Here is a 72,089-nt window from a genome sequence, read left to right as displayed (position 1 = left end):
TTTGACAAATCCAACATCTCTAGAGACAGTAAGTCATCAAATACGTGGTTTTGAATGTATTCTATGTTGTTATTTTGTAACAACAGTATACGTAAATTAGGCAGGTTTTTAAAATCAGTCATAGATAGATTTTTTATTAAATTGTTATTGATTGATAAATATTTCAATTCATCTGGAAGTGACTTTGGCACTGCTGTAAGAAAGTTTTTATTTATGTTGAGGAATAGTAACATTTCTAATCTGCCTAAGGAATCGTCTTCGACAGAAGCCACTTTATTATCGGAGAAATCCAGCGACTGTAGTAGGGGATAACTGTCAAAATCCCCGCATCTGACGGCTGATATTCTATTTCCAACGAGCGATAGAAATCTAACGGAATGTGTGAATGCTTCGGGAACTTGGTGCAAGCCGGTTCTTGACGCATCTATTTGTTGCAGTCGGCGTCCAGTGCCAACCAATAATTGTGTATCCAATTGTGTGATCCCTAGATGGGGATTATCCGTCAATAACAATCGCGCCAAATTTGGTAACAATTGTAGAGCGCCTGGAGCTAATTTCCTTAAGTTGTTATGTGACACATCTAAGTGTTGTAGTAGCCAGTTATTAAAATAGTTTTCGTGGATGAATTCAAGATTGTTTCTGCTCAAATTCAAATGTTGTAGGTTTTTAAGCGGAGTAAACACATTGGCCAAAATGGTTAGATTGTTTTCTGACAGATCTAGAGTTTCCAATTTAGATAAACCATTAAAACTTTCCTCGAATATATTAACAATTTTATTTTTGCTTAAAATAAGTTTCCGGAGATTCAGGAAGTTATTAAAAACTCCCTTGGTAACGTATTGCAAGTTATTAGACGATAAATCAATTTCCCTCAAGTTTTGCTCTTTGATGTTGATCTTAATTTGAACAAAACTGTTGTTCCGAATGTGAAGTGAAAACGTGTCTAATAAAGGTAAGTCAAAATAAACGATACTTGCGTTACACGTAGGGTTGTAGCGAGCGGTAACTTCGACAATAGTTTTATTAACGTACTCTTGAGGCCACGCCGCTAGCTTTACATCTTCATTACAGCACACAGATAACTGGCGGTGTGTATATGGGTTTTCTTTCAGTGTGATGTTATATGAGCATTGTTGACATGCCGGTGTACTGACGTTACAGGCAGTACATATGTCGAGGCACACTGATGCCAAATTTGTAACTTGATTTGTAAATATAACCGTTAAAAATAAACACTGTTTGAAAAATACCGCCATGTCTGACAGTATTCCGTGATCCTTATGAGTTTATGCTGGATTAAACATTAAATAATGTTGAAGTTTACACATACGACACATATTATCTTGAGTCACACGAGCACTTAAGTTGTTCATTGGATACGAACTAAACATCTTGTAAGTTAGCACTTGCACAAGCACTCTAGTCGGCGCCGTTTCAGTCACATTGCTGTCTGTCACTCATGCTGATGCTGCCGTTAGGTTCAGCAAGGCGTCGCGGACACTGGGTAGTGTGGCAAGAGGATCACTGTAACATCACATGACACTAATACGTAACGTGTCGTTCATGAGTTGCGTCCGTGTCGTGTGCGATCGGGACCGTGCGGCCGGGAGGGGCGTGAGCGCGACACTGCCGGCGCCGCCGCGTCTGACTGCGAACTGTGCGAAGCGAGGCGAGAGCCGCGGCGCCGGCGCCCTGCCGCCGCTTTTACATCCCTCACAACCTCATTTTTATATAGTCAACTGACTTCCACACCACCACTATTTATGTCATACTCGGCGCTCCTTAATACGTTATTTTAAGGACACGAGTATTTGTAAGTGTGCGTACATGTATTTTTCGGTCGCCATGGCTGAGATTGCTCCCTATTGGGCTTTCTTGGAGTGACAGCATGATTTAAACAACAAGTTATTATTGCTCCTTAGCGCGGGCACTTTGTGTCTTTATTAAATACCATACAATTACTCGATCGCTGTCTTGCGGAGAGGAAATTAAGAAGTTCATTTGATGTATAAACTGTTTACTGGGAGTTTATTAAGTTGAATGTAAATATTCAACTTACTAACTAGTAAATATATTGCAGTGAATGTTTTTTTTCTTTTAATTCACTTTTGCTTGTATTTCTGCTTTTTAACCATTTTATTGGAAAGGTAGCCAGTATTGTTTATTGTAATCTTAGAAAATTAATAATCAAATATTAATTTCCTTCTCATATCTAGCCAGCCCTTTTTTAAGAAAACGAAAAACAATGCAATTTCATCTGGTCAGGCCCTAACCTCTCACTCAATCCTTACAGCGCGTTCTGTTTCGACCATCTTCACCGGAACGTTCGACTAGCATTTCCATGAATAGGTCCCGCAAGGTTTTCCGAAGGGTCTCTTTATTGCACTCCTTAATTTGGGTTATTTGAACTTTTCTTGTCCCTCCCTGAATATCTTGAGAAGGAAAACATTGTATTTCGACCTCCTCTAACATGTTTGTTGGCCACCTAATGCCAAAGTTATGAGACTTCTTGGAAATGCCTGCATGTAATAGGGAATAATCGAACTTATGTACAAAAAACTTCAAAATATTTTTTTACATTTGAAGGAATTATAATGAAATGAAAATATCTTTAATAAACGTAACTAAAACTTTACTAAGCTAAACTCTGCTTGGAAAAACAATGATAACCTATTAATTTTTTGTGTGTGGGTGTTTAAAAACCACCAAAACGTTCAACCACGTTTGTCTCGAACGAATTGTTTAAATCGTTCGAAGATTTCTTCAAATCAAATTATCAATCCAGTACATAATGAGCTCAAGAACAAGAATATATTTTATGAAATGAGCTTAAAAACCATAAATTAATTACAATCCTATCAAAACCAGCTGCATAAACGATTAAACGTGCTTGAATCACAAACGTTTCAGTTTCGTAGACGATTTGCATTCGTTTTTACAACTCAATATAATTGATTAACAACAGAGACATTATTCTCGTAGATTAATGTGAGTGCTACATCAAGAAGACATATTTCATCTGTATATTAGGTTATTGCATCCAGAATATTTCCCATCCATTTCTTGGAGCACCTTACCCGAATACATTTATTAAAGTGACCCACAGCTTAGAAACCGCAAGATAAATCATAGTCAGGAAATGGCGGGTTTCGCGGTAAACCGAATAAAAAGGAAAACCTCTACAAATGTACTTGATAACATATGCGAATGTATGTACAGAGAAATGTATTTAACACATACATAATATGACTTACTGAGAAGCACGAAGATTTTTTATCAATTTAAGTGGGAGACTTTCACTAAATATCATTTGGAACTTTAAATCTAAGTTAGTAAAGACCACTGCCAAAGTTTTCTACATCATGATAAAAATATGAATGACACATATGTATGTTTTGTTTGATAAATGAAAATAACTTACACTTTTCTTGATACGGGTTGAAAGATAGATAAAATAAACAGGGGTGGACGTGCGCGTAATAGAAAAAATAAAATAAAATATGTAACATTTATTCTCTATTTATTTTAGTCCTACACATGCGATAAATATTTTGGTCTTCGTAACTACTTTCGAACTATTTGGACAACCCTTTGCATCCATTTTAATACTCATCCACTCCATCGTATCGGTAAGCGGTGTTTTGAACTTCAACGTATTAGGAAAAGTTCGCGTTGCAAAATATTTACGCATAATATAACATACTTGTATATTTAAGAACATTATAATATTCAAAAAGAAAATTATAATATTACAAATGGCTTAAAGTATACTATATTTCCGCGAGAAGTGGCATGGGGCAGTGTCGACATCTATAAATGGGATAAGCATGCGCTGCGCTAACATACATGAGCATCACGCGATGAACGTTATCCAGTCGTTCATATTTTTATGCATTGACCTTGAAATAAAAGTTCGATTCTGTCGAGTCCTTTCATCGTTTTCATTACCAATCCATAGTGTACATTATTAACGCCTTCAGATAAAGGTGATTAAGTAACGAGATTGCCAGCAAGGCGAGGCATTAGGCCATTAGTGCCGTAACACTAAACGGTTTCGTGAAACTAAAAGTGCGCCTTCAGTGGAACAAAATCGCTGTCATTAGGGTAACGAGGGAGAGCGCTGACGCAGCGGGAGTGGCCACCGTAACTCTTTAGCTTGCAAGACCTAATGAACCGGGGAAACCGGGAACTAGCCCCTCGGCCGGTTTTTCCCGGTTACCCCGATTTCCCAGTTACCTCGGACCCTGGACGAAGCTCTGATTGCCGTTTACTTTTTTCGGTAAAAAGCTAATTGTGTGCTGTCTTGTTTTAAAGGTGCTTTGCTGCAACTTTGTGCATTTATCTTACATTGTAAAAGAAAATCCTGTCTTTACAAAGTCGTAGAGTATATTAAAAGGTTGGGTTTTTACAGGGAAGCTAAACTAAGGTGCCATTTAATGTCAAATCCTTTTCACCCCGCTTTAGGGTACGGTGTAATTGTCTGAAGTTTGGTTTAAGTTCTGTTGATATCACAATAAATTCAACTAGCCAGATTTCAGTAATCAGCTAAAACTTATTGCTCGTTTAATATAATGGAAGGACTGTTCTAAAATATATAACCTATTTATTTAACAATGAACCGCTATAGATTAGCAGTTTTGGAAGTCAAATTCCCATATTCTAGAAAAAGACCCTTGCTGGTATTTCAGAATTCTAACTTAAAAAGGAGCAGCAATACCTCTTGGAAAGAAAGGTATCCTTTTGGTAACGCACAAAGTAGGTTACCACAAAAATGAAGCATGCTGAAATTTGTACATTCCTTGTTTTACAAAAAAGATTCTGAAATTCCTCACGATTTTAATTTATACGAATGTAAACAATTTAAAGAATTTAAACTTTACAAAAGACATGGCATTTTATGGTTAAATATATTTCACACCAAAATATTTCAGATCATTGGCCTAGCCTTTTCCCAACTATGTTGGGGTCGGCTACCAGTCTAACCGGTTTCAGCTAAGTACCAGTGTTTTACAAGGAGCGACTGCCTATCTGACCTCCTCAACCCAGTTACCTGGGCAACACGATACCCCTTGGTTAGACTGGTTGTCAGACCTTTCAAGCTTCTGACTACCTGTAACGACTGTCCCCCGGTCCCGGAATAACAGCCGGGACCCACAATTTAACGTGCCTTCCGAAACACGGAGGAGCTCGTTATGACAAAGATGGTCACCCATCTACGGACCAACCGCGTCAAGCATAGCTTAACCTGTGATCGTTTCACTTATGCGGTTATAACTTAGCCACGAGCTCCCGCACCAAAATATTTTAGATATCTTGAATAAATATTCATAAACATAATGATGTAGTCCAACATATAATCTAAGTTATGTCCCTCATGGGAATTTGACTCGTAACCCCTTTGGACCTTGGTAACGTACGATTGACGTAGTACAGAGCTACGCTGTGTGCTACGCCATGAAATATTAATAATAATTTAACTCAATTTCGCGTACGGTAGTAAGCATTTGATTTTCTATGCATTGCAATGATAGGCAGATAATAATGGAGAGGAAAATATGGTTTTATAAAAAGTTATACTTGTTTGGTAATTGTAAATGAGAGCGTAATTACCAATATCTAAAGGAAGTGAAAACAAAAACAAATCAAATGAAATTTATTTAAATCACTTTACTTTTAATCGCCTGGTACGCCCTAAAAATGCAATAATAAAACCCAAATAGAACAAACAAAATTACAATGATTAAGTACAGGAGTAAAAATAAAAACAACTAAATTCAAAGGAGAACAAGCGTAAAACAAGACGGCAAAGGAAATTACTTCAAGCTACACAGAGTTTAATGAGGGTAATATTATAATAGTATTCACATGTTTTACAAAGTAAAATCAACAATGATGTTACGAATCTGGCAACAACTAAATCCGTTTACGCGTAGTTAATCGGTCTGTACTGTGTGGAGTCGTTTAACGGTACCATAAAGGTGTGTTTAGACAGCACGCTTTAATATACCAGTGCGTCACGGGCTGACCAAACTGCAGTACATTGTGTATAATAAGCAAGGAGGCTGATTGTTTTTGATACTACGGATTAAATGACTAAGTGTTATTCAATGATGCAACGGTTTTCTCACGCGTATATGTCCGGATTGTCCGACTAGTTTCGGACCTAACCGGAGTTTTTAATCGTATGCTGAATTGGTAGCGGGGTCGAGAGTCGAACTGGTAGGGAAACTAGTCGGACAATCCCGATATATACGAGTGAATAATGAATCATCCCCACAAAAGCTGCTATAAAAATTACTAAACTCAGTAATATCACTCACTCAGATTGTGTATGATACAATATGTCTTTTAGGTACTATTAGGTACCTGAAACGTTAAGTCTTCTTATTAAGCTTTACTAAAAAGTCCACGTGGATGTGTGTCTGAAGAATAAATAAATAAATAAATAAATAAATGCGGACAACATCACATACATTGTTCTGAACCCAAAGTAAGTTGCTAAAGCACTTGTTTTATGGAATTCAGATACAACGAAGGTACCACAAACACCCAGACCCGAGACAATGTAGAAATGTGAATTTTTACATTGACCCGACCGGGGATCGAACCCGGAACCTCAGAGCTAGCGACACCTTGAAACCGGTGCGTACGCCACTCGACCACGGAGGTCGTCAAATAACCGGAAATAACCGAATAACCGGAAGAAACTCCAAACGTTGAGTCAATCGAGAATTCACAGTCTAAAGAGGCTTCTTAAGACGGCAACTCTTGGTGTCAATACCTCAATATGGCCGACAAATGCTTAAGGGCAGGACGTACGTACTACGTATGCTAGCTACGCGCAATTGAAATTACCGATTGTAATAGCATTGACCGTGCTTGGACAGGCAGGCCGTGTTTGCATACGCTAACGGTACTTCGATTCATAACCGTGCAAGCAAGACGCGCAGGCCGTGATTGGACGAGCCCCGGCTATACTAGCCAGCGCCGTTTAAACGCACCTTAATAAGGGTCCTGGCGTAAAACTTTATTACTTGCCCAACTCGGCTCGGGCGGGATGCGAAACGACCATCATTCTCATTAACCTCGCCTCGCCACCTCACTTTGTATCAATGCCAGATATTTCTTCGTGTGTACACAAAACACGGTTGATGTACACAAAAAATATGTTACATGCCATATCGTTGCAGTAAAGTTAAAGGATTTACGTGAAAAAGCACATTAGAAATAAGAAGTTGGGAAGTCTAATCGAAAAATAGAATTTAGGATATTTCTTCAAAATTCTTGAATATAAAATAGGTTTTATACTTTCAAGATACAATTTAGTTACTGCGGGAGTTGTTTTAAAAAAAACATTGGACAAACTTTTATTATGACCCACCATATTCTTATATAAGGTCTTCTTATGTAAGATATATTTGCCATTAGGAATTGTTTGTTGTCCATTTAATTGGCAATCTTTGCAAAAAAACAAAATTTAAACTTGCCTATTAAACTATTTGAACATGATTTGAAAACGAAAGTTTTCTCAGAAATACAATAATTAGTTGTCAAAACTTTTGATTTGATTATTCAAATTCAATTTTTGTCTCATAATAATATTAAATAAAAAAAATAATTTAATGCGAACCACGTACGCAATATGAACGTAGAATGATTTACGGTGCGTATATATCTCGCGAACAGCCAGTCAACCCTTACGGTGCACGAGTTGACAGGACATGGGCCAATCTGAAGGACCCTAAAGACCGGCTGCTGACAGAAATTGATAAATTTGATTCGGCAGACGAAGTAGCGACGTCTATAGAACCGAAAAAAAGCTATAAAACGCTTTTAAGTTTCAGGTACCGCATAACCGACATTTTATGTAAACGTTGAATTTTGAAATAATATCAAATATCGTTTCATAATCACACATTTTCAAAAAAAGGAGCTTACATACTAAAACAAACGAATTGACAGTAAACAAAACATTAAGTTAGAAATTCAAAAATCTTGAATCTCTCAAGAACGTATCTACGAACTGCGGAATCAAGTTTGTGTCGAGCCAAGAGTTATGTAGTGAATCGGTCAGTGGCAAACAGCAATCCTGAAGGTCGACACTTTAATCAATCACACTCCGTTCGTTTCAAAATGCACGTACACGCCTTCTTGAAATATGAGAGCCCGCCCCGGGGAACTAATGTTTTATATTCTGTCGTTGTATTGACACTCGTGACTTATTGCCTGACGGATTGCGTCCCCGTCAAACTGAAACAGTTGCAAACTGTTTTCTTACCTAACGTTCTCACGATGGAAAACTAAGCGCAATAGGTGATTAATATAATAGTGTCATCGAAAAAGTATCAGCGCTATAGTTCTTAGACGTAGCAGGTTAGGTAATAAGAGACTGATATGAAGCAATGTTCAGGAAATTTCATGAAAATGTGCCTAACCTTCCTACGTAACGTACGGCTTTCATTGAAATCCCAACTTGCTAGTAGTGTGACACTAATAAAGCCGTAGTAAAAGCCGGCGCTTTTTCTTTCTCTTTATATTTTTACGGCGCTCTGGATACCACCTATGCCATAAAAAGTGAAATATTGTGTCTCAGAACGGATGCCTCCACCCTTTATGAGATTGAACAGAAATCCGATAAAAAAGTTTCCGTTAGACACTGAATAACGTCGGTTGAGTAACCTTTTTTAAGCTTCTACATTTTAATTAAAAAAGTAAGTAATCGGACTGTTCGTTTTTAGTGATTAAAATTGTTTGGACACGGTGTCTGTCTGCCTGCTTGCTTATTACGCAAGTTTTACTTCTACTGAATGAATTTTCTACATTAAATTTGGAATTTAATTTCTGAAAATTAAATGTATGAATTTCAAAAATGAATTTAAGAATTGATACTTACAAGACTATTTATATTGAAACGTTTTAAACAAATACATAGTTAAAAAAAAGTAGATACATAAAGGATAACGGGTAATATTTTTGGCCTAGCCTTTTCCCAACTATGTTGGGGTCGGCTACCAGTCCAACCGGTTTCAGCTAAGTACCAGTGTTTTACAAGGAGCGACTGCCTATCTGGCCTCCTCAACCCAGTTACCTGGGCAACACGATACCCCTTGGTTAGACTGGCTGTCAGACTTTTTCAAGCTTCTGTAACGACTGTCAAAGATGTAGGAATAACAGCCGGGACCCACAATTTAACGTGCCTTCCGAAACATGGAGGAACTCGTTATGACAAAGATGGTCACCCATCTACGGACCAACCGCGTCAAGCATAGCTTAACCTGTGATCGAATCACTTATGCGGTTATAGCTTAGCGACGAGCTCCTAATTTTTGCTAATAAATGTTAGCAAAATATCGATACTGCCGTTATTTTCGAAGGACATAAATATATATAACAAGATTGTGAAAAACTAGTTATCCGGACTAATAAAAAGACTCGACAGCAATATTTCATTGCTAAAGAGAATAAAAGAAAACACACAATGTACCAGCTGTTCGTCTTCCCGTCCGAATTCTATGGATCGAATGGAAAAAACGCGTTATTGTAACGATTGTCGATGAACACTGGTTGCCGACTGACGTGAAAGATATATCGCTATCTTATGCATCGCCTATTCGTGTTTACAAAGATCTAAATCAAACTTGCGCTAGTATTAATATTAGTTAGCTAAATTAATGCAAATAGCGCCATTAGCCATAATTACTTAAGTCGGATACGCCTAAATTATACATCCTACCATATCTATACGTATATTATTACAAATGGATGCTCGGATAAAACATCACGGATATCGGACCTATCCTTCTGCAAGTTCTACTAAAAAAAAGCATAAATGGAATGAACTTAATAGGGAAGAGTAATCAAAAGAATTGCTGCCAGGGTGACTTCTCTAAGATCACTCGAGGTCTTAACAACTAATTAAGGCTATAATAATTTAGACTAAGAAGTGAAGGTTGATATCCTTACTGGACTGCAGAAATTCTTAAGTAAAAAAACAGCATCAGTTTTACAAGGTACGGCATTTCTACGAATTGTGATAAGCTCGTAGCTAAAAAACCTAATGGTGCGAAAGTAATCGTTTTGTCCGTAGACCCGGGACCATTACTATCTATTTTTGCATGAAAAGACTAAATTCGCACAATGTCTTTCCATCCTATAGATTACAAATAAAAACTATCCATATAAGAAAAGGTCTGGGCTCGCTATAAATTATTCTTTTTTAATCCAAGGAGCAACTTCAAAAGTATGTATCTGTCTGAAATATTATACCGTAATATCTCCATCTGATACTTTGAACAAAGTTAACGGAGTGAAATCAGGGATCCTTTTCTATTAAATTGTATGTATTGAGTTATTTATAATGGCACAATTGTATAATTAGAATTTCATCGTGTGCGTCAGAAAGCGGAGGTTGGGTCGGGGTCCAAGATCGGACCATATCCGGTGCTCTTATCTCCTCAAACAAACCTAAACATCCCTGGCTATTAGAGGCGACAGTTCGGCGACACATACATTATTGAGTTTCATATATTATTACACCGACATATAAGCGTATTGAAGCATTCACTCATGTATTATTTTCTGCTAATATTCAATACAAAAAAATGTCTTATATTTTTAAACGTCAAACAAAAAATCGCAACAATAATTTATCATGTTTCAGAAAAAAAACTCCAACTTCTAATTACTTCTTTTTACCTAGCAACAGTTAATTGGAATATACTTAATTTCAACATTACACTTTTACGTGACCTAATTGAAATTCTGCATAACTAGCTCACAGTAAATAATTTCTATAGTTCCCCCAGCAATGTCTCCCGTCTGTTATAATATATGGGTCCGAACATTGGGTTTAAAGGGGCGGATGCAACGCGAGCAAGATGAGAACGCCAAGATGGATGTCTTGACTGGCAAACTTAGATAGTTTAGGGAGAGAGTATATTACTGACTAGTGACAGAATAATTGAGAGTCAACCTTTTATTTGTCAGTGCTTCAGAAAGTAGAGAAACGGCTGAAGGCGATTGCAGAATATACACACGATAAAAATATCTATTAAAACTGGGAAAGTAGCAAAACATACTTTTAATAACAGCCTGAGAACAACTCTTCATTATTTGCTTTACTACCCTTTGTCTCCAATTGTTTTAGGCATTCTAAGAAAAACTGCGATTTTCAGTAAAATAGGTAAATGAAATTGACATAAGTCAGAACAGCGCACGAGTATTTGAAGACCACTAAACATATAATCGTCTGAGTTCAGTCCTTGAAACGTTTGCACAAGTTATCTCGTCACAAGCTAATCTTGTAATCACACTGTCGAATCGACAATGCGATAGAGTTAATAATGCAATCCACCTAATTTCCGACTCTCATTAAAACGAGAGTTAATTCAAAATGGAATAAAGCTGAAAAACATTTGAATTAAATGCAAGAAACGTTCAAAGAATATTAGTAGGTGAATATAGTACTGGAATATTTTGTTGTTGCTTTAGTCAAAGGTTGAAGATGAAGTTAACAGCGAAAATAATCAATAACCATAATATTGTAACCAGAAATCGAAATTATATTTCAGGACACTCGGTTCATGGCTTAAATCACCTTAACAACACCAGTTTTAAGCTATTACTTACTCGTCAGTGCACGCAACTAATAAAATGTATTATTTACAGCTAAAAATACATTTGGTCCATATTCCGATTTGCAAAGTAGATATTATGTGACATCGCGAATATTTTACACCTGAGGCACACACCTTTCTTTATCTCAATTCCCTCGTATATATAATTAGTACAGTTTCTTATACATTCCGCTCGTCACTCGTAAAGTCACCCAAAGTCGTAGCCGTCGACGCCACATCTGCGACGATGCCCGTTCATTTGAAGCTAGAGCGACTACGAAATACTCCATTAGAGCGCAGCTGTTGGACGAATTCGTAATTGGCAGCCCCTACAAATATTTCTCAGCAATGTTACCGGAACAGCTGCTTAACTTTCTCAATCCTTCAATAACATATACCTGTCTTTACTTGAAAAAACCAATACCTCTAGTAAATTTGCAAGTCTAATGATATCAAGTTGGTACCCCTAAAGTTAAAGGTTCGACTAGGTCGAGCGAAGAGTATAATTGGATTTTGTTGCTAGAATTTCCTTAGGGATCGAAAATTTTATTATCCCTGATAATCAGTGCCTCAGTCACTCGCATCTCTCGAAAGCTGAGTACATTCCTATAGACAACAACATTACAAGCCGTGCCCTTCTAATGATTGCTAACAAACAACGAGATAAACAAGTTCCGTTTCTCAATTACGATTATTTTAATGTTCGAAAGGTGCCGCAATGGATTCCATCCCATTATATTTAACATGAATAGGCCATGAAAAAATGTTCCAAAGAGGCTTTAAGTTGGCAAAGTACTCGTTTTAATTATATCGAGACTAAGCATAACGATTATTACACATTAAGCCCCCGCTATTCAGAGAGCGTATACTTGGAAGTTACATTAATTAATTCTCTTAAATCAAAACAACGTTGCTCCAAGTCTCCGGTGGTTCACTTTAAATTTAATTGTGGAGGGGCGAAAAGCAGAAACAAATTGCCCAAGGAAATTCGAGACGGGAAAATTCCAGCTTGATGTTTGGTTTAAAACTGTGCAGTCATAAAAAATCTTTCACATTATGAGTTTGAGAATAGTTATTCGAGTGCACAAAATTATTTTGTTGACAGATTTCGAATGCACAGCGTTAACTTATATTACCGATACTTGCATATTCCGGTTTATCCTGACACACCTAATTTTCGTACATAAAATAAACCTTACGCTGCATGAAGCGAAATAGAATTTTATTTCAATAAGTATATACAGCAACTTCAAAAAAACGTGCTCTATAGCTTCATATTCTTAAAGGCCGTGTAAAAAATCGACACTATTATTTTAGAAAACAATTTTGGACTGAATAATTATTCTAGAATAACCTTCTCGGAAAGGTAGAAATATAGGTGACCCTTCAGCATTCAAAACCGACTCTTGAGATACCAATCATAGTGAAAGACATATTTCTACAAAGACAAATTAAATATTTAGAAGATAGGCTTTATATACCTCCAGAATTCAACTTAATACTTCGCAAGCGACTAGTAGTTTTGTTTTTGATATTTGCATATTGGAGTAAGACCACGATAATACTTCATTAACGATGGTATGCTTTTATCTTCTCTACATATTTTCTTAAAGTTATCCCAGTAATAGTCTACTTTCAATTACAATTTCCAGATGTAATCAATAAAATCGACAAGAGTTTTCAAAGATTCCAGTACTGGCAATTAAATTTCTACCTAATAAAATAAGACAAAAATAATACAAATGGCAACAAAGCATTCAAAGAAACTGAGAAGTCCTTTGAAATGCTTTATCTAAATCTTTCTCTTCTATCGGATCTATCTAATACGAAGGTATAGCTGATTGAAGACAAGGATCTTATAAAAATTACCAACGTGTATTGAGAATTCTTTCGCGTACTCATCGTAATTCGCTTTAACGATAAACCTAGATGAAATTCTTTCTAGCCACTAGAAAAATATTGACTCATAAAATTTTCAAGTCATGTTCCCAACTTTATATTGAGGATTCGATAGTGTATTTGTAGCCTCTTTATTTATTACAAAACTTACGCAAAGGTGGAAAACTAACTTATAAACTTCAGAAACCTTCAGAAACTGATTTTATTGTTTTAACATTTAGTTCGTTTTATGATTTTCATTTCCGCAAAAGCATGCACCGATGAACGTTGTCAAAATTTAAAAGGAAATGGAGCGAAATATTCATTGCCGGGTTTCAGCCCCTGACGAATTCGTTATCAGATAGCTAATAATCCAATTCGAATGGGCTGTTCTTCGGAGGCCAGAAATTGATTAAATTTTCCTACCGACAAAATAGGTTTATATTTTTCAAACGAGGACACGAATTGGAAAAGCGAGTAGGTACCTTGCCTACAAACAATGTTTTTTCCAGAAACAAAATTACGTTAACATTTTAGTAGGTACCTGCAGAGATAGTGGAGGAACGAGAAACAATAGCAATTTGATAGTTGGAAAGCGAAGCCACAGACTGTGTCTATTATTCAAGTACAACGCACGCATTCAGATCAGAATGTCCTTGCTTGTTCGTCCACGACATTACATGGGAACGACTAATTGCCGCCCGACAAGCGAGTGCGATTGGCAGCTCGTAGGCACGCGTGTGTGACATATCAAAGCTCCACTAATTAATATCACCTATCAATGTCTTCCACAGTGCTTGTAAACTTGTCCGCATGAAACATTTTTACGTATTGCGTTTTAGGTTTCATCATGTGTAATAAAGAATTTTGAGTATTATATTTATTAAATAAAATATGAAGAGCATAGGCCCAACATATGCAATTTCCCTAATTTAAAACTTCGTCTTACAGTATTTGAGGATGTCAAGATAAAATGGAAATGTGTAAATATCCGAACTTACACATCTATAACAGCCGCATTGGAAATATTCTGGAACAGCTTCCAAGCGGAAAGTGAGGCGACAGGTGTTCCAATCAAGTAGGAAGAGGTCTTGCTAAAATGTGAGGTCAAGCGGCCAGAAACGAGCTTTTGAAATAAGAAACAAAAAAGGTGCGAAAAATATATAAAGTCACAAGTCTAGAGGGTAGTCTTTTAGGAAATAATTCCAGCGAATTGATATTAAAATTTCATCTCACAAAATTAAAGTTTAAAGCAAAAGCAAAGATTTCAACATTATTTTTATTTAACAAAATTTTGACAAAGTCGTCGAAATGTTTTGCTTAATAAATACTTTTCCAATGTCGCTCAGAACAATTCAACAATTCTGTTATGATAATAACTAAAATCCATCTATATTACCTAAAAAACTGTGACTCTTCCGCAGTCGCTCAAAATATGCCGAAAGTAATGCCATAAAGATCGCTGGCTCTTACTTTAGGGACTCTACACGATCCAAAATTTGATTTGGGTTGGAAAATGGAAGGAATCGTTATCATCCAGCCAATGTTCCAATCGAACATCTCCGGAAACCATGTGGCTTTAACGGATATTTGTTTTAAACGTCATTACAAAATGCAAATACAACGCTACTTCGCCGACGATGCAGGAAAAATAATGATTTCCTTCGCGAGGCTTTCGCAACCGTTCCATCTACCATGCTTCATGTATAGCGATATTCATGGCATGTAGTTATTTTGTTTTGAATATACTCTAGGGTTTTAAATGTTGCCAAAAATGATTATTGCATAAGTAGGCATTACCTACTTTATAATAAAGAGGTACTTGATCACAAAAGAAAACCCCTAAGGTATGATAAATCATTAATGGCAATACTTTGGAAGGTGAAAGTTAAATATTAGAATGTGGTATCGATACGACACGGAACCAAATTGATACCATCACTTCCTAAAGTACCTAGTGTAGGTACCCACTACTAATTATTGGAGTTTTCAAAGCGTGACAGCACTCTACTCCAGACGTAGAGGGGTAGGTGTACCTTACTTCCACAAGTAACATGGAGGCAGTACCAGCTAGTGGTTCCTCATAGATAAATAAAAGTACCGAATGCTGGGTACTGATGTCCACCCAAGAACTTCGTTTCCTATTCATTGACACATCTGTACAGAACCCTAAACTTTTGTTCCTATTCTGATTTTACCAGTTATTTAAACTGTAAACCAATTTATAATAAAACTGCTTTACGATTACTATCGAGTAATCGCCAATCTCGCACGAATATAACAATAATTCAAATCAAGCAGCCACTACTGGCTTGTTAAAAATATCCTTGAAATGCCTTCAAATAGAGTGATGTTTTATGGTGTTTTACTATTTCTATCATTAATTATTGTAACGGAATGCGACGTAAATGTAAAGTACGTAACAATTTTCTCCGAAGGCTTGTTTTTTTTTTACCAGTAGCTTCTATAACTTTCATATGTACTTAATCATAAACCAACCCTTAAAATGACTGTTATATATTAAAATATACGTTACACTCGTGATCAAAAGTAAAATGTATAACCTATTTTTTTTTACAGAAATGCTGAAGCCTTGCAAGTATGCTTAGAGACTACACTTACATTCTACACATTGTTCGCACAATGTGTTGCGACAGCCATGCCGACTCTGAAGTGAGTTTCTTCTTTGAGGAATCTAATCAGAATAAGCTAATATATTTAACCGGCTATATATTTTCAAAACTCATCTGAATCTGTAGGTTTTTTCGGTGTTAGATGTTGCTCCTGACTTTGTCTGTGTGGCTATGAAAACGTGAAGAAAAATTATTTTAATATTTATTATAAATTCAAGCTCCGTAGTTCAGCTTTGTTCTAAAAACCGTATAGCATGGGTACTGTTTTATTTGATAATTTGGTTACATTTTCAATTACGAGGTCAGATAATTTCTTTGCTTATTTGTAGATCTACTGTGGTTTTATTCATGGCCTATGTAATGTTGCAGATTTTGGAGAACATTATTTTAGCTACTAGTTTACAAGTTTTTATTCAAAGTTTCAGAAACTTTGAACAAAAACTATTCAAAGATATCAGTCTGGATCCAAAATAGGCTTCGGAATCGTTCCTGGACCATACAGCAGTTATTCATGATCTTGAATAGTTGCGGGTCGTGTTCGAGTTACTGTTCATATGATTGAGATTTAACAACACTAACGACTGTTGAGATATACACACGAGGTCATTGGACATGGCCAACCAGTTCTGGGCCCAACCTTCGTCACCTCGGTGCGGTATATTCTCATGATTAAGGGCCATGACTTAGCATGTAGACATGTAGTTTCCGTCTCTCTCATAAAAGGACCTCTAAAAAATGATTTTGTTTTTTTTTTAAGATTTGCATCAGACGACCTTAAGAGTTATGTTAACTATCCTTCAAGAACAACCGTGGGATTTGCACCAAAATTTACAAGCAACCGAAAATTTTTTGCAAACATGATTAGCACTGTAGAATTCAAAAATACTCTACAAAAAGACGAAGAAGAACTCAGACGTGGCCTAATAAAAAAGATGAGGTATTGCGATTCAGTTGTAATGGATCAAGAAGTTATGCGTGACTTGTATGATCGAGAAGTTGACCTTACAAAAATGAAAAAGTAAATTGTTCTAATATATTAATTTAATCTTTGATTTCTCTAACTCCCTGAATACATCGGCTACTAGTGACAGATGATTCATTAGAATATATCATCCGAAACTGCGAATAGCATTAAAAATGGCACCTATTCTTGGGAACTGATTAAAAATAATTGCTGTTATTAGTGGCTAACGTAGTAATATATTACCTACACGAAGCACATGAAAAAATAGCTTTGCATATTTAGATAACAGCTAAAATAACAAAATTTATATAAACTTCTATTCTTATTCCTTGGATCGAATATCAAAGTATAAGTAAATCATCCCAGCTTTTCATAGCGACTTGAACGTTTTGTCACTATCATCTATCTACACACTTCACAATCTATCTACACAAACACATCTCTATTTATAATGAGTCTGACTAGTGTATTACTAATTTGTTAAAGCAGAATAGTTTAATACTGAACAGTGAATTTCAATTGTTGTCACCAAGAAAAAATATTAATTACGTATAAATAATATCATCTGTGACAAACATGACAGTTCATTTCTTTGTTTACATTTTTTGTGATAAGTAATAAAGTAATTCAGTTATCAAAAATGCCTTGACACTGACACGTTAAAACCTTCAGCTGCAGATTTTTAATAATATAATTGAGATTTCGGAAGCTTAATGTCCGGAAAAGGATTTTTTTTCACTCCTCTATCAAACCAAGTTGTAATCGGAATACTGAAACAATCTGTAAACTAGATAATATCGCGCTGAGGTGTTCTCCTTAAGTTCGTCAAATATTGCACAATAATTGTATCAAATTCGTGTAATGTGGACCTGTGCAAATGATAAACATATGAATAGTGTTCTCAAATTGACTGAAGACAACTTTTAAAAAGTTTTACGAAGTTTGTGACTTGTTTTTAAGCATCTTTAGTGATTTAACTCATGTCAAATTTCAAGTGATAAAGTGAGTGAAGGTCGCGTGGTACATACGCCGATATTAATTCGTCTTCAATATAACTAAACTTTTGAGTAATCTTATTGTGCCTCATTTTCAAGTGTACTATGGACTATAAAAAATAAAGTAGTTCGAAGTATGTAGTTCGAAAATCATGTTTCGTTATATTGTGTTAAATTCATGTTAAGATTTGCAGTCTAAACAATAATGTATAAACTTTTTCAGATAATCAGTTAAAATGACTTCAATACCTGAGGATTTAAAATGCATTGTAGAAACTAAAGACGGACCTATTTGTGGCTTTATAGATAAAAGTGATGAAGGAACTTATTGTAAATTTCAATCTATCCCTTATGCAAAGCCACCTTTAGGTTGTTTACGATTCTTGGTGAGTGTTTTTTTTTTTACATAACACTTTTGTTGAGTTTCCTAAAATCTCTCTTTTCTCTAATCCAAAACACAACAATATTGCTGACTTGCTAAAATAGCCATTTTCAATAATATGGAACGAGGAATTTATTTTTATGGATTGATTAGCATCTTGTTGTAATTATTGTCATTCATGTATCTTCTATAATTAATAACTTTTCAGCCACCAAAACCTATAAAGCCATGGAAACATATCATTGACTGCACAAAAACAACGCCAGAAAATATTTTTGAAATTGAGAAAAAACAATATGGTTGCAATGAAGACTGCCTTTACATTGAAGTATCAACTCCTGACATAAAACCTAAAGAGCCCATGCCTGTTATGTTTTGGATAGGATGTTTTGCCTATGCTATTGTAAAAGATAAAATATGTGATCCATCCTTAATTAATGATCAAAATATTGTATTTGTGAGATGTAGTTTTCGGTTAGGTCCTTTTGGTTTTCTCTCTATAAATGACTATACAGCACCTGGAAATTGTGGACTTAAAGATTTAGTCATGGCTTTAAAATGGGTTCAAAGAAACATTAGTGCCTTTGGAGGAGATCCAAATAATGTTACTCTATTTGGACATTCCGCAGGCGGAGCCATTGTTCATCTTATGATGCTGTCTCCCATGGCAACGGGTTTGTTTCACAAAGCCATCATACAGAGTGTCAGTGCCTTAAATAATTGGTCTTTAGCCAAAAATCCCTCACAACCAGTATGGGATTTGGCAAATATATTAGGCATAAAAAATACCTCTGAAGTAGAGGTTGTTGAAGAGCTGAGATCTATTTCAGCTGAGGATATTTTAAAAGCATTTCATCAAATGAATTTGGATGCAAAGGCAGCTAATACCGATGTTATTGATGCTATCTTTAAACCTTGCATTGAACTTGACTATGAAGGGCAACCTGCATTTATCACAAAAAGTCCACCCCTGATTATGAAATCTGGTAATTTCAATAAAGTTCCCTTAATTATTGGCAGTAATAACATTGAAGGTGCCGTGCTACAATACATTGTAGAAGATTTCTACTCTGACTATGAAAAGTACAATGAGAATGTAAGTCTCCTTGTACCCAAATCATTAGCAAGAGAAGACAAGCTAGCAAAAAATATAGGACATCAATTATTAAAATTTTATTTGGGTGGTGAAGAACAGTTAAGGGCTGATACAAGAACACCATATTTACAATTAATAAGTGATTACTATTTTTCATATTATGTTAATAGAACTGTCAGACTGCATACTCAGGTTGCCCCTGAATGTCCTATATATTACTACATTATTAATTATGCTGGTGAATGGCTTGTACCAAAGCATTTAGACTTCTTTAATTCAGTTGGACACTGTGCAGAACTCCCATTCCTATTTAAATTGAAAACCCCAGAAACTTGCAAAGGCAGTCGAGATTCAATACTAACCAGAAGCAGAGTAGTTAAGATGTGGACAAATTTTGCTAAAACCGGGTAAAGACTTTGATCATTCAGAATATTTTCTATGGACAAATCACAAAAAAACTTCAGCTTCCACTTATGTACTTTTTTCAGGAACCCAACACCAGATGATGATGACCCACTTCTTCAAATTACATGGGACCCGGTTGAAAACAAAGATAGACTACACTATCTTAGTATAGGATCAGAGCTTACTAAGGGCAGAAACCCTTTCGATGAAAGGATGAAATTTTGGGATACACTTCACCAAGAGCATGCTTTCCTGAGGGCACTCGTTTATTTTAATGACTTAGGTGTTTCATGGTAAATGAATAATGAGATTAAGAAAGCTTGAATGTTAATGTAACTAGTATACTTTTGTAAATACAGTTCTTATTGTTGTATTTTTAATTTTTATTATTTTCTTATTTATAGAACTCCTGACACGGGTAATTTTAAAATTAATTAATGTATTTGAAATATCAACATTGAGAAACCTATTAGATGTACTTAAACAGTCAACATTTATCATTACATGTGCCGAAAACAATTTCCCGCCATGAGTACGACTCGAGAGCAAACTATGAAATTTTGATCTGAAATGAATATTTTTAATTGCAAGACACAAAAGTACAAATTCTAGGATACTGAAAAATGTTACTGAATTTTATAAAAGCTGTAACTAAAGGGTTAAATAAAAGTACAAAAATGTGTTGGTACCAATCTGTAATACATTATGAAATGATATTTTTTCACATAACAATATACAAGGTTTATTATTTTAGTAACAAAAGCGTGAAGGCCAACAAATACATACTACAAAATAAATGAACTAGATACGCCATTATCTACAGTAAAAAAAATAAGAAGGCGAATTCCTTTGTTAATTATATAAATTAATAAAATAATCTATACATAATGGGTGCAAAATATAATTACATACACATTTGTGTAGAGTTTGATCAGATAACAGTTAATTCAACGAAGTTGTAGATTCTACCCACTTCTGTATACACATAGATATCTGAAAAAAGAAAATTTTTATATCACAACACAGCATTATCACTAGAACAAAAACAGATATCTCACTAATTTCTTAAAAAGCTACATATCTAGACAATGAAAGGTGATACCAATTAAGAGTATTACATGACAACGAAATTAAGACATTGTTTAATCATATGAATAGCATACATTAAGCCAATTAAACTAGCCAATGATAACGTGTTTTGTAATATTGCTAGACATACAGAAACGATTAAATGCTAAAAGTTATCTCAGGTTATCGAGTTATGCCACCAATAGTGTCAATTATATTATTTTGTCGGTACTTTCACAAAAGGAGCTTTAAATATTTTAGCAATTTTATGACGAATAAAAAGGTCAGAGATGTGACCTTCTATAATCGATTTTAAGATAAATGTATGTTCGTACAATTTCGCACAGTCATTTTTACATTATTATAAGTTTAAAACAAGAGTTAATGTCAGTTAAATTATTTTAATTCGCTTACTTTATAAAAAACCCAAAAACTCTGACTAAATCCAAATAAATAAAATATGTTTTAATTGGATTCAATGAACATAAGGCTATAATTTCTGTGTGTGGTAGACATTGTATATCATGAAAAAGATAAAGATGCAGATGATAAGGTTATTTGGTAATTCGTAACATTTTGTGCCATTACAATGAATATTTTTTCATGTTTGTATTGAAATTTTGGAACACAAACTTAGCCACATAAGATATATAAATTATACAGTGTACATATTGTCAATCCAATTATTTAATGAGTCAACATTTTACGGTTATATTTTTTTACATACTTAATTTTATATTTATAGTAACCATTAAAAGTTAATGACTAACAAATAAAATAATTGAAAGTAAATTTGTTTACACTTAATACAAATGGTGATTTCAGTGGTGTTTGTACTAGATCGATACATTTCAAGCCATGAACAAATAATCATAATAGAAGTAAAACCGTAATTTAAAGCAATAGGTACATTTAAAACTAATCGATCAAAATATGGTTTAAGATGGTATACTTACTGACATTAATATTATTAATACAATTAAGAATTTTAATAAATATTGCTTGTTTCGTGTATTCATTTGATGCACTATGACCAAAACAACAAACAAAAGACACGTAATTTAAAATTACTTACATGTTACATGAATGATTTTACATGGTGTTAATAGTTCCAATAATATGAAGAATTTTGGTATTTAACTACATATATAATGCACTCTAGGTTAGAAAGTGCTTGTGGCATGTAAGCTCATTACAACATTTAATGTTCTTTACTTACATAACTAAAACTTAGTATTAACACAACTGACTAAATAGTACCACAAATACAACAAGTAAATTATACACATATAAACAAAGCTGAATTAATAAATAAATTATATACGTTTTAAATAATGTTCCAAGATATGAAAATGTTTTGTGAGATTGATGAGCAATTCAGGATTGTACCTCCCACCTAAGTGTGCAACAGCTTGTTTCAATAAATTTAACACTTGTGATGTTCTCCAGTGAAATTGAGACATGCAAAGATTATTAGTAATTATAAGTAGGTACTTATTCATAATCTAAACTACATAAATATGTTGAATCTTAACTATCCAAGTTAATAAAAAACGGGATATTATTGTGAAATATTGTCGTAAATAGTACGCTTCTTACGAATCGTTACATGTTTGCCAATTATTTCATACAACTTAGGCGCAATTTATACACAAGCGATAATTATCTTATAGTAAGATAACAATATAGTCTGATAGTAATAAATCAAGGGTCACCAGCTAATATGAGCTATATAAGACAACTGGCAATATTGCAAGGGTGTTAGTTGTGAGATAAAAAAATAAATAAACCTGCAAATAGCAAAAGCTTGGAAAGTTGTACATTTGTAAGAATAAAAGCGCTTTCCCACAATTCTTATTAATTTGTGACATTGACTAAAGCGAAAACTCTCAGCGCATTGTCCATTATATCTACTGAAAAGCTAGTTATACATTTTCTGTTATGCCAATTGTGCGGTATATACAAGTAGTACGAAGTCAAAATAAATATATACTTACTGCACAGTCAGCATCAATATAAAGAAGCGTTTTAAGCCTAGGTTAGAATTGGAAGCCTCCCATAGGCACCGACTGGTCGGTGCTGAACTGGTACTGGTCTGTAGTAGAGGACACAGCCGGCGCTAGTCTGCCATCTTCCTCTTCAGATCCGAAATAGTTTTCGATAATCTCGAAAGATTTCTGATAGATGTCAAGGTTTTCGTGAGACTGCAGGAATTCTATTTTGTCCAAACCTAAACAAGATATAATAACAGTGTAAAACTTTTTTACAAAAGCAACAACAAAATGATACAGAGATAAAAGTCACACTATGATGTCATGTTGTTGCTGTCAATGACAAGCAGAACATCAAAGACATGCTGTCATAATAGTATGAAAATTATCAAAGCGTCGTTCGTAAATGCGGGTGACGTTTTTGGGATACTCACCAAAGCATTCTTCGATAAGGACAGCATAAGGATTGTCATGTTGATCAGACTGCTGGCCAGCCTTTAGTATATTGTCTATTCCATTAAGAGCCACTTGGACCGTCTTCGCATCAGTTAATGTTAATAAGTCACATAAGGGTGGTATACAACCCTGTTCAACTAAATACCTGTATGACAAAAGAAAAATGCATTTGAAGGCAATTCAACCGAATATATAACTAAACAATTGTTTTAATTAAATAACAGTTTGTAGTGCCTGATAACATGGTATTTGATAAACATAGATAAGTTTGAAATAGATTTATAAGCATAACAATAGATACTTTTTAGAAATGATAGAGTATAATATATTTGTAAAACATACGATTTTATCGACCCTTTGGTTACAAGATAATATGTTGTCTTGCGTAAAAGAATAATGTACAATTACTATTTATAACATTTTTTTTATTTCTAACTCGAATAATTTACCCATTTAAGTGTCCAAAATATCAAAGTGTAAAAACTATTCCATGATACGATCTTCGACTGAAAATGTAACACCATAGTATCTGTATAATCATTAAACTCGTTAACCAAGATAATAAAACCGGAGTCAAAGTCAAAGAACGAATTAATAATTTATATTTTTGACTGTCATTACCAAAACATAGATAAAACATTTATATTCAAAATCCTAAGGTGAACGAAAACGAAGAGTCTCAAAAGAATTGAACATTACCTAGTAAGTCTACAACTAATAAATATAAGTGAGGATTTGCTAATAGTCCCGCGTCGTAAGTTTTAAGACGAGTTCATAAGGTTGAATTTACAAAAAGTGTGTTCGCATAACGACTTTGAGGACAGTTATTACTGTTCAGATCTGTGTATCTAGTTTTTAAGGATTAATTTATAACAATTACCTAATTTGGTCATGAGATCCACCACTAGTCGCGTTCGTAATCGCCCAAGCCGCTTCTTTCCTTGTCTTAAACTCAGCTTGCCTTAAAATTTCAATCAGTGCCGGGAATATGTTCGCATCAATTACCGCCTGAAATTCAAGAATAGCATTAGTAGGTAATATAAATCAATTTAGTCAACAAGTGTTTATTTGTCATAAGTATAAAAATAATCACATCCTTGACTGACTGAATTAGTGTCATATCTTCTTTATCTTTATATATAAATTAAAGTCACGTTGTTTGTCTACCATGGTCTAAACAAACGACCACACCGATTTTGGACAAATTTGAAAAATAGGTTAGATTACAGCAAATTGTGTTCCATTACTTGACAAAACAACTGACTTACAAAAAGTTATATCAATAAAATTTTATATTTTGGTTGTAAGCCAATGATGATTATAGCTACATAACAACACCTTATAATACCTCATAGAAAATGCGTTTTCAGATAGTCTTAAAGTTTTGTGCTAAATGAATGCTAGTTTTCACATGGCAGTATGTCTGTGCACGTGCTCAGTGCGTGTACCTGTATCTGCGCGGCGTTCCCGGCGGTGATGTTGGAGAGCGTCCAGCAGGCCTCCTTGCGCAGCGCCTCGGTGCTGGAGCGCAGCAGCGCGTGCAGGTTGGGCAGCGGGTTGCAGTTCAGCACGGCCTGCGTCTGCGCGTCGTTACCCGTCACGATGTTGCCCACGGCGCGCAGGGCCGCCGACACCACTGTCGATTTGTTGTGCCTATCCAAACAATACACATATTTTACAACAACCCTCTATAAAATTGGTAGGTAATGTATAACATATATACTTTATAATAATGTAGGTATTATTAATAGCATTTCTATGTACGTAGGTATTAACGATCATATCTGTTAATATCTTCATATTGATAGAATGACTGTTAAGTACAAACTTCGACTTTCAACTTTGTACCAAAACCTTATCCCAGATAATTAATTACAACATGATTTAATATCGCTGGTTATTTATTTTAGGACCATTTGTGAACATCGGTTTTTAATCATGAGCTGACCAGCGACGGGTCGGTAAGAATACTCGTGAGCCCAACCGTTACTCATCCTTCACTAAATAAATAATAATGAATCAGAATCACAAAAGTTGTTAGAATAAAATTACAATATAAATTTTACAGACTGAAAAACAACAATTAAAGAATCTAACTTACATAAGTAGTTCAACAAGTCGCCTGCAGACGCCTGCATCTATAACCGCTTGTATTTTTTCGTTTGGTCCGTCCGATAGGTACGAGAGAGCCCAACAGGCATCGCTCAATACATCGGCATCAGTATGATGTAACAGTCGCGCTAAAACTGGAATACCTGAAAATATCCTGACATGTTAACAAATAAAATAATTCGTTGGCTTTGTCTACAAACTTGATTATTCGCTAGGCCAGTTGAAACTTAATCATCATTGGATCTGATTTGATACAAAAAGACTAGACCATTATTCGTTTTATTGACTTATTAAACCAGACACAACCTGGATTTACTAAATATGTAATTGACCAAATTCATTCAATAATGCATGTCAAAACACAAAAAGGACTAAAAGCTTTAATAACACCCTTCTAAAAACTCTTAAACCATTGCCACAGTATAACAACAGACTGTTACATTGACTTACCCGGAGCAACAGCTTCGAAGTTTGTAGGAGGATTTTTGCCTCTACATAAATTTGAAAGAGTCCATACAGCATTTTTGGTCATAGATAACCTGGTATACTTATTTAATAGCCTGGAAAAAATATATAAAGATGTAAAATAGTTTCAAAGGAAATAAAAATATTTGTTTGGTAATTAGCTGGTCATAACATGTTTTATCTAAACGGTTATAACAAATTAACGATATTTGCAATATAAATGACCATAGAAAATTATTCGTATTGCACCGAGCATTGACCTACAGCGCAAAATGACGTCAGTTTTTATTGCGTAATTTATCTACGAGGTGAAGGCTACCTTCTAATAATACAAGTTGTCTATACTTGTTATCTTATTGTTGTTTACACTCAAGCTTTATTCTATGTCATGAATTATGCAAAATGCTAGGCATTATTATACTGTCAATCATTTGTAGAAGTTAGTCTACAAATTACAATGTATACTCATATGTAGATATGGCTTTGCTAAGTGTTTGCTTCTAAAATTCTAATACTATGTGTTTTGTTACATGTATTTCAAAGGCAAACAGTTTAGTGCATTTGGTATAGTTTTTTTTTGTCTTGTGATACTATAACTAACATCTTTATTACTTGTATTATGATTTATGTCACCCAGCAAACTGCCTTCACAAAGTGTTTAATATGCGTTAAGTTGAAGTCCCTACATGTACGTGAGCATCATAACGAATGCGATCATTATTTATAGATTTATAATCAATCTAATGTTACCTAGGCAAGGGTCTGCTATACGTAATAAGAGCAGTTACCAACAGCAGGGTAGGGGGATACTTTTCTAAATATAATTTGTTATTAATATAAACTAAATGAAATAAAAACCTTGAAATGAAATAAAACAATGAAATAAATTTTTTTTTTTGTACCATGGATGACATAATCATAATATTATTATAATAAATGCAGAAGATTGTATAAAAGTCAAATAGCACCAAGAGCAGACAACATTTGGCCTCTTCTTAAGTAAACCAGAGTCTGGCTGTGGCTGAATCCTGGTAGTTACTATTTAATAACAATTAATAAACATTAGGCTGTGGACGTAATTATTATAATAAATAGTACCAGAATAAAAAAGTCTTAACTAGAGAATCAAATGTGAACAATCGCCGATCGAATCACTTAAATGTATGAAACTGATGAGTCAAAGTCATGGTATTTAAAAAGTTTGTCAATGCATAAAAATTAGGTATAGTTACTCTAGTAGCGGCGGCAGGATGCCGGCGGCGAGCACGGTGTCCCGGCAGCGCGGCGAGTCGCCGGCCACGTTGCCGAGCGCCCACACGGCCTGCTCGCGCACGTCGTCGCTGCCGCCGTCCGCCACCAGGCTCACCAGCACGGGCACCGCGCCGCACTCCACCACCACGCGGGTCTGCTCCGACGAGCCCGACGCTATGTTTGTGAGCGCCCATGCCGCCTCGAACTTCAACATACAATGTTACACATCAACTTCACTGTGACTAAAACTGATATAACCGACTATCAGTCTACTCATGTTATAAAGCAGTTAGGCTTTTTTTATAGGTTTCAATGGAGTAATTTTATAAATAAATCTATTTATAAATGTAACTTTACTGGAAAACATGGTATTAAGATTATTATGTTGTACAGACAGCTATATTCTACATCTAATATACTTTCATTTTGGTAAAGACCAATGCCTGAGCTTTTGACAAAATTGTTGCATTCCAAGAAAGTGTTTAGAAAGAATATTTTAGAAATACAAAAAAACATGGCCTAGGCCTGAGGTGATATGAGCCCTCATGTATTTCAAAAAGAACTGAATTGATTTTACCTGCAATGTCGGATTGGTGCTATTGGTAAGAAATTCAACAAATTTAGGAACTATTCCAGTCCGAATAACTTCATCAATAGGTGGATTGGGTTCTTGGCTTAACAGCTTCCGGAACTTCTGTGTTGCTGTCACTTGCTCATGTGGATTATCCCCATAAAGGGCCGCAACCATTGCTTGGGAGATGTCATCGGATGGAGATATATTGATGTCATCCTAAAAATAAGTTTCAAACATTTATACATTTTTACCCAAGATTCAACTTGAAATAAAGAGTGGAGATTTAGCAATTTAATACAATTAAAAATTATAATGATAGATGTTAGTATATCTTAATTTGACAAATGTAATAATGTAAACAAACTCAGACCAATGCTGAAAGATTTTGAACACCCAAATACCAATTCTTGCTTTTTGTATCTAAGCTAATTAGGGAGCATAATATGCAGCTAAGTAATATCTACTTATAACATCTTGTAAATAGGCCTTTCGCTCATTACTTATGCATGATAAATTAAATGCAATAAGGATTAAGAAGCATTACCATAGAATTAACATAGTCCAAGGTTTGAAGTGAATTTAGTAATAGTATTATTTGTATTATTACCTGTAGTGCAATATCCGGTGCATTAGGGGCAGGGAGATTGACATTTCTCCTTTTGAACAACTGCTGTTCCCGTTTCTGTTTCCTTAATTGCACGCCCTCTTCTTCTCTTCGCCGACGTAGCTCATCAGCACTTAGGCCAGCATTTTTATAACGATGTTTGTGTCCACCAGACATCTTAAAAGTGCAGATTCATTATTTACCATATGCTAGTGGACAAATTGTAATCATAGCTCAATTTATTTACTGTAATCAAGACACTACTTTGTTTATTTATCATTGGTTCCGTAAAAAGATAAGACTAGGTAAGGCATTATGTTTATACACTATATACATTGATTGGTTACTACTAATTAAACGTAAAAACTTTAAACGTAATAAACAAACTTTACATGCCAACTAATAGGTATCACAATTGCCCAATATCGACCGTGTCTGTATTACACTTTAATCAAATGTGGGTTCGAAACAGAAATAAATACAGTGACTACCTACCGAGGGTCAACTATCAAACATAAAATCGTATATCATTCAAATCGTTCTCTCCTTGAAATTGCCACTTTTCACAGTCGAAAGTAATGAAAATACATTTAGCGTACCAAGGAAACAAACGAATAGAATAGACAAGTCAAAATTGAAAGCAGTCGTCGACATAATGTAAAACTGCACCGATTACAAAATATGCGCATTGAGCATTTAGAAACATACAAATGTACTTACAATTTTAGGAACCAGGAGCGTAAAAGCAAAGAAAATTATCAGATTTTGCAAATCAATCCACCATCGATAAAATAATATAGCCGTAGATATTAAAAGATCATCGCTCAGATGAGATGAGACAGAAACAGAAATTACCTGCTTAACGTGCAATCACGTCATATAGCCGAATCACAGATAATAAAGGCAATAACAGCACTACGAATTTTTTTGTGACATTATTAAAAAAATGGTCTTGTTGAATCAAATATAAAGATCAAAGAGCAGATATAAACTGAACTGAAAGATATAAACTGAAATGAAATGCCGGAGAACAAACAGCGTTAATCCGTGTAATTAACTATTCGAAGTTTGTATTTTTCGTTTGTGGAGCCAAGGTAAAGAGTATTCTTATTTAAAACAAGCAACTTTGTCTTGAGACTCTAGTCTTTGGATATAGAAAAGTTCTGTCAAGTGTCATTGTATTGTCAACTTGAAAATGTCAACTTCACTTTGTCAAGATGTATTGTGTTTTTGTATGTATGTAATGTAAATAAAATTGTTAAATCACAAAATATGGTCAAAATGATCAGAAATATGGTTTAACACACCAATCGTAAAACATCAAATCAAATCACATTTAAACTATTGTACTTCAAAGTGTAAACCGTCTTTAAAATGTGGAAAAGGCTTCAAGATACTCAATATTACATTCTGTTTACAAAAGACTTTGTGCATGAAATATGTATCACTGACTATGTTAATATATGGACCACAATATTCTCCGAAAAAACTTTCTTGGCACAGTTAAAGGTATGTAAAGGTAGCTAAATATTTACTAAATTATATTTAATGAAAATATACTAAGGAACTTTTATTCAAAGGAAAATAATGTCGGATTAGAGCTGGACAACGATGGCGTGGACCAAGAAAATAAAAAGTTTATTCAAAAAGGTCTTCAACTGTTATCAAATCCAGAAAAGTTGAAGAAAATTAGTGTAGTCCTTGAGGAGAACAATAAAACTTTAAAGTTGAAGATGATAATGTGGTATGGATATAACTTCTGCTTCGAATGTAAACTGTCAAAAGGCTCAGAGGAATTGGTAAATATGCCTGCAATCTAGAAGCTATCTAGTATTATTTTCTTTAACCAATGAAAATGTAAAATGATTTTTTTTTAAGTGCTTTAAGTGATCCAGACAGTGTAACTTTCTGACCTAAAATCACAATATGTGATAAAGACTTTTCTGGATAATATCACTTACATGCATTGAGCAGCTAGTTTTATACAGAACAAGCTTTTTATCCTTATTAGTAAGTAGTAGGAGTAGGTATTATAAATTTCTAAGCTATTAACAAACCATGTCAGAAGCTATCCTAAAGTGTTGTGTCCTAAATGCTTACAGTTTTTCCATAAAGTCACTCATATGTTGCTAAAAACTATAAGTGATCTGAGATCGAGTGAGAATGAACTGAGGAGCCTATTAATAAGTAAGGATAAAGAAATAGAAGAATATAAATGTGAAGGTGGAAAGATAGCCCATTGTAAGTATTTGTTTAAATAGATTTTAGTGTAATCCTAAGTCTTAGGCTGTGATGAAAAGATCAGTAGATTAGGTTACAAAATAATATTGGTGATCATGGAAGGCTTAAAAGTTTCCTAGTAAAGTGGTTGAAGTAACTGTTTTATTTATTTCCTTAACAACTGTGTATAAAATTTGCAGGTCATAAGACACTACCATTTAATAATAGAGAACACCTAAAAAAATATAAGTTATATGAAGAAAACTTTGGATTGTCTAATGTGCCAACAGACTTAATTAAAAAAGGAGATGATATACTAAGAAATAATGATATGTAAGTAACAGTTCTGTAACCTTATTTATACCAGTTGCCTGACATGCAAACCATTGTTAAGGGCCTACCACTATGCCTTTAGAAATATTGTTATGGTTATGAAGGGTGATAGCGAAATAAGCGGTGTCGAGCGCTATCTCTCTTCCACACAGTATCTCTCTTCTTGTAGACGTGGTAGGTCTCCTATTAACTTGAACCTTTAGTTAGATCTATCAGTGGTATCTTGCTGGGGTTGTTCAAAGTTCAGCCACAAACTTCAACCAGCTGCAAATAGAACTTTTTAGGCAACTCAATGGGAGTTTAATAATTAAAAATATAATCTCAGATATTTTTATTTATAACAATTACATTTTAATGTTCCAGAAAACAAGAACATGTAGCAGATTTAAATATGAAGCCTGTCCCAGTTGTGAAAACAGAACCATCCTCACAACCAGGTCTAGAATCTGCATGTCCCATACCATTAATACAATCGTTCGTCAAACGTGAGCCAGAAGTAAAAAGGGAAACAGTTAATGGTTGCAACAAAAAGAAACGCAAAAAGTTTAACCTTTAAAATAACCAAAGACGAGTTGTATTCAAAATGTTATTTTTATATCTTTGATGAGATAGTTTCAATGTGATAAATTACGTGAAAATATTTTTAATGAAATTTGCTATATGAAATGTCAAATAAGTATGTAGTTGCATAATTATTTTACCAATTGAAAGAAATAAATTTTAAAAATATTTTTTAACAAACCTATTTATTTACATTTTTTGTCTTCATAGCATTAAATAAAACAATGTATTTTTTATATTAAAACTTTATTATACATTGAACTTTTAAAAACTAGTGTTAGATTAGTTGTGCTAGTGTAAAAAACGTTACAGCTAAAGTGACTCATTGGAGATGTATTAAAAAAACAAGAGTGAGGTATATCATAACGTCAATCTAAAACTCTAATACTGGTTAATATAATTACCTAGTAATGCTAAAGGTAAACCCCAGAAGCACACTGATAGCAAACAGATATAAGTACTCTCTAAAATGTACCTAATTCTATTAACTAAAAATCAATACTCTTTTTTTTTAAAGCTTACAACATTATCGCTTAAATCTGGCGCCAATTTAATTTATAATTTTTTCACAGATAGGTGGACAAGAGATATTTTTACCTTCGTTGTTCTAGCGTGTGTGATATGGAGAACGGATATTATTATTTTATTTTCTTAAAGTCAATTTGGACTTACGAAGCGCCGGCAGGAACGAAAGTTACAATGATGGCTGACTTATTCTTTTACTGTTACAATTGAGATCATTATTATGCTATATGGCTGTGCACCTTTTTTTAAGCATATTAACTTAGCGCTGTAAATCCATACCTACTGCTTTTAAAACCATTCTCAATTCTCATAGAATTTTGCAACTAAGTATATGCCTTATATTTATCTTAGCTTAAACAACATAGCTTAGCTTAACGTAGCGCATGATTACAAAAATGTTCAAAACGTTTTATTCCACATCTACTTAAGATCAAGCGTAGTATATATTTTTGTATTTGGTAATTAAAATAATATTTCCGAACACTTAGCCGGTAGCCCCCTCGTGCGCTCAAAATATTTCCTCGTTATCTTGGGCGTTATTTCGAGTAGACTAATAGTGATGGTAAAACATATAAAGAAAGTGCAGGCAACGTTAATGAGTAATCGAGATTGAAGTCGAATAGGAATAAATATCAGCTTTTTAAATGTTGTGTCTCCAGCCTAATGAATACACTTTTAAACAATTTATTTCGATCCTTTTTACTGTCCAGCAGCTAGCTCTGTAGGGCCCGCCCTTAACGATGTTGTATTCCTACCTTGAAATTGATTTCGGACAATTATTCTTAATTGTATTTAGTGATCATAACAACTTAGCATAAAATGCTATATCAACATAAATATACATCTAAATCGAACAGTCTCCAATACAATCGCGTTAGTTGTAACTTTACGCCCAAATGGAAATGCTAGTCAACAAACGCATTACAAAACGTCCCCTAAATTATTTTTTTCGTAAATTCGTTATAATAATGTGCTTTTAAATGAGTCTGTATAATTTTTGCTGAGCAAGTCTGATAGTCGCGTAGGCTTTATTTAATTACATTTAAACCTACAGCATTAAAGGCCTTCTCAGTGTCCGTACTTTGTTTTTATTTAGACATTAGTTAACTAGCAACAACCAGAGATAAATAGCACCAGCCTTGATATTGATACAGATCATACAGATGTGTTTATTTTACTGTTGTTAAATTCGCTTATATTTCACTTATAATTGAGTTAAGGTTTTTCCATTTCTTTGCTTCGTTTAATCGTGCATTTTTTATTTTCATGTTTTTTTCCACTAATAAGAAGGAAATATTTTTCTTTAACTTATTTTTTTCCTACCTACGTTTTTTGACCGGTTGGTCCATTCTGTGATAGCGGCCGGTACGCAGTTTGCAAGCTTAGTATGACTCTTCTCCTTCACACATTTCTGCATGTAGGATTTACAGCCAAGATTATTGTCAAACGACTCACGTATTTTCGTGATTTTGTTTTATTCCTTGCATGTTGTATTTTGCGATCGCGTACTATTATAATCCATTTTTGTTTATTTGTGAAGTTTGAATTACAAAAAATCTTAAAATTGACTTTACCTCAATTAGATTAGAAGTCTACGAGAAATCGAAATATCGCTATGAGTAGATATATGAGTTTGTATTGAAATCTAAAACTAATTATTTATATCTAACTTAACTATCTATGTAAACTTCACAAATAACAAAACAACTCATGGCGCGTTACAGGTTCCTTATTTATAAATTTAGGTTGGTACCATGACGTTTAAGCTGGTCTATTTATCACATCTTGTTGAAATTGAGATTTAAATTTACAGGAAACCATTTTAACTATGAGATTTTAGGAAAATTTTACTACTTGAGTTTATTATCTTATTTTTTATTTAAGTTGCGAATATTGTAAAATGCGACAGATCGTACACACAATTTAGCGCACATTTAATGCAATAAGCGATCTCAAAGCGATCACTACCCTCCTACCATTGAACTACCGTTTTATTAAATTAGTTATTTTTAAATAAAAACTAAGAGAAAGGGTAAGAGGGTCCTATTAAGTCAGCATAATCAATAAAAATAAGTAGGTAACAAAATAAACTGAAAGACAAATTATTTGTTCCATTTTAAAATAAATTATATCATTTAGCAACAATTATATTAAGAAACAATTCTAATTTTAGGAACTACGGAAAACCAGTTAATTTTAAATTCAGACAATGTTTGACTATTGATCTAGGTATGACTTATATTTAAGTTAATGAAGATTTAAGAAATCGTAGGCAGTATATCTATTAAGGGTACATGACTATCTAATTAGTTCTTCGATGTCTTATAATATGGAATAGTCGAGGAGATACATAAGTTACCTTTTTGTTAAGGTTTTCGTTTGACCATTTCATGTCTACCCACATCGTTTAATAAAGAGGTGTGAATTGATCGGTGATCAGGCTAACAGCTACACTTTGACACATCAGTCTCCGATTCAGAAGGCTTTATTACGTTGTCTCGTTCCTTTAGCTCGAATGCGTCCGCCTGAAACGTAGAATGTGAGGAAATATTAATTGTGCAGTATTACTATTTTGAGTAGCTTGTATTAAGTGTGGCGAAAACATTCAAATCTTATTCCTTTTGAGCTATAAATAATAAAATGAATAAATGCGGACAACATCACATACATTGTTCTGAACCCAAAGTAAGTAGCTAAAGCACTTGCGTTATGGAATTCAGATACAACGAAGGTACCACAAACACCCAGACCCGAGACAATGTACAAATGTGAATTTTTACATTGACCCGACCGGGGATCGAACCCGGGACCTCAGAGCTAGCGACACCTTGAAACCGGTACGTACGCCACTCGACCACGGAGGTCGTCTCTTGAGCTCAAGTATATTTATAATACCTTGGTCTCTCTGTATTCTCTTATTTTTCTTGCTAACGTCAGGAACGCTTCTTCTATGTTTATGTCGCTTTTACAAGACACCTCGAAAAACGGCATGTCGAAGTCATCAGCTATCTGAAATCATTTTTGTATTGTGAAAAAATGCTCTCAAATAGGTACTGTTTATATTGGTGATATTTTTTAGGATTTTACATTTGATCGTGATCGTACCTTCTATTTTTTTAAACGACTCTCATAGTTAGTATTTAAATCCATATGACGCGGGTCTTACACATATTCAAGTGACTTGCAAAAGGACAAGCATTTACACAAACTCTTGTGTTCCGCGGGGATCGAACCCGCGACACGTCGCGCTCAGTGGGTTTGGCGCGGTAACCGCAACCAGTCGGCTATCTATGCAGATATTTTTATAGGTTTTTGGTTTTTACTGTGATTGTTTTTGTTGTATATAAAATATGTTAGCTACATGATATCCATTCTCGAAAATAATCTGTTGAACATTATTTCAAGAAAATGAAATGCTGGTTTAGTAAAAATCTTTTTATTTACCTTTTGGCCTCTCTCTTTAGGGACTGCTCGATGGTTCTCATGCACGTCACACTTGTTACCAACTAGAACCTTGATAACATCCGGTGATGCGTACTGTAAAAAGAAAACGACCAATTTTTCAAACTGGCATTATTTTCTGATATTCCCTGGTAGTAGCTAGCGGTGGAATTTTTAGTAGACCAGAGTGTAATACTAAGTGGAGTCAAGGAGGCAATCATAAAAACTGACTCCACCTTAAATTTGAAGGTGGGTACCCATACATTGATTAAAACTATGTGAGTTTATCTATCATATTATAAGTTAAGTATAAACAATCAGTTATCTGTCTCGATTCACAAATCAAATTCAAACACATCAATGAAACGTTTATCGACTAACGGAACACATTCTTCACGATCAGTATTAAAAATATCCTGTATTTTAATATCAATGAAATATGCTGCCAGATAGATAGGTCAGTGAATATCTACTACATTATTCATGTGAGATTTCTAAGTGGACTACCATACAATCGTACGTACCTCTTGAATATTCCTTAGCCAGTATGACAGATGATTGAATGACTCCAGATTAGTGATGTCGTACATAAGAATAATGCCCATAGCGCCGCGGTAGTACGCAGTTGTGAGTGTACGAAACCTCTCTTGCCCGGCCGTGTCCCAAATTTGGAGTTTGATTGGCACGCCGTCTAAGTTTATTATCTTCTGCTTGAAATCTATGCCTGGAAATGTCAGTAAGTGGTATTGGTTAAAGGTATACGCAAATGACGCAACGTACCATGCTGTGAGATTAATGGCATTGCGAGTACTTTGGAACAATAAATTAGGTTATTAATGCTATTGTTTTTAAACTTTAAAGAGAGACCGTGTACATGTGACCTTCTTATAATTAACTAAATCACCGATGTAATTTGATCAGATATTGACATTCTGACAATGGTCCCGTCAAGCCTAAACAAATACATGCAGTGTTTTGTTTCCAATCTGGACCGTTCGATTGTGGCTGTGTCAACGAAATTGACCTACTATAGGAGAATTAGTAACTATTGATTTAGCGCTCAGACATATGGTATACCCAAGCATTAACCGTCGCGACGTTTGAATGTGTTTTTAATTTGTAATCTACCAATCTAGATGAGATTGAATCTAAAAAGGTTTAATAATGGATGTAGTAGATACAATTTGTTACACGGTGTGTAGGTAAACCAACATCGCACTAATTGAATTACGTCTGGCCGCCTACGTTCTCAAATCTCTTTAAATTTTCACCGGCCAGATGAACAAAGGGTAATTTTGACGCTAGAAAAGAAATTTTATTAAATTTGTAAAGATTTAATGAAACTTTGTGATACCAAGACTAGGACACGTTACGTCTTTTAAGTAACCAGATACCTACTGAAAATGTTAAGGTATTTCACATTTTACGAATTCCTAGCCCTAATCCTAGTTTTCAGACGGCAGTAAAACTTACTTAGGCTTCGAGCCGCAAACTTGGCAGAGAGGGTCTGCCAAGTAAATAAAATTGCTAAATCTGTAAACTTTCAAAAGGCCTATCTTCTGAAATGAATCTGAATAAGGCTTTCAATAAAAAAGAAATGTAGGTACCTTGTTCTTATTTCTACAAAAATAAGTACCTAATAAATAGTAAGGCGATAATCATATATTTTTTTCGGAAGGGAAATCATCAAATGACTCTTTCCACTTTGGGATGAGTGGCAGGGAGTATCAGACTTCTACTGACTAAAACCGACCCATGTTCTTTCTTTGCCCTTCTTACCGGGGCCACAATAACCATTTCGGACAATCCCGCTCACAGAGGCACTTATTCTTCAATGAGAATTATACTTAGATAACCACTGTTGTATCCTAAATGTAAGTAACTCAAAAAAGGTCTGATACATTGCAGATACAAACCACTTAGGTGGCTATGAGTCTGGTCGATACCGTCTGGCCAACGCAAGTAATAAGATATTGATAAATAAATAATTGAAGCCGACTAAACCCTAACGGAACTGGCTTTTATAAACAATTTGCCCTTACCAGATTGGATACAAAATACACAAACAGGGAAAATGACTCAGAGTACGAATTGGTTAACTACCTATTGCGATTTCGTTAACCTATAGTTCTGTACTTTTGAATATGACTGATATGAGAAGAACTACTAACCATCGAAGTAAAACCTTTTTATTTACAAACATCGGGTACATTTTACCTGGAGACCATGCAAGAAATTTCATCTACTCAGTATCTACTCTGATGTTCTTTGACATGTTGCATCCATAAATATTTTAACAATTTAGGTGGAGCTATAAGAATTCTTTACTTTAACGTGTATTTAAAAATGTCTAGCTAGAACCATAGCTTACATTACGATCTTTTAAGCTGAAATGAGATGTTAGAACTGGTTTTTCCATTGTGTATACATAATAGTCCGTAGGGCACTAACTCTTAACTGTAAAATGGTCTGGAAAGGGAAGTCCTTAGCATATAAATATTTAAATGGCTATTTCAAGTCACATGTTCCATTGTTCCCCGCTTTACATCCGCAATATAAAATATAATCGTGAAAGGCACAAAAACAGCATCACCTGTCTGACAAAGGCTCGTACAACTTAATATAAATACGTTTACTCACCTATTGTAGATATGTATATGTCGTAGTATCTCTCATCACAATATCTATGCACAATACACGTTTTTCCTACATTGGAATCACCTAAAACTAATAATTTATACGTTGCAGAAAAATCTAAAGCCATTTCTTGTTTACTTTGTTGTTAGTACGCGAGCGATGGTCCAAAACATAGGTGGAACTGTCAAAGTGAGAAAAATCAATGAGGGTAAGTACGCATGCGCGGGGTCGCCCGTTGTCTTATAGCTTGCAACAAGTAACTATAACTACATTCTGCTATTATCTGTCGGTTTGTTTTAAACTATGCACGTTGACTTTCGTTTGTTCTAGAATCATTGTTATGTAATGCTCAATTTTGATGTGAGGTTGTTTTAATTGCTGGTTTTACGTTTTTATGTGCGCTTGTATAATTTCGGTTAAAGAAATATGAATTTCAAATTGTCAGTTTATTGTTTATAGTTTACCACCGACTTATTACGCGTAGCCATGAAAACCAATTAAAGTTGATATATTTATATTTTTTCAAACGTCATGTTAATTGTAAACTACAATATTATTAATTTTAATATAAATGTCAAAAAATATTTTTTAGTCTGCAGTATCTACTTTATGAACACCTTACTCAAAAGGTTAACGACCCCGTAATACATAGTTGGCAAGCTTCATAGCCGAATCTGTTTGCTAAAATAAAAATATGTGATGGAGATTTTTATTGAACGAGGGTATTAATTTTACCAGTAGATTTTATAAAAGAAAACTACTTCTTTGTAGGGTTCCGTAACCACAGGTGAAAAATGGAATCTTAATAATCTTACTATAATATAGCTACGCTGTTTGTCCGTTTGTCTGACACCTGACTGTATCTCAAGAACCATTATAGAATAACAAGAAATATGAAGTTGTTGTCGCTTTCACAAAAATAAACAAAGAGATTAAGAATCTTTTGGTACGACCAGAAATTTGATAGGTAGTTACCAATTTTAATAAGATTTTTCTTCTGTAAGCTCTCTTGTACGGCACCCTCTGTGTCGAGAGTCGTTCAGTTACATTGCAAGACGTATGTTTACTTTCAAAAGATAACTCCAATGTCTGAAGAAGGACTTACAAAGGTCACAACGTCCCAAATGTCTAATAACTGTTTCAACAATATTTATAGCTCATCCAGACCTGGCACTTATCTATAAGTGGTTTATCGATCTTGGGTTACGAATTAATGAGAAACGAAAGATTCCAATGGGCACTAATTCTAGAATATTCTATTAGAAGGTTCATAGAAGACTACTACACAAGTATAAAGACCCTTAGATCGTGGTGCAGGTGTATACAAGTTTTAATCCCCATCGCAAAAAGAGGAGTGTTATATTTTTGTCGTATCTCTCTGTTCGTCTGTCTAACTGTGGCATCAAAGCACCCGAACGGATTGTGCGATTTCAATTCAGTTTATTTTGAATGAAAAGAACTATGTGCGTGTGTTTTTACTGTAGTTTTAATTTGATTTTGCAAGCTTCGAATATTGCAACTACTTTGACTCCCATTTTGCCACAGCTAGAGCACGTATGAAACGTTAAGGGTGATCGAATTAAGGTACTGATTATGTTTGAAAAGTATTATAGTTGTTTAATTTTAATCTATACTTCTATACTCTATACTTCTATACTCTATACTTCTATACTCTATACTTCTATACTCTATACTTCTATACTCTATACTCATCATATATAAAGCTGAAGAGTTTGTTTGTTTGAACGCGCTAATCTCAGGAACTACAGGTCCAAATTGAAAAATTCTTTTTGTGTTGAATAGACCATTAATCGAGGAAGGCTTTAGGCTATAAACCATCACACTGCGACCAATACGAGAGAAGATACAATGGAAAATGTGAAAAAAACAGGGCAGGTATAAATCATAACTTATATTATCTTCTACCCACGGGGACGAAGTCGCGGGGAACCGAATATTGAATACTAGCTGTATTCAATATTCGGTTCTGATTCGACCACCACAAACTACTGAGAGCAAGTAACATAATAATATAGACGCTAGATAAAACAAAACCTGTACGATGTAATTCAATAAAGAGGTGAATGTAATAGTATTAAGTTACTAATTAGATTAACGTTCGATCGTGTGGTAATAGTATCTAGTAATATCGTAGAATCTAATGTAGCACGAGTCGACAGTATTCGATATTCTTTTGTCTAGTATAACAAACATTTTTTTTTGAATGGGTCAACTTAAGCAGCTTTTATCTTTTTAAAGGGAACCAAACTGCGCGCTTAGTATGTTGTACATTTTGACATGCTTCATTTTTCGGCAAAATCTGTAATCATTAATGAATGTATGTCGTTTCGGGATCTTTTTACAGACTTTTTGTTTTCATGGTTCATGGTATATGTGTATACTTAAGAATTATGGGCGTCTGTAAGTATATTTAAACATGTTTTCTCTGTCGGTTGCAAAGGAATCAAGTTATATTCCTTATAAATAGTGAATTTAATATTTAAACGTTTACTGGAATCCTGTAGTACGAGCAATCGGTTCGACACATCTCTTGGCCCTGTGTATGTAAATGTCTTATGTATTTTATGCCCAGGACTCGGGAGATTTCTTATCTCTCCCTTTGTCTGACTACGACTGTATTTTCGTATGTTATCCAAGGTTGTGTTCTCAAGGTTAAACGGTATAATTTGTACAAAATATTGGAGATGTTCCTTAAGCTACCTGGAAATTTGAAACCTTTTTTAAATTAAAAGATTATCTCGCTTTTATTTTAAAATGAAAGAATTATATGCTACCTGGATGTCGCAAAAAGCAAAAGCAAAAGCTTAAAATACCTGGTAGTTTCATAAGAAGCACTGAATGAAAAAAAAATGCAGTTCAAAGTTCCATTACAATACTAAAAATATATGGTACTTCGTGCCTAATTTTGCATTCGGTTTAGGAAACACCTAATACACAAATGCGAACACGAACTACCCATAAACTTTACTCGGTCTGTTTAAATTACATATATGTTACGTATACTGACATCTTATTGGAAACGATAAAACATCAAGGCTGTTGACCTTGAACGGAGACGCAATGTTTACCGTAGGTCAGTGACGCCAATTATGTATAATGTTTCTGCCGCGGTGTTGCTCGCTACTGTTCCGCTACTTAGCTGTATAAACGATTGCCTCAGTGTTGTTGGAAGCCATATATAGCAATAATTACTAATCAATGTGAGAACCGTTAGTGTGTTAGCCCACTTTACAAAAGTAACTCGGAAATTGGACATCAACCTGTATTTTATTTCCAACGACAACCATATTAGTACTGCAGATTTCTACTATTTAACGGCTATGTATTGTTCTCTTGTTAACGATCAATCAATGTCACGGTTGGTGACCGCGGCAGATGACATTACTCATCAGTTTCTCACCGCGTCGAGTGGTCAATGTGTGCCGAGAATACGTCAAGATGTATCGCACACATGACATTCCGGGTCGCACGACAGCGGCGCCGCGCAGGAAGAACAACAACTTCATTTGTCAAACAACCGCAAGGCGGGGAGCGACGCGAAGCCGCCGGCGCAACTTGATGTATTGCAAATGGCGGTAATTTTGAAGTTCGCGTTCCGTTTGCTATTCAAAACAACATAAACTGCCACCGTTCTACGTTTCCCTATAATTTCACTGCAAATGACGAATGCTCTGTTGTTTGAGTGCCACTCAGGTGTATTCGAATGGATTCGTTGTAACACCCCACATTTCTTGTGATAACGTGTAATTTGGATAATTTACTTAAAAGGGAAAGTATCGTTCCTTGGCGTGGAGTTTGTTTATTGAAATAATTTAAGCAGCTGCGATGTCCTGGAGCGTTAGAAATCCCTGTCATGTTATTAACTTGAGAGCAGGTTGTTATTAGAGCTGTGCTTGTTAGTTGAGTAAGACAAATGTACTTAACGTATTAGTCCTGGTCATGCTTTGCGGAGGAACAAACCAGTATTAGGAAAACCGCTAGTGTTCCGTAATGAGTAATGACTGGCCAGTTTAGCGTTGCTATCGTCACAGCCTCACTTTATTACGAGTATCTATTAGACTATCACTTTCGGTCTCCGAGTGCTCTATTGTATGCGATATGATCTTTTTTTCTTTTAATGAGCCTGTAGATCCGGCTGATTGTTACCTAATCGGGTGTGCACTTGTGGGAACTACGGCTTAAGCAATTGGTTTCACACTGAGCTTTTGGCTCGAAGTTGTTGTTGTTTTTGTGACCATGGCATAATTCATCAAGGATAGTCTAAAGCAGTAGGCAATGGAATGCTTAGTGACTAATTATATAAGAAATAGGTACCTATATTTAATAATTTCGTCTTTAAATGCCAATAGAGCTTTATAAATATTGAGAGTGTACGGCGTACGCCTCCCTCATTGGGAAACATGCGTTGTTTAAGTTGTTTTATGTTGGTATGTGGAATCAACTTACTTATACACGACTGGTGGATTCCAGTGCAAAATTAGCTTAGACTTGCGCGCTTCCCTGGCGCCAGTCTAAACACTTTCATAGGATCATTAGTGAGACCGGAACGCATCCTGTATTCAGCGCATACTCTAGTAGCTTAATTTCTATGTTGATTATTCTTTTCTATTAACATTTGAACAGTCAAGGTTTTATGCTTCGGATCTATTCTAAAATACATGACTAAGTTCTGGGAAAGAGATCGGTGTATTTGAATTGAATTTTATGCAAAAGCTCTTTTTTTAGGTTAGTGTATAAGAATCTATTTCCGCGAAACTTTGCTCATACTCTTTATTTATGAAGACAATAAGCAGACACGACTGTCATTCAATGACTAAGTTACTAATGAGTTTACTTCTATAGAGTAACAATATTCCTGGATATCAGATTGATTTTTAGTTAATCTGAATACAAGATTTATGTTCTAAGTAAACCGTACAAATATAAAAGTTTTCAAGCAGGAAGTATTTACTTTTCAGATTGAATGTATCGTGTGACACGTTGTTTATGTGATTGCATTTACACAATGTTATAGTTTTACGCATTTCGAACAATAGCTTCTTAAGTTCGAGTTTTACAACAGAAATAAAGGTCTGACCCGTAGGATCAAGGTTCAATACCTTACGTACCTATACTGCGACTTTGTTACAAGAAAACGTACACTAACTGCCTCCTGCATCATACAAACATACATACAGTGGTATTTATATACTGTTCAATCATTATGTAAGTAGTCTTTTGTACCTAGATATACGGACAGTTGAATACTGTCTTGTTAAATCAATCATAGAAGTATCGACTGTTAACGCATCCATCCATGGATCAAAGACTCTTCACCTGCACTTAGCGAATGCCTTAATTGATTTGTCATGTATCTGTCAATAGCATATTTTGGGTAGAACTAGCTACTCGTACTACGTGTACAGAAGATGCAATTTGGAATTTACTTACGTTAAAGATCAAGTTATGAATACAGTATGTCATCATTAGTCGCAAAGCTTTTTTTAATCGCTCGTTTTATAATTCCCCAAAGATTAATTAGCATTTCACAGAACTTCCGAATAAATGTTTTACCTGTGTACTGATTTTATATTTACTTAATTTAATATTTTAGACTAATGGTGGAAAAAAAACGCAATCTCATAAATCTCGAACCAATTGCACGCAATCAACAATTCGAAGACATGATCGCTATGTCCAACAATGCAGTCGCATACCTATGTATTTCATTTATACATGGATCTTTTGTGTAACTCGGCACGTTTGCAAGTGTAGAGGTCGGTGGCTGAGGTCACCCCTGTTCCGGGAACATATGACAGGCTCTCTCATTGTTCGCAAATTGTTCTGCGCAAGGTCCTCCAGTAAATGTCAGTCCGGCGCCGGCGCCGACGCGACGACCGCCGGTTATACACCTGAATTGTTTACTATCGATAAAAATAGAATGCCTATCACGGGATTTTTATTTATTGGATATCAGTACTCTTCTTTCCGTGTTTCTAGGATTATAAACAACAAAATATTAAGAGTATTACTTCCCTTTTGTAAAAAGAAATGTTTACAATTTATCACTGCGCATCCAGATTTTTCCTTGATTTAATGTCTATCAAGTCACCCACAATAGCAAACTTTTCTCAGGGTACAAGGAGATTGCATATTTAGGTTAATTTAGAAAAAGTGTTAAAATAAAATCTTGACAGCTTCAGAAATTAACGTGTAAGTACACAACGGCTATAAAACCCATTGAACAGTCAAAAATAGATTAAAAGTTTCAGAATAGACAGATGTAGACATGTTCTAAGAAGATGTTACGAGTTCTAGATCACAGTTAATAGTAAACAAGTAAGTAATCATTTGAAACAGATGATTCTGTCCAGGTACAGCACAGATGTTGGTGCAATTTAATTTAGAAAACAAAACAAACACGTCTTAAATTGCGATACCAATATACTAAGAACAGAGTGATAAAGTGCTCTAACTTCACCAGTCACACGCCAATAAACCAATGTTCATGCATTACACATATTAAGACAAGTACAGACAGTACATGTTTATTTGTTTAATGACTAGTCTGATCTAAGAAAGAACTAGTCTTGCTCGGGCCAATAAACTGTTTCTATTTGTGTACAAGATTGATACCAGTTGAAATCAGGTATCAAGTACTCACTGCACTCATAGTTGAACTCAGTGAACACTGTGAATAGATACATGAAGCGATGAAGGTAGTTAATCATAGGTTAGTCATTGTATCTGTGATCTAAGTTACTGTCTATGTAATTTAATAGTGTCCGTCCTTTTAACACTTAAATGGATAATTTATCAAAGTCAAAGATCGACTCTTCAATAGGATGTGTAATGAATACTAGTGCATGTTCAGGAAGTCAAAGAACACTGAATATTAATTTCTGGAAACGATATTCATTTTCTTTCAGTTTTCTTTCTTTCTTCAGTTTTGCTTACCAAGCTTTTTGTCATCAGCAGTCAGCAGATTAGTAGAATTATTGTTGTGAGTATGAGTTTGTACATCGTTAAAAACTCACTCTTTTTCCAAATCCAATTTTCATTCTTGGATCTAGTTAAGTTACGTGCACGAGCTGAAATAGAACTTACATTTACGAACTAAGATTATGCACCTATAATTTTAGAAGATATACTCGTATCTACGTACCTACTTATCAACGTCGAAACTTCCTCAACATAACATGTTATTCGTGTCATTTACTTGTAACAATATTCGAATTCCATGAGACGTTTCCGTTTGCGAATTATTTCCGTGACACAACTCCTATTGAAAGTGTACAATGGAGCAAATCACGGAGCGCCATCGAAGGGATGTCGGAAACGCAAAGCGGTTATGACGTCGCGTTTCTCATTATAACGATTTGATCCAACTTAAACATAATACAGCGAATAAGCTTTATGGGTTCGGCAAATAGATATTGAATGTCTTGATCATGTTCGTCGTTCATTTATAAGAGATTTAATGCTATTACTTCCGCTTCTGGGTCTATTTTATTGCGGTAAACTCTTGGCAAAGGTTAACGAATTCACGTTTACTAACTTCATTTGAGGTCCGATTAATGGTTGCCTTGGTATATGGATTCTTGGTATGTGAACTTAGTTATGTAGGTATTCAAAGGAATTAAAGCTTTGCATTGACAGGTTTCATATTTATGTATCTTTGGGATTTTCGGTACGCATTTTTGTGAAATAATCAATGTTGAAATTTTCTACTCAATTATTTGACAAATGGAAGTACCAATAAAAGGTTATCATAATCGTATTTCAACGTTTGCCTTTTCGAATTTGATTCACCTGAAATCAAAATTCCTAGACTGACGAGCAAGGGTCGGAGTACTTACTTTGAAGAAAAATGCTGTTGTAAAACTAATTTAGCTAGACATAAAAATGCGATAAACCCAAGCTATCATCAATACAGCTATTAACATCATTACAAATAATTTATACCACAATAAAGTCTAGGGATGTTTTAAGTAAAAGCAGTAATTTAAAATAATGCAGGACATTGGAAAGAACATGTCGACGCGGTAAAAAAGCGTGAAATAAGAATAAATGAATTCATGGCCATAAAACTATTTACGACGGTACGTCTACAATATTTTAAACAACGCCTTGCACCATTAAATTAATGCGAAATGGCCCGTCTTGAGTGTACACAAGCATGTCAACTTGACTAATTTGTGAGCTGCGAGGTTTAGTACTGGACTTATTTCCAATTTTATAGTCCGCGACCTACCTACCACGAAAAATGTTATGTTAGAATATTTACAACTCATTCCCGTGTCCCTTTGAGTTACTGTCGTTGGCTCACGATTCTCCGTATGACTGTTAACTTTTATGACCAGTTTTCCTTTTTTTCACTGCTGTCGCCGCGCATGCGAAAATATTGTTGTGAACTCGCAATTGTTATTTACTTATTTGCCACATACTAACATGGCGCCACATTTCCGAGACTGTCGCGGTAAACATTAGCGTTGGCTAATATAAAACACTTAAAAGGTCGTTACGAAACAAATTTCTTAAGATAAACACATTATTATCCATTCGATCACGTAATAAAACAAACACGGTTACCGCTATAGCCTGATTAATAGCCATAAATCTTCTCGTATTTGCAATAAGTAGACAAACGTTTGTCGCAATGGGTATCGTAACTTCAATAATTAGTAAAATCACGATTTATCCCACTTTCTTGGTCTCTTCCGATCTGCACTATCGATCATCGGAAGATATCGATCTTATCTCACGATCTATTACTTAGTGGCTGCGGAAAATTACGTTTTATGAAGTTCTATTTATATCCAGTTATATTTTGTGATCTTTACTGTTATCGAAGTATCTACTTAGGTTACTTTAGTAATTACGTCATTTGAATAACTTCCCGTTTTGAATCAAAACTATTTGACTACCTTTTTTATTGGTTCTAATTATTTATTTGTTCTATGTATGTATTCCTTATTGATGATTTACTATAAAAATTCATTGAAGGTGTGCACACGTTGTTGGTTTTAAAATGCTACATTTAAAGAAGGAAGATTTTTATCTCTAAATACGCCTTAATATGTTTAAATGTAAATTAAGGTTTAATTTAAACTATCAAGAGTCGCTATTTTTTTTTCTTTAGACTATGATTTTTTTTTAGAAGAAGATTTTTTTTTAGTACCGATAAAAATAGCACAGTTTTTCTGTATTATTTTTAAAGCGTTAAGCATATTTTTATAGTCGGAAAATTAGAAAGCTTCCTATAAACAATAATCTTCGAAATCGTCTGTGATGGTAAATTCCCAATCAAGGATTTTATCTTAGTTATTCTGTGCTATATTTATGAACTAGTTAAAATCGAAAAACGTTTGAATTTGAGGATATTTTCCTTTAAATAATGTAAATTATTTAAAATTTTAAAAGCAAATTAATTGAAATAAATTGTTGTTTAATCAGGGCAAAGATTTAAAGCGATCGCAGTTCGTCATTAATAAATTGGTTCATTGAAAACTAAACAGACTAGAGAAAGTTGTTCAATGAACTTTATTTATTTAACCCAATTCCCGAACATTCTTTATTAGATAAGTGTTAGTAACATTTGTATTCGGGGTAATAGCTAGATTATATCATTTGCGTAAGAAGACAAGTGTGCACCTTATAATGTTCGAGGTCAGAAGTCATTTTCGCATCATTAATCAAGTGTTTATTGCCGTCAACGGTCAATTTGAGAGCAACTTAGGTGCACTCTTAAATATAAACGCTTTAAAGAAAACGATTCCTGAAATTGGAAATGTCAACCTTGTGTCGCGGAGTGTTCAAAAAAATTCAAGTCACATACAATGTACAAGACACCCAAGCTCAGATCAAGAATTCGTGGATCACACGTTAGCAGAGTACAAATGCTTGATCTCCGCGAGGATCGAACCTGCAACATGTCATGCATAGTGTGTTTCTCAGCTAGCTCATAAGCTATCCAAGCAGATCAGTCAAACGCGTATTAGTAATACAAAAAAAAAGTTACAATTTCATGTGTCGGCGTCTGTTTACATTCATTGGTTGATGAAACCCTAAAAATACTCTGATCACTGTTTGGATAAATCGATACCGATTCGAAAGGGTATAATCGATTATTGAAACAAACAAAGACGAAGCCGTAGTTCCAACTCGTACCGCGGCAGAAATGAAGCCTAATGTCGGGTACGGACATGATCTCAATTTATTCTCGACTGAAAGACTTTAAAACAACCCTTAACAATTAACCGACCAATAAAAAACACCAGTATAAGTGAAAATGTCTTGATAATTTTAAACAATAATAAAACACGTATGTAGTTCCTACTTAAAAGTTGATGTTACTATTATACATGTGAGTTCTTTATAGCAAGGGAGAGTTCATGTGCGAATACCATGCGGTTATAGAGTTATAAAACAAGACATCTTACTGACACAGAATCTGTTGTTAACTTTTTACTCATATGTCCTAGATTGGGTAGGTATACAAGTTCCGTAAACATTTATTTAGAAAATTCTTCATTTTATATTTACTTAAGCGTTTAAGCTGACTTTAATGCCTGTCGTTTATTGAGTTTCTTAAATAGATATACTATTTTCCTATTTGTTGAGATGTTGGTATAACATAGTATTTCAGAGGCTGACCTGTTAAAATATTATAGTCAATTGCTAGTAATGTTGAAACCAATAAGAAATTATTGAAATCAAAGTAAGAAATTGATCACAGAAAATGATATTAACATACAAAGAATTAGATGTTTCAATTAGATTGCTATAATAAATAGCGAATTAAGAGTATTAGCCGGACAATGGCGTGAATGAAATTTCAAATTGGCGATACATTGCTGACATCATGAATAGCATCTAATAGTTGTCAGTTACATAACACACATACATTATTACGATACAATAAAGTAGAATTGTTGATTAAAGGTTTACATATCAGCTATCATTACGCTACAATCAATTACAAATAAGTCTTAAGAGAAAGTACTGACTCACTTCACGGAATGTGATCTTCATTTGTTTGTACTAATAAGAAAAAAATCTCGATGCTTGTCCGCTGCGCCTGCGTCATAGTTACATCACTATTGTGCGAAATGTCCCGTCACTGTTCCGGAGATCCGTTATTTACACTTTGCAAATCTCACTTGCAATTAGTCGGTTCTCGAATTCTGGTCCACCGCGTCATACTAAAGCGTTACGAGTTACGACATGATTTGTTTTGTAATTAAAGTTAGTAAATAGTGTCACGTGACTAGGCCTGTAAAATTAACCTATATTATTTGGCACATACTCGTAATTTCGTGGCGGATCTTGCAATATTGGAGTGCATTAGTATGAGTCACCGAGCAATTCGTTATAGCATTAGTAGTCACTAAAATTTTGTAAAGCAGCGTTACCTTCCAATTGACCGTGGGGATTTGATTCTTAGTAGCCTGGATTAAATCAACATGTTACAGTAAACCTCTTTGAATCACTTTTAGATAGATCTCCACTTTGATCAAGCCTTGATCTACATCTACTAATAACTCTACTTCCACGCAAGTCAGGTAGAAAAGCCTTGATCATTTACAAACTAGAGAATTTATTCGAAATGCGTCCCATTTTATAGTCTGTCTAGTTCAAACTCTCATGAATGGTGACCTTTTCAGTAAAATAAACTTTTTTTGTAACAGCTATAAAGTCGATTGGCGGCAACTGAAATTCTCTGATCACTGTAGGTTTCTGCAGTCGGAAGCTATAAGCGCACTTTACACACCATAACGACCCCATTTAGTCGGTCTTCGCAGATGTTTCGTCACAGCAGAACTAATGCTATTAAATAGTAGTTACGACCTCAGCTTCCGAGATCATGTCTTGCCCGTACTCGGTTCATGAAGTGTCTCGTTAACTCATTAGTAAGCTTGGAATAGGTATGTTTCCTAAGTGAATCCGAAACTATTTGAACTGTCTTTTTTTTGTAAATCTTTCGGCATTTTAGTATGTAGAGATGTGGCGATGTGGAGCCATTTCTTTTTATTAACAACCAACGCAACAAAAGTTTAGTAATAAGTTTGACGTCTCTTTGTGGCATAGGTCTCAAACGGGTTGAGCAATTTTAATTTAGTTTTGTATTAAAGGTGATATACGAGTGTTCCCAGACATGTTCGATGAAAATCCACCGAGCCATTTAAAAGTGGTGGAAAGTTTCAACTGTCAGGGGCTTAGGCGAAGTTAAGGCAGATGAGGGAGTAATGTGACAATAAAACAGCGAAGTAGTATTTCCCAAAATATGCGTTCTGGAAATCATAGAAAAATTGTCTATTATCCCACTCAAACAAGTAAGATGATAGGTTTACTAAGAACTCTCCTCAACGATGTACTTACATATTTACGATGAGAACTCCGTAACTGACAACGACTGCATAGTTGCCGGTCAATTTATGGGTCACCTTCAATTTCATGGACCGTCACAAGTACGCCTCATGACTAATCAGTGTTGACGGAACAAATATACGGAGCCGGTATTCAGGCCGAAGTGTAGAGGCGCCGCCGGATAATCCCCGAAACAAAACGTTTTGCTGTGACCAAAGTAACTAGGGCAAATCGTAATGGCGCTCTAAACTGACTCACTGACCATTGCGTTACGCAAACACAAATATTTGAATGTCATAAAATTACGATTAGGTGTGTGTGATTTAAACGATGCTACCTGATACAGCGTCCCACGGTCCGCCCACGTATAAGCTTTCTGCTTAGTCCCTTTGACATATTGTTTTGAAGATACTTTCTTTCTGGTTTAGTATGAATGAAAAATGATACCGGTAGGCAGTTACATCTTCTTTCCTTTATAAATTGTATTTACCAAGAGGTTAGCTTAGTTCATGGGAACGGAACTCGCAATTAGTGCAACTAATGAACTCGTGTATTCAATAAATTTACATTTAATTGAATGGAAATGGTTTGTTAAGGAGTAGTCGTGGCGCCCTTAGGCTTTCACAAACGATTGATATTTGGTCCAGCCAGTCTCAGGAATAATTGCAATGGACAACCTCTGATTCTCTACGAATGGTAACAATGATAAGTCGACTCATCATTATTACCAAATGACGTTGAATTACCGTAGCAGTTCGACCCAATCTCATTCTAAACCACGTCACGAAGTGCGATAAATCAAGTTAACAAGACACATTTGTGAGCCATCAATCAAAATATGTATTTACTTTATAAAGTTTGTCAAAATATAGAGTCATAGATGGTGCATTTTACCCAGTAGTACCTACAAACACTACTCACCACGATACATGTTTTTATTAATGTTTATAGAACGATTCCAAGCATTTATTGTTATTGATGGGGCAACTTAATATCTTTATCTCATGATCAAAGGATTAACAAGACGACAACAGAGCAAAAATATCATCATTTCTGAAAAGGAATTCAATTTATAAATAAATACCAGCATTCTTCCAGACAAAATCTGCATATGTATGTGCAAAATAGCGACTTGATTTGTATGTAAGTTGGGAACGTAACAAAGAAACATAAAAGTGTAAATGGAAATTCTTTTACAAATAAAGGTCAGAGAGACCGTGATATTTAAGATTACTTTTACAACGGCGCAATACTTATAAATCAAAGCGACACTCGGATGAATTCACAGAACGTTATGTTGTAAACAATCGCAATATAGTTCTATGAATTAGTTGGGTATCTAAAGTTTCTTGGTCTAGGTGCATGGTCGAAATTCGAAACTAGTAGAAGCAGTTAAGAGGAAATAATTAATGAAAAAGTATAGAAATGATTTGCGAAAGCAAACCAACAACTTAGTCTACTTAGCTAACACAAAGTTTCAAAGATGGTTGAAAACAAATCTTTATCGGATATGGATTCGGAATGGATTAAATTTCATGAGATTTAAAAATCGTTCGAAAACATGAGGGTCAAAGACTTTCTGATCGTACTAAACTAGCTTAACCTCGATTTTTATTAATAGTCATTAGGAATTAATTGTTTATTTAAATTATAATGTCTACCCATAATAATTCTAAAGCCTAAAAAAGCTATTTTTAAAAGTAAATAATTTTCTTAGATAAATCTACTAATGAGATTCAGGAGCTGACATCATATAAATATTGCTTCACATTTTTGAATTAGCATTGACTGCTATCAATTTACATTCAACATCGCGCGTACACATTTTACTACTTCAGAACGTTGAATGAACATAATAGTAACTTTACATAACTACTATAGCGCGTGGGTTGTATCAAATGATTCAATTGTAGGTATAAAGAATCCCGTGGACTTTCTTTACTAGTCGAGAAAGACTCTTATGTAATTCAGAGATACAAGTATAAATACTATATTTAGATAGGTATCTTTTAATTGTTGTTGATGGTAGCTTTAGGAACTACAAAAGACCCGTACTACATTTGTTATCGGATTAAACTTTCGAGATTTCATCACGTAGGTCCTGGTAAGCCGAAGATGGTGTGCATGGTGGAGCTAGTGGATGATATTAAAAAGAGACAAGGGATAGGGTGGGAGTCCAGCAGTCGGTAATTCAAGACTGGTAATGATGATGATGACAGTGCAAGGGGGAATAGCATTAAGAAAGGTAGGTCTATATCCAGCAGTGGATAATTCAAGAGTGAAGATGATGACACTGCCACTTTTAATAACTGACAATTTTAATAACTGGTCTAAGGAAGAAATTCGTTTGCCCGTTCCATCTTTGTAAGATTAAATATATTGCTATTGCTCAAGGTTTGAATCACTAACAAGTAAGTTCACTTACAAAGATAATAAAATCTGAATAACATTAAATATCACTCGCTTTTGTGTAAAGCAACACCCTAACAACATATTTAATCAGATTTTATGTGCTGATAGTTTTATTAGACGCAGCAACCGCGATAAACTCGAATACGCTCAGAAGCTGCAAATGCAGTAAATTAAAGTGAAATTGAGTACAATAAAGTACGGTACAGCATTATGGTAATGTCGAGTCCAATGTGGTACCGAGTCTCCCGAGTTTGTTGTAGGCGCCACCTACCTGCGCTGGCCAGAACCTTGTAAGCCTGCCTTTACATAATTCCATTAACATCTTACAAGAACTTTCGTGTAATTCCAAGCACAATTTTAATGGAGACAGATATCTGGTGAATACAAATCACTGAATTTTAATGAACTATGAGTAATTTAATAATTTATGGATAGCGGGTTTGCAAACCAGGTATCATCGCGATGTATGCCAATTATTTTAAAGGGTCTTTAAGAGCTTTGTTTAAAAATGTGACTCGAAAGTAAGATTGAAATGGAACACGAACACATTTTTGGAACAGATGGCTATCTCTTAATTTATATTCTTAGATTTATCTGAAACGAATTGTAGGAATACCTGAATAAATTAGAACGAATCTTTGTTTAAGAAGAGGATATTCCAAGCAAGGTTTTGAATTGCATTTAGGTTAATATGAGAATTATATTTATGAGAAAACCTTTAAGATCCTTATCATTGTAATTGACGCTATAGATGATGCGACGCTTAAACCGAAATCTCAAATTTTAAGACTCCTACGAGCGATGAGTTGTTTAAAAAAAAATGCACATAAAATTTTGCATAGCGCAAGTTTCGCTTTTCTAATTAAGCTTAAAAAAAACAACTATTAAACAAACGCCAATTAAAATTTAACGATCAATTTGCATATGTTAATACCAATTCTCACAAATATGACTAAAATTGCTTTTTTGCATAGTGCAACATTTGCAAGTCAAATTTTATCTCGCGAAGTAATGGCATGTCTGCTACCTTTATTGCTGGCCCTATTTGCTAGTTAAATTGGGATCGTTAAGTTCTGTTTGCTCGCCAGTCGTGACTATTAATAGATAAACAAAGCCATCATTTAATTGCCTTCGACTATGCCGTTGATGGCAGAATATTTATGCATTGTATAAGTGGTACGAGAAGCAGGATGTTTCCGTTATTGTTCTAAACCTAGTAACGGTAATTAGAAAAGTAGGGGACGATGTTAACTCAGAACCATCTTCAGTAATTGCCGACAATAGGTAATGCATCGTCTACAAATGTTAGGTTAGTTTTCCTCTAAGTTTAATGCCATCAGCTACGGTCGTGTCCAACACATTCCTTCGGAGAAAACTTGCGTGATAGTATTTCTTGTACGTACCTCGTAAACATTGTAAAAAAGCTCGTATGCGATGCGACTGCGTCTATTTGAGTCCATTGCCCAGCGCCCTGCTCCCCTTAAGGTGCGCACAATGCAGATTTTTTATCGGCCGTCTGTTCTGTGATAATGTGTCAGTTGTATAGTACTCCATATTGATATCACGATCAGACGGCTTTCGCGACGCCTTCCACATGATCTTATCTCTCTTTCCCTCGTCCGATCAGATACCTGCGGATAGCTCCGTTCTCTTCTGATAACTAGCCTGATAAAAAAGTTGTCGAGTAGAACTTGTCTGATTTTAGAAGTAAAGACAACAAGTACATAACTTAGGACTAAGTTCTTAGTCGCCTTAAATAGTAACTTAGTAACACTACCGTAATACTAAGCATAAACTTTATGAATATGATAAGTGGAATTAACAGTAATTGATTGTATTGAACCTGCTTAACATAAAACCATTAGCCGGAATCCTATAGAAATAATGTCGTAGCTTCCTTAAAACGCGGACCTGTTCAACCTGTACCTTGAAATTGCCCAAAAGTGAACTTTATGATAACAAATCTTTTGAGGACAGTCCGTATAAGGGTTCGAATGTATGTCATTGGTTCAATACTGTTAAAATAACTGATATGTGACATACTTTTGTATATAAAAAGTATTAGTTCCTTTAGTTATCAGAATAATTATTTCTTACAAAATCGTATTAGTTTTACTCTAATTTAATTAACTAAATATATGATTACACAATGCTTGTAAAATACATTATTAATGAATTATAAATAAGGAGTTCAATTATCTCCTCTTCAACATTTTCAATCATCGTGATAGATCAGCCGTCCTGATAAAAATCAACTGACGATAGTTCATTCATATTTGTATTTACTGAACAATAGTTTATTGTGCAATTATGCTATCACTTGCATTTCATCTCATCGAAAACCTCTTCAAATAATCCGACCTACGCATTCATCGAATATTTTACTGGGACACAATACATTGCTGTTTGCCTTTGAATACGAAGTATTTCATTGTTGGTTTAAGAGGCGATGTGTATGCAACACACGCGTGTGGTCGGTTTGTTCTCGTTACGTCAGCGATCGTCATCTGTATAACTGTCAAGGTGCTCGTTGCGTAAGCGCATCCGCGTGGTGTCATTGACATTACGGATGTTATGTGATTTGTGAATAAGGGATCTGTTAGTTTTGGCAGTGAGAGTCATTTTCGTAATCACACTCTTGTCGGTATTGTGCTACTGTTTCTAAGAAAGTTGTGACTTTGGAGTTTAGTGTTAGTTATGTTAGTGTTAGAAATGTGTTAGTCTAATACTATGGACATTTCTAGCGGGTGGAATGTGGAAAAGCAAGAAGTTTTCTTTCCACACTCGGCATTAGACTAGTGCGTTGTCCAGGACTTGAAGTTAAAACTAATTAAAGATTAAATCTTAGAGTTTATCGCATCTGAAAATTTTCGTTTTAAGTGATCTACACTTAGAGATTTCCTAAGAACTCTACAAAAGGAATGCCCACCAAATCATCTATATTTTGTAACACAACACCACGATAATATAAATACACATTTTATGCAAAGTTGTCATTGACAGTAACACTATAAATTATATATGGAAGCAGATTGAGCACGCCTATTAAATTCTTCGGTTTCCTAACAGAAGTGTTGCTGTAATGATTTGTTAAGTAATTAATAAATAGTTGGATTTGATTAACAAATACAGTTCTAATCTTTAATTTGTTTCACAAAACTAATCAGGCCGTTAACGGTGGCTTAATCATTTAAGTGCTGTCGGTGTGAGTAATTATTCCGTCGTATTTTGTTGCAAATTGTTTTGGAGATGTAATTAGTGTAGAAGCTAACTTTGACCTTTGGTTTAATCAGCATACAAAACAATACAATTTAGAAAAGCAATTCTCGCACTAAGTAATCAACCCTTGTGACGTTTGTTTCACAAACATTACACTCACTTTCTTGTTTGTATGTTTGTTTGTCGTTACGGTTGGATTTGAGGCACTTCCCGATAAGCTAGCAGGCTGAAATTTTCAGGGTAGCTTCAAACCCGATGAAAATGCAATTTGAAACTACAAAAACTGCTACATTGACCGATTTTGATAAAATTAGTTTTCAGATTTTTTTTATATATTAATTTAGACCACATTCTCATTTTCAGTCTTGAAGTGCCTAATATCACTCGAGCCAATTAAGTTATTAATAACAACTTCAAACTATAAGGAAGCTCAGATGATCAAGACTACTTAAGTTCCTGCAGACATTGCTTTCAAGAACTATAACATTATTTTATTACACACCTGATATCAATCTATACTGAGAAATCAGGGGATCCCTTGACCTATAGTTACCTGAAAATTTAATCATTTCTGTTACCTACCGTGGGAAGAGATCAAGGTGTCTTTAGTGCCAATCTTTTATATTGATTTTAGCCAGAATTTACTAATGGATTTAATAAGATGAATAAAGCTGAACAGTCTAAATATGTTCAAGATTAATAAGCCTACGATATAGAGTTGAAACTTTTTTAAATTTCAGTTTTCTATATACTAAAGAGGTACACAGTGAATTTCCTTGTTGCAAAACATCTTAAAAATCCTCGTAATATTTTACAACATTTCTTCTACTGCATTTCCCAATCAACATATCAAAAATAAGAAATACAACGCACTCATAACAACATTAGCTTACGTTACGTAAACTCCACGCGAATTGGAATCGAAGAACCAGATCGTTTGATTTATGGCATTGGCAAACTGTGTGTGGTGTCGTGACGTGGCCTAATCATATCGAGTTAAATGGTTAATGGACACTAATGGAAATAATCGCGGGAGAAGATCTGACGAGGACTGTCTGCGACGTAGCGGAGAAAGTGACAAGATTGCCGCTATTGCGTTAAGGCGGAGCTTATTTATGCGATAGTGTAGACTTTTGACTGCATGGATAGCCGAGTGGTATATGTTATCAAACCCTAGCGTCTCGGGTTCGATCCTCGCGTAGGACAAGCTTTTGTGTTATAAATGTTTGTTTTGAGTCTGGGTGTTTCTGTTCACGAGATTTGAATGTTTTTGAAACCCTCACGATACAAGGATTAAATTCCATTGAGGAGACTTGTTTTTTTTAAATAGGTATATTGAACGAAAACTCTTAAAAACAGTAATTGTTGAATTGAACAAAAGAATAGGACGCACTAATTTAGAATCGACCAACAACCGGTAACTAACTACAACTTACCAAATAGTACAAAAATAAATAATATACATCAAAATAACAAATGAAACACTTTCCACTTAGAATAATGAAGTACTTTTGGCACGAACCTGAGTTCTCTCATAGTTATGAAATCAATATAATATTACTGACAGCAATGGGTCATTGAAAACAGTGTGGGCGTCGACAAGCGATACCAAACAATAAATAACAAACAGGTGATGCTTCTCCAACTAATATTTTGTGTATCGATAAATCTGCGAATACCATACTTTTTAGTAAAACCTTGAAAAAGTATTATATTTCTTCATAATTTGCTAGAAGTTACCGTTTTCTTGGAATCAATAATTTTTTGAAATTTATTTGATTGAGCAACAAAACAATATACACAAAAGTTCCTATAGTATTCTGAAGTTTCTCAATACATTAATGAATTCTGAACCGAGATTTGGAAATCAGTGTACAGTTGTAATCCATCGTGCTGTCGTAATGTGATATCAAGTTACTTATTCTAAACAAGTAACAACTATCCTTGGAATTGTTATTCGAAAACTTAATATTAGACTTACTTCACTTCGCTCCAACAAATACGGGCAAACATTTGAATATTGAAATGTAGAGAAGAGCTTCCCCTTAAGTTCATAATTTAATGTACAGATAAAACTGAGAGGCTAATTTGTAAGCCGTTACAGTTGCGCAAATATCGATATATTCACATTGACTAGTTGTGCACCCGTATTTGTTTGGACTTTACACTTGCAATTTAGACAAACGTAATTAGAAGTTTTACATTTATCTAAATTGCCAGTGTGAAATTAAATAATAAAAAAATAATTTTATTGAAATATTATTAATAATTGATTGGAATAAATGTTATTAAATTACAAGTCGAACAAACAGACTCCCGTTTAATGACTGGTCATTTAATTACCAAGTTATTTCTTCGCAACAGTCGGTCTACTTTTACCGTGGTTTTTTCGTCTTACGTAACAGACAAGTCACATTTCGTGATCAATGTCTTAAGGATAAAGATTTTGGTAATTAGATGGCATTAGCATATTACTGAGATATAATCTTGTGTTATCGAAGTCGTTAAATATATCATGTTGTTAGCAAATACTTAGCACATTCCTTATGGGGAACATTTGTCAAACAACGTTGCGTTCTTATGGAAATATTATTGAATACTTGATGGCATTGCATTTGTATTAGAGCTGTAAGGAATGTTTGTTACCCAATAACGTAATGGCCTTACAAAATTAAATCAAATTAGGGAATTATGAGACTGGACTCTGGTTACATTACAGCAGCATTTTAACAACATGGTAATGCGGAGTGCTTTACCATGTATTTAAAATGCTGCTTTACGTGAAGGTAGGTTTTTTTTATATTCTTATCTGGTATATGGTACTTCATCATCTATAAGCAGGGCCATGAAAAGGAGACGTTGCTCTACGCGGTGTTTCGCAAAGCCCGGTTTCCACAATTGCTGAAGTCCTATTATAAGATGTTAAAGAAGGCACCGAGGTCCAACGAAAGTTGTATTGACGTGGACAAAGGGCTTAGTTCAGTTCTTATACCTAGCCCAAGGCCAAATATTTTCACCTAGACAGAATCTATTTGCCTAAGGCCTACTCTTAATTTATTGCGATGATATTAACAACTAATACTTCATGAAATGTATAGTGAAGATTGTGTTGAAATTCAATAAAACCCACAGTCATTTGCAAAAAAAAATAGGTAGTGTTTGTTACTAAAGCGATATTGACAAAAATCGAAAACAAGATACTCATTTGAGCTCTGTATCATATTTCAGAAATATACTTAGTAATGTTGATATTAATACTTATTTCTTTATTCCTATCTGAATTCCGAAATAGACAGACATTAGGCAATTAAAATATAGGTGCTTATAAATAGCACCTAGGCGTGATGTTTAGTACCTTACGTATTACGCGATATGGTATCTGTCAAAATATTTTGACGGCACGCCCGTAACCGATCCACTGGCGGAGAGTACAAAATGCTACTCATTAATTACATCCGACGTTACTAGTTTTACTTTCATTAGTTATACAAGATATTTACATAATTTTCTATTTGACGAAATTAAATCTAACTACTGTCTGTATTTTTTTGCACGTGGCGGATCTAAAATGTCGAAACTAATATTTTTCAGTTTTTATTGATATTTATGTTTCGTTGACTCCAAGCGATTGCAGTTGAAGATTGAGTGTGATAAATAAATAATGTTTAAAACTATAAGCTATTTTGATGTATCTTGGTATTTAAGAAACAAGGAGACATCAATGAGACCTTGGGTCACCCATTATTGGGACTCTGGTTATTTGTGACATTCATAATCGATATCGAAAAATAAGTAAATTTTATTACAAAAATAAATTTATTCGAAACAATAAGTCGGAGCACATTAACAGAATTACAATTGTTAACGGGTACACGATTCTGTCATCGAAAGCCTTTAAGATTGGTTTATACGAGACAAGAAGTTTTATCTTAAACATATTCCTTTGGTCGGAGAGATCGTTGCGAGACAACAAAAGGGCCGAAAGTTATGTTATTGCAAAATTGAACGGCTTCATAAATTGTAGGACGTTTCGCTTTTGACAGCGCGACAGACCCGAGATATGCTTTACGTGAAACTATGCTCCCGTCTTCCGTACCCTAACAACGTCGTGTATACTTTATAGAACTTCTTCCTTGATATTATTGTCCATTGTCTGGTCTCTTGTTCTATAATCTAGGCGTATCTTGATGGCGAATTCTGATTACTAATATCCGGGTTACTGCGATGGGTTATGACTTGATAACATCTCCAAAATTCTCACTTCTGCGTAACTATCAATGACATTTGCTAGCTTAGCATAGCACACGTGACATTTATTAGCTTAACAATATCCACAGCACATTAATCAACCTCATATCTAGATAATATAAATAGCATCCCAGTTATTGTTGCATTCAGCATTGGAGTATAATGGCTTGAAATTGTGAGAATTTTCTTACAGCGTTGGTACATCATTATCCTATTACAAGACGCACGAATGCATTGGAAATACCTTTTTCTGGAACAAAAATGTACAGCCGGTTAATGCTCGAGTTCACAATGAGCAAAGGCGTGACAAGATAAAATCTAGAGAACACCGTCGGCGAATTAAAATAATATATCGCATTGAAAATGGACTGAATAGCCTTTGGGACGACATTAAGCGCAATTACTAGAGCTGGGACCCTATTTACACGTATTGGACGGGACAGCTTAAAAAGAACCCTTGATGTGGGACTGCACCCTCGTCAATAATGAGTTTGTTTGATATATCGGCGGCGTGTACGCAATTACGCGCCTATTTGAAATGCTCGCTCGAATCGCTCGTATATAATGAGATATTTCTCCAGGCAACTCTAGTAATTTTAAAACGTTTTATATATCACAATCATTCCTTGATTTCTCGCGAAAATTACGTTGAATTTCTTACGATTGCTATAAAATGTTATTTATGGCTCGTGTGCGATGATTTTACACGCATAAATTATTGTTCAGTTTTATTGGATACGACTTCAGATGGTCTGTAAATAGCTTTGTGAATAGGACACTAAAATAATTTCTATATTAAGATTTTGATAAAGGATTTAATCAAACAGAATTAACTGTTACAAAAGCGATGACAATGAATCACTGTGGCGATTTTACTAAGTGTCGTGACTTCAATCGTGAATCAGTAATTAACACTCGATACATATTTAATCCGGTTGGTGATTATGCATAACTACTAATACATCTTAATATGAACAATTAAATCCATTGCCTCGCTTTAGCCGGCAGAAAAAGAATAATACAATGCTTGTGGCAGGAGTTCTTCTTGTCCACTTATTCTCCAGACATCAACTCAACGACTAGTATCTACATCGTAGTTCCGTGTCAATGAATTTATGATTAGCTACTTCTATGAAAGTGGACTTGGCCCCCGCAAAAAAAGCTACGATGACGATAATATTTTGCAAATAATATCTCTGCAAATAAAATCGATAAATTAAATAAAACCATTGAACTCTTGCCGTAGAACGAGAAAGTATATTCGGAGCTGTCAGACTGTCTTTAATTAAATAAATGTAATTTCTCACATTATTCATAAAAAGTTGATTGGTTATTAGTACACGCGGCCGATACGATCTTGCAATTGATATATTTTAATTCGATCTGTCAATGGTTATCGCACTCACTGTATAAACGTTATCAAGTTGCGAGAAAATGAAACCCGGTGTGGCTGGTGGTGATAAAATCGCTGATGCGAAAGTCGGTGATGATCTCCGATCACCTAATTTGTTTTCGCTTTCTGTTACACGTACTTATTGTTCTCGAGCTGGGCCGAGATGTTATCTACCTAACAAATAGCAATATTACGAGGAACGATTAATGTTACGCAATCTACGTAACGATAGTTCACTTTTCCTGTTCTTGCTTTTTGAAGTGTTTGTAAAAGATGTGATTAACGATTTATGATTCGGTAGTCTTTTGATGTCATAGCCATGAAAGCGTCTTATTGATGTTATTTTCTAAACAATTGCAGTTGCTTAATCATTAAAGTTTTTCGATGTTGACAGGTCTTTGATATAACATCTGTCAGTGCCAATTAGTATTAAGAATCGGTAAGGTGCACAAGAAAGTTCCTATTGATACATCTGTTAAAGAGTCATGTTTGCGCAGTGATAGGCCACGGCTAGCGATGATGGATTACACGTCGATTTATCATAGCCTCATACGTGTAATACAAAACGGATGGATGTTTACTAAAGAAATTCTTAGTGACCATTTGTTCAGCCACTATGTAAGTAATGAGTGCGATAAAAAACATTACATGTATTAAATCTTAATTCTCAAAGACTTTAATATACAAGTTAACACGGTGAGACTGACTTTGATATCACAAAAGACAGCTGGCTGTTACAACGTTTGTGTTCTTGGCACTTACACTGTCCATGCAATAAATTAAACATGATTCGCGAAATGTTGTAATCAGCGTATATAGTTCAAGGTTTACAATATTTAATCCAGACAACGACATAGCTGTTTAAACCTGTGGTTATTTTTTCCATGAAATTTCGCTTGTAATCTTGACAGACGATGACCTAATTTCCACTTTTATGAAGCAACTAATGAAAATGTTTAGCAAAAATCTTCTTCGAATTAATTTCTAACACGTGCGGGAAGCTTCAGCCTATCTAGTTACAGGCCTTAAAATAATCCAATAACGAAAATTAATTGCTGGTCGTATAAGCATAATGAGTTATTTCGTAATGCACTAGGCAGTTTAAGTATCCACTCATACTTAATGTTTCATAAGACATCGATGGGCACCGTGACTGCTGGACAGTCATGCTGTCACTCAAACCGGAGTGTGTATTGTCCAGTTGTCCAGTGCTTTCAACAATAAACTCAAAGGTAATTTTGTCGTCACAATTTAATTCGGCCTAAGGCTCAAAGTTGCTGAGCAGCATTAAGAATATAGTGCAAGAGACCGATATCAGTACATCTTAATTGCGTAAGGGACAGGGCATCGCTCAGCTCGAGCCGGCCGAATAGTTTGTTTTATTATTTTTAACACAAATATTTATTGCTTAATTAAATTAATGTTTATTAGCTTTGTTTTGGAAGACAAATGGAACGCATTTTTAATAAACCCCATTATACGCTTATAAAAAGATTTGTGTGTAAGCGGAATGTTTGTTGTTGCTACTGTTGAGCACCACAGAACTTGCGAAATCACTATTTGTAGAGTAGCTATAAAAGATGTCAGGATTAGGTGCGAAAAGATAAACGATGGACCTGTCATTACTGAGGCGACAAATCTGTCGTGTGCACCCGGCTTTCACTACCATTGTTGTCACTGCGCAGAAGAAGACACTTTCGCCTGACAAATTCAACTCCGCACTGTTTGACTTTTGCGTCTTTAAAATATTTCGACATTTCGAAACAAACTTGTGAAATTCCCCTTAACTTACGTCAAAGAAAGAAAAAATTGTAGGCGCCTATGTTTACTGAAGTATTTCTCTTGCGAATATAGTTTCTTTTTGGTCCCGATGTGGGAACGGATACAACAGGAAGAATGTTAACAATCCGGTCGCACTGAGGATGCTAATTGAGTCTCAGCAAGCGTTACCAGTCTGGATGCGGCGCCTACTATATATTTTCATGATTTCCGACGTTTATCGAATCAATATTTATAGTTTTATTAAGGCTCGTATTAAAAATAGCTACAGTTTTAGTATGATGACAACTTTCGCAACAATTTGACTCAAATACCTTTGTAATGTTTTTAATTACATGCATATCTACTAAAGCTTTTTTAAAATAGAAGTCGATCCATGGCGCTAGTAGAGTAAGAAAGTAAGGGTGATGAATTAATGCCTTAATGAATTAAGTAACATACGTATACATTTGGACGTGTTCTAATATTGTGTGATTTGTATTCTAATATCGTTTTATTCGTTTATGTCCTCCTTAATAACCACATTGATGATGAGGGGCTTTTATATAACAATAAAACATCAAAGGTCTATAAGCAGGATATTACAAAATCACACGTTCACCTCTAGACAGGATCCTATGAAGTTCGGTGTAAAGTTACAAAACGTTTAGAGCAATTATCTAGCACCTATGGTGAGGGCGGAGTCGTGGGTACATCTTGTCATTTATAATAGAAGATAATTATATACATTAGTGTATTTGTTTGACTTATGAATTACTGGCCTTGGTTAATAGCACAGAGGAGGTTACGAACCTACATAATCTGTGTTCATCGAGTGCTTTTTGGGTTACGTAGCCCTAGTCACAACTCCTTTTCTACATTTAATGTTCTATATTTTATTCATTTAGGCTGGCGATAGGCTAAACGATCTAGACTTCGGTATATTTCTCCTTAATATTTTTTCTGCTCTGTGCAACTTTTCTGCTTTGAAGTTTTCAACAACCCTCCACGAACGAAAATGAAATTTTCTTCCCATGCTAATGATTTGCTTATTCTCTTCATGCGGATAAAGAAAGTGAAATACGAAAAAAGATACAGTCTATTATATTAGCATAAGTTATCCATAGTAGGGGTAACAGGCGACACTTAATGATGACGAGTCTCGAGCGGTTGCATAGGAACGCGGCTAAATCCCAACGGTGAACAGAATCGGGTGCATTTATTTACATTATTATGTCGTCTCGACTATTTCTGGCACACCAGAGTCGGATCGAGGCTATAAAGGAGACGATAAAAATAAATTACATATGTATGTGAATATCGAGAGTTCGCGAAAGAGTGGTAGGTCGGTAAGGTCAGAGTTTTGTGTTACGTCAACTAGTGTTCGTAATTGGAGAGCTTCTGCAAATAGCTTTAAATAAACTGCTTGTTGAGAATGTATTGTGTTAAATTCGTTTACTTTTATTTTTGTTTTAGTTTTATTTTAATGTAGACTCTATGTTGTTTATTTTCATAAAAGCCTTATAGAAGGCAACACTTACAAACTGGAATTCCATTTTGAGTAGTAGTAGTTAGTCTTAAGTACTAATTGAGTCGAAATATTTTGTATTTTATATATAGTTTCGCTTTCTACCGAAAAGTGTTTATTAATTAATCAATTAAATGTTTCGAAATAAGGCTGTTAAATTCTACTTACTAACGTGAATTGCATGATTGCATATTATTATCTGATTGTATTATACCCATTAATTGTATACACTGCGTTATAAGATCAGAACAACTCAATTTAACATTATTAGATTGTTAAGTTATAACTATATCAATGTTTCGATAGCGCAAATACTCATAAATCATGAAACTAATATCGATATCGTAATTAATATACTTTATAACTGTTCTAAATGCGGGCCTGGCTTTATATCTTTGTACAATGACAAGTTTGCTCACAGTTTCGATAATGTAACGTATGGTCTTGAACTAAAAGTTTCAGCTAAGGATATCTATCCGCTCACATTTAAGCCATTATATTTTATCATGTGCGAACTTAATTACTACAATAGCGAAGTTTCGTGTCTATCAAACAGTCGTGACATGAAGCTGCCAAAAAAAGGTGAACAGTATCTATCTCACCTTGATCTAAACTCTTTATGCTTATCTAAATTTCTGTTCACGAAATTGGCGACTCGATGTCGTTGTGACTTAGTAAACATGGCTGGAAATTAAATTTATGTCTAAATCGAGACAAACAGATAGCGAGACACGACATCGCCGGAGGAAACTGTTATCTCTCGATATAAGATTGCGGACTACGATAACTTGATCTATCGGAAAAGTTAACGAACCGTGGTTACATTAAGATTCTTATAATTTCGTTACGAAACTCGTTGCCTGAATCCTTTGTCCCCGTAATATTATATTATTCGAGGAGATTTTGTGGGGGGTCTGCCTATGGGAATCTGTCAAAGGTCATTGAATCTTCTTCAATCTGAATTGTTACTATGATATTTCTTTGATCGTGGATTAAGTTGCAGTGATATTCTCATTGATATTCACAGTTACTTAACCTGTCTACTTAAGACATTTACGGATAATTTTATAGTATTGATTGGATGATTCATAATTCAACTAATATACAATTCAATGTGCAACATTATTAACTTTGCCCTAGAGTTATGACAACAACGTTCTTGACTTCATTAATTCTCATCGTCTCCCTGTTATTGCTCTGGACAGCGGTATTCAATTGCCAACTGCACTAATTGGTGGTTAGAACCCTTGACAACAGTCCAAGTTCTGAAGCATTTTTATTTTAATAACTGTTAACAGCACTGAGTTTATAAAGATTAATCATGTAGGCGATAACTGTGCAAATTAAGCCAAATAAAATAAAGGAGTTTAGACATAAGTGTTTACACAAAATAACATCATAATTAGGTCTTAAAATAAATAGCCCTGTTCTTTATATTATATTCAGAAAGTGCTCCTGATGAACCTTGGAATATTTTGAACATGTCTCAGCATCGGAATAATAATTCTCCTGACCTTATCCCATTTTAATAACGAGTCCTTTCATTCTTATTTTAAATCTTATTCCATTTCATTCACCATGGTTATCAAAGCTGGAATTTATTTTTCATAATGACTTTATGGCCACATTCAAAGCGAATTTACGTGAAATTGCACGGTTAAAAAATAATAGAATGGCTACATCAAACATTGTGCTATTTGTCTACAATTTTTAGGACAAGGAGACACTTTTGTTTTATAATTGACACTGAGAAAGCAGCTGAGTACAATAATAAGTACATTTTACTTGTCTACAATAAAATTGTAGTGGATGAGAACAAAATTAATAGTCTTAAAAACAAATTACGAATTTCCTAATCTTCTTTTCTGATTTTATGCTACCAATAAAAAGAAAAGAATAACATTATTTAAAATAAGTAAAAAATATCATCCAAGATGAGAGTGCAAAAATAGTTACGCTACTGGTTGTAAATAATTACGAACAGACATTGCTTTGAATGCCTTGTCCCGACCACTCATCAGTGTTAATAATTTGTTTAGTTTTGTTGTGGCTCGAGGAATCTAGTCTATCGCTTCACCTCACCGTCATTAGTGCATACCACAGGGCTCAGAATACCCCGAATAAAAGCAACGAAACCCAACTCAACGGATGGGCGTAGCTAAACATTCATCTTGCGGTGACGCTTTCAATGTACAGGTACGGTCTTGACTCTTGTTAATGGTGGAAATGCGAGAATAAATGTTTTAATGGTATGCAAATAAGATTCAATGATGAAGATTTCTAGAAAAAAAGTACATTTGTAATTTTGTATACAACAAAGTTTCCTGCGGCAAAATGCCACCGCGCTTAATGATGCCTCACGACGTTTAAAATTTGGGCAGAACTATTAATTTCGTAAACCTGTTTAATTAACATAAATGCTCACCCAAAAATAGGATGACCCAATATAGGTAGTACTTTAAGTAGGTAGGCGTCATCCATCAAAATAATTTCAGATGATAAAATCGATTGTAATTGGAATGGCCATGTAGATACGCGCTGCTATATGTTTATCATATTAATTATTATTAATAATACCTTGGATGAACATCCTGAGGAAATCACTGAAATTAAAAACTAAGGACATTCGACACAGATGAGTAGCGGATTCGGTGGCTCTGATCATATACTCGTATCTTCCATTAATTATAGTCGGGAACTTGGTATTTCCGCGTTTGACATAAGGCTGCCAGCATCTGTTAGAAAGTTATTAATCACTAAGCAAATACAAATCACCCTGTTACAAATTTTTAAGTATTTTTTTTCTCTTAAATTACTTACTTTGCATTCGTGCTTTAGTTCATTTTTCTTCATTGTCAATCATCGCCTTGCGTAGATTCTTTTCACCTGCCTTAAGAAAGTTCTTCAACAATTCCTCTTGTCAAAGAGCTTTCAGTTTCAAATATAAAAAAAGGACTGTATTTTGTGACTTAACTTGGAACACAGAAACTTTAACAGTCAATGATTAGATAGTTATTGTTTATATACTTTTCGGTATGCAGAGTTGTTTAATGTAAATGTATTCTCCTATCTTTATGACGAAACAAGATAACGTAATGCTTATAATTACGTACCTAAACAAAAAAAAAATCAATGGTATTTAAAGAAATTAAAAATCCTATCAAATTCCATCGGATGTTCACAAGGCTAATCTGATGTTCAAATGTTTATAAGTGTCCAATACTACTACTGGACTTTCACTGTCCGAGGTCAAGTTTACCTGACTTCCGATACATGTAGGTCACACAGATACGATCGTTAGTTACATTCACAGCACATCACAGCAATTAGTCCGTCATCAGCGTCAACACGATTGACAGGACTTGTTTGCCCTTGTCATTTGCACAATCGTTCAAATATGTATTGCGAATACATAATATCGGCACGGTTACTTTCTTTTGACCTACTTGGGGATGGATTTAATAATCTGTGGCTTACATTCATATGTTTATTATTTAGGTGGCTCATTTTACTTAGAGATAGTGGTAAGGTAGTGTTATGATATTCATATTACGTTTCGGTAACAGCTAAGAATTTGTAACAAGCTTTTCATAAATTGAATCAACTAGAAAATTTATGAATTTAAATAGGAATGTAAGTTATGTACTTTTGGTCTTCTTTAAAAATGTGATGCACCAAAGTTTTAAAAGCAACTTACCATAACGATATGTATATTGGACGAGTCAAATAAAAAGTTAAAGAACTTTAAATTTTTCCTTAACTTTATTTATTTATATGCACATATAAAACGTCTTACAAAATCAGTTGTAGACAAGACAAGTGTATTCGCGGAGAACATCATAATAAAATACAACAGGTCCAATAAAAAGTAATACGAAACATCCAAAAATATTGAGAGAAATATTTTTTCCCCTGTATTACGTGTTGAGTGTTCAGTATTACGGAGGTAACACAGGAGGCACGCATTCTACAGGTTACCTACTATGGACGCCACTTACAACGTACGGTTAAGAAGCTTCATTACGATTTTTAACCTTACTCCCTTGAGATAAAGGTGCGGTTATGGTGTATTAAGTAAGTCTCGACGCGGAACCTGTGCGCAAGCGCCAGTCACATCCGTCTGCTTAACCCATTAAATCGCAAGTTCGTAACTTTTTACAATAATGATACCTTTACAATGTTATTACATAAGATTGTTTAGCAAAGTTGGTTTTTACTTCAACACATATTCATGAGTATGACACAGCAGGTTTTTTGCTGGTACTATCGGCTCTAGGTTCTTGAACTTGTCTGTTAAGGTTGAGACGGACTGCCTACCCGCAAATGACAATAAAAGGATACATTAGGTACCCAATATGGAACAAAGATGTTTAATTGCTAATAACATAAAAAAAGTTATGACATGATATAGACAATTAGACATATCGTAAAACAACGAGTTAAGACCAAATTCGCGACGCAGTAAAGTAAAATAAAGTAATCACCAACATAAAAAAGTATTCAGAAATGTGTTCGACGTTTTCAAGTAATGGATAAACATCTTACTTATGGCTTTCAACGAGTCATCCCCAATTGGAAAAAAATATTGAAGTATTTTAATATGTTTTCGTGAGAGAACTTTTTCAACGCATACAAGGCATTTTGCCAAGACAACCTCTCGTTCGTTGTTTAAGTTTTGCAACGAATTTATTGTATGAAATAACTATAAACACAACATGTGGTCGGAGTAAACAAACATGATGAGAAGGGAACATTAACACCTTTCAACCAATCGATTATAAATTATTTTTTAAGTTTCCGCATAACAAAGACCACTCTTAGTCTCATTTCTACGTTACCTTCATTACCGCAATAGTTTTTACTACAATTCTAAACCGTAATACTTTCAAAACTTTTCAAATAATATTTACGTTTACGTGTCTTACCGCAGAGGAACGAATCCAGGAAGGTAATAAAAAGAGACAAAGTAAATATCCTCATTACACGGTCATAAATGTGAAAGCACAGAAGTGGGCCGGGAAATATGATGGTTTAATTATTTTATATGGAACAGGAAACCAGCTGAAACTCTAAACGTAAAATAAAGGAAAACAGGTGTGTTTTGTGTTGGTCTTTCAAGATGCATACTTAGTGCTAACACAATTTTGGTTTTAATGCACCTCCATTTTTGTAGCAATTATAGACAAAAAATACATAAAAGGAGAGTTACATTTTATGTTCAGATAAGTTTTATGATGTACGACCAAACCTAGCTTTGTTCCTAAACAAACAACGTATATATTTTAATTTGTCAGCACGTCAATAAACCGTTACGTAAACACAATACTGAAGTCAATAACTTAGTATTTCTTACTTCTAAACGAGGCATAATTCCTTCGCTATAGGACATACATTATGTATTATTATGACGGAGCCACGGGGTCACAGGCACATTAGGGCACTAACCTTGATGGTATGCACGATCGCCGATAGTCCATAGATTCGGTCTGGGGGCCTATTACGCTATGCCGTCTTTGATCTGGCAAGACGCAGATGTCAATCGGCAGACGCAAGTCGGACGCATACTCCTAGTTTAGGCCTTGTCATTCGACTTGACGGACGCACTAACGAACGCAGATGTTAGCCGGATGTTTTGAGAATAGGTATCGGCTGTGACCAATTAAGAAACATGTGTTGTCTTAGTTTTATTCAAAAGATAAAGGAGCTGTGTCGTCTAGACTTCAGACTTCCTATTTTTTATAAGAAAAACGTGCAAATGATATTTGTCTAAGATCGAGATATGGCCATCTGTGAGACAGTTAAGATCATGCCTAAGTTGTTTAATATTTTAATGTTAAAAAGTTATGCACCGTTGACAGATCCCGCTATTTTTGCGCTTGGTTATATTTATGTGATCCCATGGCAGTAAGTTTGGCAGAAGCAGCTGAGTTCCGCGAAGCTGGGTGTAAGCGAACACCGGTTTATCTCATGGATCACTGGAAACGGTAGCGTGTAACCGTACTCGACACTAGTCAAATGAGCACTGTTTATGTTTGGTGAACAGCCTTGAGATGAATGGTGTTGAATCTTTATTTATGGAGTTCCGAGTTTGGTAATATGGGTAACACAAGGTTTATTGTACGTCCTTAACATTTTAATGAACCATTTATCTACTGTAACAAATTTGTACGTGATAATACAAAGAGTCGGCAGTATTTTTCTACTGATGGATATATTAAAATATCCTGTTTATAATTTGAATACAGAATGTTATAAAACCCTTCGTCGTGTTACTTGTAATCGAATCAATGGGATAAAATATACACTGTCACTATACTATATCTTACACAATTAGTCAAACCGTCCTAAATCGTTGCGCGCGCTCTATTCGTAATCCCTTGGTAGTGGGTTGCGTTCCCGGAACCCGACCCAGTCACCTGCTGCGACACCAACATGATAAATAAGACACACAATTAATTGCTTCCTACCACACCCGAAACCACTAAATCACAACACATATTAAACTGTCGCCTTTTAATCGCTTTTATCATACCTCTTGACATTTTTTCCATCTTAATAGATAGAACAGTATCTAATAAAGCTGCCAGTTTGTATTGCGGCCTGTATCGGAATTTATTTATGAAGTCTGGACCGAACCAGATGAATGTTTCTGTACAGACCAAGACTAGGTGTGAGTCACGCATTAAAATTTAGAGTTTCGAACTCCTGCAGGCGTGTGTAACGTTATTGTACTGCGCCGGACCGTTTGCAACGCATAATTAATGTGCGACCATTATTATAATTTACTTCTGCACTAAGCTATGTTGCATACTCGAATGAAATCAGTTTCGAGTTGACCCCGTCAAAATGATTGCGATCCCTGAGCCACATTGAAATTAATTAAAATACGAATCGTAGCTTTTCGTTCATAATTAACAAAGTGTTTATTACAGAAACCAAACGTAAAATAAAACTGC

The 72,089-nt window shown here is 34.8% G+C and overlaps 6 protein-coding genes across 10 annotated transcripts in view; 3 read left to right on the top strand and 3 right to left on the bottom strand.

The window, feature by feature from the left end:
- Nucleotides 1-2,590, bottom strand: part of LOC113500713 (toll-like receptor 13) — a 5,618-nt gene extending 3,028 nt beyond the window's left edge. Inside the window, exon 1 of the mRNA XM_026881596.1 lies at nt 1-2,590. This exon is cut by the window's left edge and continues 1,311 nt beyond it. Coding sequence (XP_026737397.1) covers nt 1-1,256 — 1,256 coding nt within the window. The 5' untranslated portion in view covers nt 1,257-2,590.
- A 12,672-nt stretch (nt 2,591-15,262) lies between these two features.
- On the top strand, nt 15,263-17,537 carry LOC113500910. The gene is made up of 3 exons (XM_026881837.1): nt 15,263-15,908; nt 16,074-16,166; nt 16,884-17,537. Exons 1-3 carry the CDS (start codon nt 15,826-15,828, stop codon nt 17,146-17,148), a joined length of 441 nt encoding a protein of 146 aa, XP_026737638.1. The 5' UTR covers nt 15,263-15,825; the 3' UTR covers nt 17,149-17,537.
- Nucleotides 17,538-17,696: 159 nt separating this feature from the next.
- On the top strand, nt 17,697-20,341 carry LOC113500905 (carboxylesterase 4A-like). Of its 2 annotated transcripts, none has more exons than XM_026881829.1 (4): nt 17,697-18,092; nt 18,309-18,471; nt 18,676-19,970; nt 20,052-20,341. In XM_026881829.1, exons 2-4 carry the CDS (start codon nt 18,322-18,324, stop codon nt 20,263-20,265), a joined length of 1,659 nt encoding a protein of 552 aa, XP_026737630.1. In that variant the 5' UTR covers nt 17,697-18,092; nt 18,309-18,321; the 3' UTR covers nt 20,266-20,341. The 2 variants fall into 2 exon arrangements, with proteins under 2 accessions (XP_026737630.1, XP_026737629.1); XM_026881828.1 differs by having other exon boundaries at nt 17,697-18,219.
- A 305-nt stretch (nt 20,342-20,646) lies between these two features.
- Nucleotides 20,647-29,469, bottom strand: LOC113500906 (importin subunit alpha-7). Of its 4 annotated transcripts, none has more exons than XM_026881832.1 (11): nt 29,210-29,389; nt 28,493-28,666; nt 27,889-28,101; nt 27,293-27,516; nt 26,046-26,155; nt 25,585-25,738; nt 24,932-25,136; nt 24,364-24,491; nt 23,462-23,628; nt 23,034-23,266; nt 20,647-22,497 (listed from the first exon to the last, which is right to left on the bottom strand). In XM_026881832.1, the coding sequence occupies exons 2-10, from the start codon at nt 28,664-28,666 to the stop codon at nt 23,076-23,078; spliced, it is 1,566 nt and encodes a 521-aa protein (XP_026737633.1). In that variant the 5' UTR covers nt 29,210-29,389; the 3' UTR covers nt 20,647-22,497; nt 23,034-23,075. The 4 variants fall into 4 exon arrangements, with proteins under 4 accessions (XP_026737633.1, XP_026737632.1, XP_026737635.1 ...); XM_026881831.1 differs by having other exon boundaries at nt 20,647-20,961; XM_026881834.1 differs by having other exon boundaries at nt 20,647-23,266; nt 29,345-29,469.
- Nucleotides 29,470-29,660: 191 nt separating this feature from the next.
- On the top strand, nt 29,661-31,773 carry LOC113500908. The gene is made up of 5 exons (XM_026881835.1): nt 29,661-29,998; nt 30,070-30,288; nt 30,592-30,730; nt 30,910-31,042; nt 31,406-31,773. The coding sequence occupies exons 1-5, from the start codon at nt 29,864-29,866 to the stop codon at nt 31,596-31,598; spliced, it is 819 nt and encodes a 272-aa protein (XP_026737636.1). The 5' UTR covers nt 29,661-29,863; the 3' UTR covers nt 31,599-31,773.
- Nucleotides 31,774-31,832: 59 nt separating this feature from the next.
- Nucleotides 31,833-38,636, bottom strand: LOC113500909 (ras-related protein Rab-8A). Its single transcript, XM_026881836.1, has 5 exons — nt 38,210-38,636; nt 36,094-36,293; nt 35,573-35,665; nt 35,024-35,137; nt 31,833-34,653 (listed from the first exon to the last, which is right to left on the bottom strand). The coding sequence occupies exons 1-5, from the start codon at nt 38,331-38,333 to the stop codon at nt 34,570-34,572; spliced, it is 615 nt and encodes a 204-aa protein (XP_026737637.1). The 5' UTR covers nt 38,334-38,636; the 3' UTR covers nt 31,833-34,569.
- Nucleotides 38,637-72,089: the final 33,453 nt, after the last annotated feature.

Source organism: Trichoplusia ni, chromosome 14 (genome assembly GCF_003590095.1).
Source record: "Trichoplusia ni isolate ovarian cell line Hi5 chromosome 14, tn1, whole genome shotgun sequence".
Lineage (NCBI taxonomy): Eukaryota > Metazoa > Arthropoda > Insecta > Lepidoptera > Noctuidae > Trichoplusia > Trichoplusia ni.
The sequence above is the reverse complement of the archived record's forward strand: the minus strand, read 5'-3'. Positions and strand labels throughout refer to the sequence as shown.

Excerpts from the sequence above, each read along its gene's own strand:
- LOC113500910 (XM_026881837.1), top strand. The coding sequence starts at position 15,826 with ATGCCTTCAAATAGAGTGATGTTTTATGGTGTTTTACTATTTCTATCA. Across the intron at positions 15,909-16,073 it reads GAATGCGACGTAAATGTAAA|AAATGCTGAAGCCTTGCAAG; the intron begins GTACGTAACAAT and ends TTTTTTTTACAG. Across the intron at positions 16,167-16,883 it reads ACAGCCATGCCGACTCTGAA|ATTTGCATCAGACGACCTTA; the intron begins GTGAGTTTCTTC and ends TTTTTTTTTAAG.
- LOC113500905 (XM_026881829.1), top strand. The coding sequence starts at position 18,322 with ATGACTTCAATACCTGAGGATTTAAAATGCATTGTAGAAACTAAAGAC. Across the intron at positions 18,472-18,675 it reads TAGGTTGTTTACGATTCTTG|CCACCAAAACCTATAAAGCC; the intron begins GTGAGTGTTTTT and ends ATAACTTTTCAG. Across the intron at positions 19,971-20,051 it reads ACAAATTTTGCTAAAACCGG|GAACCCAACACCAGATGATG; the intron begins GTAAAGACTTTG and ends TACTTTTTTCAG.
- LOC113500908 (XM_026881835.1), top strand. The coding sequence starts at position 29,864 with ATGTGGAAAAGGCTTCAAGATACTCAATATTACATTCTGTTTACAAAA. Across the intron at positions 29,999-30,069 it reads CTTTCTTGGCACAGTTAAAG|GAAAATAATGTCGGATTAGA; the intron begins GTATGTAAAGGT and ends TTTTATTCAAAG. Across the intron at positions 30,731-30,909 it reads AGGTGGAAAGATAGCCCATT|GTCATAAGACACTACCATTT; the intron begins GTAAGTATTTGT and ends TAAAATTTGCAG.
- LOC113500909 (XM_026881836.1), bottom strand. The coding sequence starts at position 38,333 with ATGGCTTTAGATTTTTCTGCAACGTATAAATTATTAGTTTTAGGTGAT. Across the intron at positions 36,294-38,209 it reads CATATACATATCTACAATAG|GCATAGATTTCAAGCAGAAG; the intron begins GTGAGTAAACGT and ends TGACATTTCCAG. Across the intron at positions 35,666-36,093 it reads GGCTAAGGAATATTCAAGAG|TACGCATCACCGGATGTTAT; the intron begins GTACGTACGATT and ends TTCTTTTTACAG.
- LOC113500906 (XM_026881834.1), bottom strand. The coding sequence starts at position 28,666 with ATGTCTGGTGGACACAAACATCGTTATAAAAATGCTGGCCTAAGTGCT. Across the intron at positions 25,739-26,045 it reads CTTCGAAGCTGTTGCTCCGG|GTATTCCAGTTTTAGCGCGA; the intron begins GTAAGTCAATGT and ends GGATATTTTCAG. Across the intron at positions 23,629-24,363 it reads GGATCTCATGACCAAATTAG|GTATTTAGTTGAACAGGGTT; the intron begins GTAATTGTTATA and ends TTTGTCATACAG.